We start from the raw sequence: 72,089 nt of genomic DNA on the forward strand, positions 1-72,089 counted from the left end.
TCAGTACCTGTTAGCAGATTATGCAATGTGCCGGTGGCACATAAAAAGCACCATCCAAACGTGGCTGATGCCACTGCAGCCTTGACTGGCTTCCGTGCTGGTGGCACGTAAAAGGCACCAACTGATCATGGCCGTTGCCAGCCTCCATGGGCCCCTGTGCCGGTGGCACGTAAAAAGCACCAACCGATCGTGGCTGTTGCCACCTTCCTCTGGCCTGTGTGCTGGTGGCACATAAAAAGCACCCACTACACTTAAAGAATGGCTGGCGTTAGGAAGGGCATTCAGCTGTAGAAGCACTGCCAGATCAGACTGAAGCCTGGTGCAGCCTCCTGGCTTCCCAGACCCCGGTCGAACCGTCCAACCCATGCTAGCATGGAAAACGGACGTTAAACGATGATGTTGATGATGATGATAATGATGATGATGATGATGATGATGATGACTACAGCTAAATAAATGAGCCCCGTATATATATATATGATATCAGTACCGCCTGACTGGCCTTCGTGCCAATGGCACATAAAAGCACCCACTACACTCTTGGAGTGGTTGGCGTTAGGAAGGGCATCCAGCTGTAAAAACTCTGCCAAATCAGATTGGAGCCTGGTGTAGCCATCTGGTTCACCAGTCCTCAGTCAAATCGTCCAACCCATGTTAGCATGGAAAGCGGACGTTAAACGATGATGATGATGATGATATAATGAAATGAACTTATTGTATACAGTGCTCAGGTGCATTACAACTCATCAAAAAACTTAACCAAAACTGTATGAACAGTACATAGAATGAAGGCGTTTTTTTAAGTGATTGTTTAACCAACAGCATATAGCAACAACATTTTTTCTTGAATCACACAGAATGTAGTCCTAGATATACTATATTGACGGGTGGGGGATAGAAAAAGCAGGATTATCTTATCTTGAATGGTTTTGAGCAACAGCTGTAGTAGCAACAGTAACAACAACAACAACGACAACAAATACATATTTTATCAACTCCAAAAAGGTGAAGGGCAAAGTTAAACATCAAATCTACATATGGCCCATTACATAAAGGGGCATAACTATGCTCTTCAAGCATAAGGACTGCTGGGCAACCATTTTGTTTATCACTCTTGAGTATTGTTGATATGAAAATGGAAAGCTGTTTAAACAGTTTCTTCCTTACATGTTTTAAGCTTTACATATTTGTCTTTGCATAAGATTTTATAGAGAGTTTTTAAGTTTTGGTTATAGCCTATGGCTACCAATTTAATACCTATCCACAATCAAGACTAAGTATTTAGTTCTGATTAAGATTATAAATAAGATAAAAAGAAACAAGCAGCTTATTTAAATCTGCTTCTTTCTTTCTCTTCCTCCCTTTGCAAGCACTCACACAACACATGCACACACATTTACATATCTACTTATATGCTTATATATCCAAGTATGTTTATTAGAAAACTAGAGTGTGATGTGAAGGAGATTTAATACTCATACGTGAATATCATTATGCCTTTTATGTTTTTTCAAATATAGCATGAGTTGGATGAAATTTCTCAAGGCTGTATTCTCGGGTCAGTTGCTCTTTTTGACACCAACACATACTTGTTTTTAAGTAAATATGTATTCCAAATCTTTGCTTAACAAAATGCTGAAAGAGACATTTTGTTAATGGGGACATAAGCAACATTCTTAATGCCATAGCACTATCATTGTGAAGATACTGGCGTATGTACACACACAAAAGACGATCTTCCATACAGTTTTTATCTACCCAAAATTTCCATTTCAAGGTATTGGTCAGCCTAAGGCTTCCATAAAAGACATTTGACCAACATTCAATATTAAGGGATTCACCCTGAAACGATATGGCTGCAAAGCAAACCTCTTGATAACACAATCAGATCTGTGATGTGTATGCATGTCATTATTCAATTTATTTCAAAAGTTCTTGCCAATAGAGAACAAAATGGTTTTTAACCTAGATCCAAGGGTCCTTCATTGGAATTTCAACATCAACGGAATGTATGTATCTACATGTATCTATGTGTGATATATATATATGATTAGCATCCGTTAGTCTCGAAAGATTATGGATCTACGCCTTGGATTGGATTAGTGTTGCAGCAATGCTTGTGACTGACAAGGCCAATGCGTGAGTGACAGTCATGGCTGCAAATGTGGTTGGTCGTTTGTTGGTGGTTCGGTCTTCCTGCATCTCTGTCTGTCCTCTGTTGTCTGACGTATGTGATCTTCTCCTTCCCTCAGGGTGGTACTCAACATCTGTCTCCAGCAGGAACGGTCTTTTGCCATGTTCTCCCAGGTTTTGGTATTCATACTCATGTCATGTTTGCACACATCCTTGAAATGGAGATGTGGTCATCCACGAGCACGTCTGCTGGCAGCTAGCTCATACAGTATATCTTTCAGTAACCTCCAATCAGGCATCCAGTGCATGTGTCCCACCCAGTGGATATATATATATGTGTGTGTATGTGTGTGTGTGTGTGTGTGTGTGTGGAGGCGCAATGGCCCAGTGGTTAGGGCAGCGGACTCATGGTTTCAATTCCCAGACCGGGCGTTGTGTGTGTTTATTGAGCGAAAACACTGGCAGTGGGTGGTGGCGACCCCTGTTGTACTCTTTCGCCCCAACTTTCTCTCACTCTATCTTCCTGTTTCTTGAGTAACACTAGCATCCCGTCCAGCTGGAAGAACACATACGCCATAGAAACCGGGTCCATGAGCCTGGCTAGGCTTTAAAAGGGTGCATAAATAAATAATATATATATATATATATGTATGCATATACATTTAAATGTTACATTCAGTCAATGAACCGGGAAGAGAATACTCAATATTTCATTTGGAGTACCTTGTTTATTTTGACTGAATTCTTTTTTCTCATGACTCAAGTTTCCCACCCCTGAGAACTGCTTTCTTTCAGTATTTCAGGTTGGTTTTTATATACATTGTAATAAGTTCATTCTTTTGCTGTGGCTGTCGTTTTCATCCTTGGTTTCTAATATTGTTTTATTAAGGAATTGTCTACCATTTCATTAGTGTTGTTCTATTTGTCATTGGTTGGCTTTGCTGCTGTTTTATGTCATCCAAGATCTAAGATCCAAACTTGTTTTTCCAAAATTTCTCATCTGTATAGTACTCTTTTATAGCCAATTCATAGTTGTTCTGTCTCTGCTTATCGATTGTATATCATTTTGCTAAATGATGTCTTGTTTTGCTAGATGAAATGAGTGCATGGTTTCTAATGAAATTCTAATATGCAAAAATAATTATTAGGCCAAACACCTTTTTCTGTCGTTGGAGAGATAAAACACATTTACTAATTTTTCCTGTGTGTTATGGTTCACACACTTGTTTATCATAAAGTGTACCTTACTTTATATTTCAAATTATCCTAAGATGGTGAACTGGCAGAATCGTTAGCATGCCGGGTGAAATGCTTGATGGTATTTTACCGGTTGCTACATTCAGAGTTCAAATTCCACCAAGGTTGACTTTACCTTTTATCATTTCTGGGTCAATGAATTAAGTACCAGTGAAACACTGGAGGCGATGTAATTAACTAGTCTCCTCCCACAAAATTTCAGGCCTTGCGCCTTTAGTAGAAAAGATATTTCAAATTATCCAACATATGTTGTTTAGTGCATCGCTAATTGTGCATCATTAACTAATTAATTATTTGTTCAACAAAAGCATTGTTATGCAAATTAGACTAACTGGTTTAGCAAAGTCCAAATATATAGTAACTATATATAGTTGTAATCAATATTTCCCTCAGTGAACAAAGGAGGTATGGGGTCTCTAATGTTTGCTTTGCTTTCTGTTTCACACCTAACTAACAGCTTGGAGGACCAGGTCTGTATTTTACAGATTTTAACTGTGCTGTGTTCACTGACAGGCAGTATAAGCTACTTGTATCTCTTTTACATACACCTATTTCTGTAATCATTATAGGTCATGAAGCTCTTTAACCCTTTAGCCTTTAAAGTGGCCATACCTGGCTAAAATATTCTGTCTGCTTTATGTTCAAACTCACCAGATTCATATCACACCTGCTCAACAATGTCGTTCTAAAAACAAACAAATGCATCATCAAAATCTCAAAGCTACATCATAATGCATGAATAATTCAAAACAATGTGAATAATTAAGTGTTGGATTTGACAGAGAAATATGAATGCTAAAAGGTTAATGTTCTCACTGATGTGGTGAAAGAGTTCACATCATTGCTTTCAGAGTCCCCATTATGTGTCAGGGAGCAAAGTCTAACCGTTTGATTTGGCTGACATTGATGATGTTGATGTGAAAAATCGTGGATATCACACAGTCACATCATCTTCATGAATCCGAAATTTTTGCTTAGCCAAAAATCAGGTGCAGTCATGGCTGTGTGGCAAGAAGCTTGCTTCTCAACCACATGGTTCTAGGTTCAATTCCACTGTCTGACACCTTGGGCAAGTGTCTTGTACTATAGCTTTTGGGCTGACCAAAGCCACATGAGTAGATTTGGTAGATGGAAACTGAATGAAGCCCATGACATGTATATATTGGCTGTGTGGTAAGTAGCTTGCTTACCAACCACATGGTTCCGGGTTCAGTCCCACTGCGTGGCACTTTGGGCAAGTGTCTTCTACTATAGCATCGGGCCGACCAAAGCCTTGTGAGTGGATTTGGCAGATGGAAACTGAAAGAAGCCCATCGTATATATATATATATATATATATATATGTATATATATGTGTGTGTGTATGTTTCTGTGTCTGTGTTTGTCCCCCACTCCCAACATCACTTGACAACCGATGCTGGTGTGTTTACGTCCCCGTAACTTAGCGGTTTGGCAAAAGAACTGATAGAATAAGTATTAGGTTTACAAAAAATAAGTCCTGGGTTCGATTTGCTCGACTAAAAGTGGTGCTCCAGCATGGCCACAGTCAAATGACTGAAAGAAGTAAAAAGAGAGAGTATATATATGTATATATATATATATATATATATATATATATATATATATATATATATATATATATATATATATATATATATATATAAGTCCTCTGGTCAATTTGTTTGGCTGAAACCCTTCAAGGCAGTGCCCCAGCATGGCAGTGGTCAATTGACTGAAACAAATAAAAGATTTCCTATTTCTTTCTGGTATTTGTTTGCTAAGATATTTAACTCTTTTGTAATACCTAATATTTATGGTGCCATAAGTGTTAAATACGATGATATGATTATATAAATATAATGATTTGAATCTCTGAAAAACATAACTGCATGTATTTATACATATGTCTGCATATGTGTGTAGTTGTTTCCAGCCCTAGGCCAGGTCTAATGAAGCAAACCTATATTGATAGACATTCCAGCCATGACCACCTCATCTTTTGGTTAAAAGATATTTTGGTGTGAAATGTTACATCTTAGTAGAGTTGTCTTATGCATCTAAAATGCACATACAATTAAATACCGTTTTCAAATTACACATTTGCTTTTTTTCATATACTTTTTAAAACAGTTAACTGTATGAAGTTTGTTTATCATATATCTACAACCCTAAACACTGTCACATTCCTCTACACAGAACACTAAAAGTAGAGTAAATTTTTGAAAATGGTTACTTTGTATTTAGTATTTGGCAAGAAAAATATTTAATGTATTTCAAAAACATATAATACAGAAATTATTAAAGTAGGTGTGGTTCTTGTTTAGTAACAAAAATGATAGAGAGAGAGAGAGAGATAGATAGAGATAGATAGAGAGAGAGAGAGAGAGAGAGAGAGAGAGAGAGAGAGAGAGAGAGAGAGAGAGAGAGAGAGAGAGAGAGAGAGGGAGAGGGTGAGAAAGAAAGAAAATGGACAAAAATCATTTGAATTCTTAGTCGATATAGTAAAGTAAGAAGAGATCTGTAAAGAAGCCAAATTCAAAATACATCTTCAGTTCCTGTTGATTCTGTATTTTTGTTTATCATAGGTTAGTTAGGTGGAGGTGCATGGGTTGTGGTTAGGGTGTTGGACTCATGATTATAAGATTGTGGCTTTGATCCCTGGCCCAGGCGATGTGTTGTGTTCTTGAGCAAATCACTTCATTTCACGTTGTTCCAGTCCACTCAGCTGGTAAAAATGAGGAATCCTGCAACAGTTTAACATACTGTCCAAAAAGGAATACATACACCAGAGGAACTGGGAAACTAGCCATATGCTCCTAATGGAGCTATAGGAAAGTGGGTTATACATCATTAGATGTACACCTGACTTTCCTATATTAAATTAAGAATTAAACGGTACGCTGACCAGACTATCAACTCAACAATATTTATTCATGGTGGAAAATATACAGCTTTAATCTTGGTTGTTGATGTGACAGCGGTGTGTGGTCGTAGCCTTCTGTGTGAGAGAGCATGGTTGTTGGGACATCGGTATGTTGATGTGAGCTGTCTAGCGTAAGTTCGAAAGATGGAGCGAACTAGACACATCCATGCTCAATCGCTGGCCAGCAAGAAAGAGACAGAATAAAGCGGGAAAGCTTGGATGTTGAATTCCACGCATGCGCACGGCATTACTACAGAGTAATGTAGACTAACCCATATGTTAATTGGAATTGTTCTAGTAGGGAGCCGTGCACATGACTTTTGACTGATGTGTTGTAATACATGACAAAACCAGATATTGTTCTATATTTAAGAGATGAAGAATTATGTACATTATTTACATCATCATCATCATCGTTTAAAGTCCACTTTCCATGCTAGCATGGGTTGGATGATTTGACTGAGGACTAGCAAACCAGATGGCTGCACCAGGCTTCAATCTGATCTGGCAGAGTTTCTACAGCTGGATGCCCTTCCTGATGCCAACCACTCCGAGAGTGTAGTGGGTGCTTTTACGTGCACGAAAGGCCAGTCAGGCGGTACTGGCAACGGCCATGCTCAAATGGTGTTTTTTACGTGCCACCTGCACAGGAGCCAGTCCAACGTTTTTTCACGTGCCACCAGCACAAGTGCCAATAAGGTGACACTGGTAACGATCATGCTAAAATGGTGCTTTTTACGTGCCACCGGTACGGAAGCCATACAGCTGCTTTGGCAATGATCACGCTTGGATGGTGCTGTTAGAGCTCCACTGGCATGGGTGCCAGTCATCTAATTTGGTTCGATTTCGATTTCACTTGCCTCAACAGGTCTTCGCAAGCAGGGTTTAGTGCCCAATGAAGGAAAGGTTCTGGCAATGATCACGCTTGGAATGGTGCTGTTAGCACTCGACAGATATTTGTCCTCATCTTGTTTGTTGTTAACACGTTTAGGCTGATATACCCTCCAACCCACAGGAATATGGCATAGTGGTTAAGAGCGTGTGCTAACCCCAAGATTCCGAGTTCAATTCCAGGCAGAGACTTGAATAATAATAATAATAATAACAACATCGAAAAATACCTTAGGAATGAGAACCCAGGTTCAAAATTTCTTCAAGACACCTGATGAAGGCTGGAGGGTATATCAGATGATGTTCAGGAATGTGCCTGTTGTCTCAATATCTCAGTCTTGCAATCACTTGTGATATTGTCGTGTTTTGTGGTTGTCTGAAATTTCTTTTGAGAGGAACACCAATTTCCCCTGGTGCGATGTAATACTCTATTTCAATGACTTATTAATTTTCTTTTTTCTCCATTATATTAGTGCTTACTGTATAAATTACGTTCGTTTTCACTGAATTAATGCAAGTACATATGTGTATGTCTCTGATACAGTCATGTTCAATATTATGTTAAAGTAAAATTTAACATTGATAAATTGAATGATACATGTCTACGTGACTGCTTACTATGTTTACTCAGCAGTTTGGAAAATGCTAAGTAGTTAAAAAAACATAAGAGTGCATTAGTAATCCTTTTTGAATACACTTACATTCTGATATACTAGAAAGGATAATTTACAAATGAGTCAGCATTAACAGAAATGAAAAGCGAAGTGTGTTGGTGTGCTGTGATAAGAAACAGGTAGCCTTTAAAATCAGGAATTCAGATGTTGTTGGCACTCCGTCGCTTACGACGTCGAGGGTTCCAGTTGATCCGATCAACGGAACAGCCTGCTCGTGAAATTAACGTGCAAGTGGCTGAACACTCCACAGACACGTGTACCTTTAACGTAGTTCTCGGAGATATTCAGCGTGAATTACAGGCACAACAAAAACAGGAAGTAAGAGTGAGAGAAAGTTGTGGGGGAAGAGTACAGCAGAGTTCGCCACCATCCCCTGCCTGAGCCTCGTGGAGCTTTAGGTGTTTTCGCTCAATAAACACTCACAACGCCCGGTCTGGGAATCGAAACCGCGAGTCCGCTGCCCTAACCACTGGGCCATTGCGCCTCCACCCAGATGTGGTAGATGAGTAATTAAACTAAAATCCTTGATCTGTCATAACGTAGATGACAGCTTCCCTTTCGTAGGTAATTTAATTAGGTTTGGAGATGCCTGTTATTAAAAGGGAGGCACAGAAATATTCAGGGAACTGTTATTTCTTATGACAGCAAGCATTTCCTCACTACTAACGTATAAAGTATTTGTAAATGCATTGTAGTGAGATATGAGTATTGAATGTGAAAAATCTGTAAAAATAAGACCTGCATCGTATAGATACTTATGGAAGTACACCAAAAAAGTTTGTCGCAAGGAATTGCCATTGGGAACATGTACATTTCCGCAAGGGAAAACTACCAGTTGTGCAAATAATTGATTTCATGTATTATCGAACGTGTGACAGTCAGCAGCTTTAAGGCATCTACATTTGACATGGTAAATACTTTCACTTTCAAGAGGCTGAGAAACATGCGAGTACACTATATACCTAAAATTACAACAATAAAATAAAGTAAAAACAAAGCAAGCTGAATAACTTGCTACGATGTTCCCACCTCCCAAAAAGTTGTGTTCAACGAGGGGAGAGAACTCTGTTATCCCCCCCCCCTTATTGAAGCTCTCCAATCTCTGTAATCATATGACTGTAAGTATTCCGCCTAGTTACCGTGTAACGTGCTTCAACAGTTCTTGTTGATTGCCACCCTGTACCCTATTTATACCACACTTTCATTCCGTCATGGTCAGTTTAGCAGATAACACTGGGAACTCAGGGGTAAGTTACAAGCTGGCATAATTTTTATTTATTTGATTGGATTTTCTCAATGCTTTTTTTTTTTTTAATAATTTTTAATTATTATCGTTCTATCAGAATTCTTTTTACACACCCTTGAAGGATCATTTTAGTTATTTAAGAACGAACACAGAAATCTGTTGCATTTATTGGTTCGTTTATAAAGTATTGAATTCCGTTTCACTTTTTCCATCAGATGGCTGACTGTCCCACCGCATATCAGGCATGTAAGCAAATCAATTAAGAGATAATAATAATAGCCCTTTCTACTAAAGGCACAAGGCCTGAAATTTTCAGGAAGGGGACTAGTCGATTATTTTGACCCCCCCAGTACTTGACTGAGTATTTATTTTATCGACCCCGAAAGGAGAAAAGGCAAAGTTATAATGATTTCTTTATTGACCGCAAAGGAATTAATTTAAGAAAAACATTATGGACGGTACAGGATAAAACAAAGAATATGTGTGTTGTGAGGGTTTTGCGTGTAAACAAGTTTAACGTGAAAAAAAAAAAAATAATAATAAAGACCCGGAATAAAATTAATTCAAGTCACTATGAAAGTATATAAGTGGAATTGTTCCCAGGTCGCAGAAGGGCGACGAAACTTTTTGATGCTTCATAATAGGCTATTCTATTAAGAAATAAACAAAAGTCAAAATAGTAGATTCTGTGAATTCTTCTACTATGTAATTGTTTCAGTTTTCACCCACGGTCTCTGATAAAGAGCCACTGGGCAAACATGTATGACTCTGAATTTTTCTTCTTTCTTTCTGTTTTATTGTGGTTTCTGTGTTATTTCTCCACAGAGTTTATGCTAATACATGCTCTGATAATGGTGAATAATTCTTGGTACCGAAGGATCGTAATCTTGTCTGTATTTTCATTTAATCCATCTTATTACCTCGTTGTTGTTAATACCATGCGTATTTCGATATTTCATAACTAAATATGCATTGTTTGTGAAGAGAACGAATTTCTGGTATGAATAGTCTAAAAAAATACTGAACAATAAGACTCTGGTAACAAACCACTGTTTTGGTAATCGAGATTCGCCCCCCCCCCCCGCCTAACTGAGTACGAAATGAATTAAAGACAAAAGCAAACAAAAAAAAAAACAACAATTTTATTGAAGAAACACATTCTACAACGCAATATTTATGCTTAGATGTATAATGATACACACGTGTGTATGCGTGTGTGTGTATATATATGTATATATATATATATTGTATTATATGCGGTATTGATTGGTGTAAGAACTCCTATATAAAAGGCGATATATTGTTCATCTGCGGTCATATGTAAAAAAATGACTAATGACATATTGAAAGGATTTTATTCCATAATCTTTTTTTGTTACTTATATGAAGGAGTGTTCTTTCGCCTCATATTTCTAGAAACATTATTGTAAATATATGAATATCACTTTGTTTATACTTCATTTAATATGGGACACGAAACTTGATGATTACTCGTTTTTCTTCTTTTGATTAAAAAAACTGGTTTATGAATATATAATATTTGCTCTGGTACCATATCGTATGTTGGTCCAAATGGGGGAATAATTGCTCCTTGTTCTTATACTGGGACATTTCCCCACCGAATATTGGATTAATAATTCCACCACCGCAAGCCTGTATAGACTTTAAAGTATTTCATTCTCTGAGGGGAAGAAATTAGGCTGTTTGTTGCTATGTCCTCATTAGTAGCAATCCTGCTACTGCAACCTTTTACAAGGACTAGGAAGGCTCATTGTAGACAATAACTTAATTGAATGACTCATTTCAGACAACGAACTGTTATCCCTCTCCGCTCGTGGTATCACAGCATTTTGATCAAATTCATTGCTCGCACGCGCATACACATAGTTTGATTCCCACATGAGATCACTTCACCATTATCCTTTTATTGCAAAGTTTTTGTATATATATATATATATATATTTAAAATCTCAAGCCGAACACGTTATATATACTTTTTATAGATTCTCTCTTTCTCATTAAGTAGAAAATCTACCTCTATAAACATCTGGGTTTCGGCTCGGAATCCTCCAGACCGAAGCTGTTTACATTTTATATCTTGGCGATCCTTGTATTAAAGATAATTATGCCCAATGTTTGTATTGTCGAAGACTGATTCTTTTGATTCAATTGTAACATATCTATAAAACCACATTTAATTTGCAGTTCGGACCTGCAAGATAAATATGCATTGCACATGAATTTCCAACTGCATGAATGATAATGGATAACGTATTTATCCCACGCACTTTATCCCAAAGTGAATTGCTACTAATCGTTTTGTTAACGATACTCATCAAGGAAGTGATTAGCGCTGTTAACTTTAGAAGGTAAACACTAAGGAGGATTTGTTAATATGCTCGCATCTTTCTCAAGGACGTTAGCATCTCTAGAGAAGGGGAATGTCTATGACTTACGGGTCGAAACCCGTCTGTGATGATATAGTGCATGTTTGTGTGTATGCACACACGCGCATACACACACACACACATAAACATGCACATATGTATAATATATCCGGTTCTTTTTTTCTGTCCGTAGAGACGAAAAAACATTTAATAATAATTACCACTATACCGTGATATGTAACATGGATATATTTAATGTATATATATATATGATTACACTATCAGAAATAACAGCCAAATCTTACCCAATTGTCTGCATGGAATAATGAAGTTACCGAGATATATATAGTTACGACTAGATCACCTTTTAATAAATACAAGCACTCGCATAAACACACTGGTAGCGGATCTAACCAGCACAGAGCGAAGTTCTCTGTATGTATCCCACTCACTATCTGTGCTCGCTCTATCTTTCTACCCCAACCTCTGTTTATTGTTATTGTATTGTCTCAGCCAAGAATTTGATATATTAAGCATGTTGGTGTGTAGTGGCCATGATATTCTAAGTCTTGCAAAACTGGTGGGTGAAACAAAAACAACGGCAAGATATAGGCTGACTTCTTAGAGTGAACTCTACTGACACTCAGTAACAAATGATGGTGTTAAACCATGTGACAAATTAAAAGTTATCACCCAAAACATATTTCTCCCATGGTTCTCATCTATGCAGCTTTTATTTACAGGGTGTTAGTTAATATGAACCTTTAGTTGTAGATGATAGGCCACGGTGCTTATACTTATAGCTGTGTATAAGCACATGACTGTTTGGTTAAGAAGCTCATTTTACAATTCCATGATTTTTGAGTTCAATTCCACTGCGCAGTACCTTGGTTGAATGTCTTCTATATAATTCCAGGCCAACCAATGCCTTGTGTGTAAATTTAGTTGATGGAAACTGTGTGGAAGCCTGTCGTGTGTGTGTGTGATTAACCTTCCCTCTCTGCTTGGAAACTAGTGTTGGTTTGTCTAAATCCCTGTAACGGTGGTTTGGCGAAAGAGATCTATAGAATAAGTACCAGACTTTAAAAAATAAATACTGAGGTTGATTTTCTTCAATTAAGCACTTCAAGGCGTTGCACCATCATGGCCACAATTCATTGACTGAAACAAGTAAAAGATTTAAGACCATACCTGTCAAAGACAGTTATTATGATATTGATATTAAAAGATGACTGCCTTGTTGAAACAAACGTAATTTGAATTAAGAACATATGGGGTTGGATTAAATACTTAGATGGCATCCATTCTGGTGTTCTACTGTTTCTATACTGCCTGTTATTATTTCTTATACTCATGAACAAAACTTGTATGAATGTGTAGAGGTGGAGGTACAAGGCCATATAATGTCATTGGTGTGTGGTCACTTATTAACAGCTATATAGGTGAACAGAGGTTGTGGTATAGTCATTTGTATTAATATTCAGTAAATGACCCAGAGAGAGATGAATGACAAAGTTGACCACCAGTAGAACATAGAGAAACCTACTTCCATAATACATTTAGTTATATAAGCACAAAAAAAAATAAAATGGAAAATTATACAGTCCCACTGCATGGCACCTTGGGTAAGTGTCTTCTGCCATAGTCTTGGGGCGACCAAAGCCTTGTGAGTGGATCTGGTAGACAGAAACTGAAAGAAGCCTGTTATATATATATATATATATATATATATATATATTTTGTTTTGGGATTTGGTTTGCAAGATTCTTTATGTGAGTTCGTGTGTTGAAGCATATTCTGTTGTGTCCGGGGAGAGTCATTTACTTTTTGTGACTTATAATTTAACACACTCACTGGTAAAAGTTCCACTTATTTTTATTTTCCTAAAATTTTCATTGCATCTTGCCCCCTCCCGTCACATCTTTACCATGTTTCTCTCCTCTTTATCTGAGGTGGCTATGTTTCTCTTTTAATGCAAGGCATTTTTTCTTTCCTTCAATACTACTGTTCCCAGTTGAAAGAGGCCTTGTTCTGCAAGTTATGTGGTGACCTCACTGCTGCTGGTGCCACATAAAAAGCACCCAGTGGACTCTATGAAGTGGTTGGCATACGGAGGATATCCAGCCATAGAAACCATGCCAAAATAGATAGCAGAGCTTGGTGCAGTCTTCTGACTTGTCAGTTCCTGTTAAACCATCTTACCAGAATCAACATGGAAAACTGATGTTAAATGATGATGATCATGATGATTTAGATAGATAAACTACGATAAAAAATAAAATTTAAAAAATAGTTAAACAATCTAATTACAGAATTAGAAATAATTAAACAATGTAATTTACAGAATTAAAAATAATTAAACAAGCTAATTACAAAATTAAAAATAATTTAAATAATAACAAGAACAATAATAATGATAATTAGAAAATAAGATAACTAAAATAATTAGATGAAATAAATATTAGTGTACTAACTAAAAAATCCTAATCTACCAGACTATTATATTAGGTGCACTAATCAGAACTACATTTATTTAGGAAGATTTTGAAGGTTTTACTAAATAAGTTTCATTTATTTAATGTTAGATTTGGATGTAATGATATGCAGTGTCTCCTTGAGGTATAAGTTGCATTTTTCCATCCATTATATAGTAGGGCACTATTTATTATAGACCATTTAATATTGTACTTAACTTTCCTCTCTTTGAAGCTCCAGACAAATTTACTTAAAGAAGTGAAGTTATTTATTTTTTCTATGTTTAAACAAATGTGATTATATAATCTTGACTTAAAATCAGTTGTTCAACCACCTATATAATAGTAAGTACATTCCCCTGGTTTTTCTTAAGCATTGGTTATCTAATAGGCATTTTAGATGATTTTTTACAATTGCATAACCAGTTAAGCCTATTATTGAGAGATGTTTTTGTCTGAAAAGTTCACATTCCATCTATTGTTAACATTAGGTGTTGTAAGAAGCTTGCTTTCCAACCACATGGTTCCGGGTTCAGTCCCACTGCGTGGCACCTTGGGCAAGTGTCTTCTACTATAGCCTCGGGCCTACCAAATCCTTGCGAGTGGATTTGGTAGACGGAAACTGAAAGAAGTCTGTTGTGTATATGTATATATATATATATATGTATATATATATATGTATATATATATATATATGTATGTATATATATTTGTGTGTGTGTCTGTATTTGTCCCCGCACCATCATGTGACAACCGATGTTGGTATCTTTACGTCCCCCGTAACTTAACGGTTCAGCAAAACTGACTGATAGAATAAGTACTAGGCTTACAAAGAATAAGTCCTTGGGTCAATTTGTTCGACTAAAGGCAGTGCTCCAGCATGGCCGCAGTCAAATGACTGAAACAAGTAAAAGAATATACGTGATGGGTTTCATTCAGCTTCTGTCAGCACACAATGCTTTAGTCAACCTGAGGTTACAGTAGAAGATACTTGTCCGAGGTGCTAAGCAGTGGGACAATCCAAAAGCATGTAGTTGGAGAGTGAATGTCTCAACCACACAGCCAAACCTGCAGTTGCAGATTATCTAGTATGTCTCTATCCAGAAGTAAAATCATGGCTATTGTTTAGCTGCCGGTTAGACCTTACTGAGCCACAAGCTATGGTCAAATATGTTTCAGCTATGACATGAACATCCCTTTTTTTCCCCAGGTCCTACACTCAGGGCTATCATATTGTCCAAGGCAGTAAGTTGTGATATCTTCTCTCTTTTTGCAATATTTACATTGGACAGGATGGCGAGCTGGCAGAAACGTTAGCACATCAGGCGAAACACTTAGCGGTATTTCGTCTGTCTTTACGTTCTGAGTTCAAATTCCGCCGAGGTCGACTTTGCTTTTCATTCTTTCAGGGTCGATAAAACAAGTACCAGTTGCGTACTGGTGTCAATCTAATCGACTAGCACCCTCCCCCAAAATTCTGGACGTTGTGCCTGGAGTAGAAAAGAATATTTACATTGGACGGATAGGTATCCTTACCTTGTTTGTTGTTACCACAACGTTTCGGCTGATGTATACTCCAGCCTTCATCAGGTGTCCTGGTGGAAATCCAAACCCAACCCTTTATTTGACTACTGGGGTATTCTGTTCTCATTCCTAAGGTATTTTTTGCTGATGTTATTATTATTATTTATTCAAGTCACTGACTGGGATTGAACCCGGAATCTTGGGGTACATAATTCCTCATCTCTAAAATATAGAACAGCACTTCTCTCTTTTATTTTTTTGTTTCAGTCATTGAACTGTGGCCATGCTGCGGCACTGCTTTGAAGGGTTTTTGTTCAATAAATTGACCCCAGTACTTAGTTTTTTTTAATACTGGTACTTATCCTACTAGACTCTTTTGTTGAACCACTAATTTATGGGGATATAAACAAACCAACTCTGGTGTTGGTGGTGGGCAAACTCAAAGCACACACACTTATGTTGGGCTTCTTTCAGTCTCTGTCTACCAAATTTGCTTACATGATGACCCAAAGGTTATAATAGACATTTATCCAAGGTGCCATGCAGTGGGAGTGAACCTGGAACCATGTGGCTGGGAAGCAAACTTCTAACCACACAGCCATACCTGCACCGAAATGAAGATTTTGTTGCTATTTTCTGCAGCATGAATGACTCTATGGTGGCTTCCTTGTTATTTTTAATTTTTTAATTTTTTTTACTTGTTAGTGTGATTGATGCATCTTCTAAGAATGATGGATTTTGCCCAGTAATTATCAGATATGTACTACTTGTTTCTGAATTCAAATACCACAGACTTTTTGCATTTCATCAGTCAATAAATTATGCATTAGTATTATATTTGAAGTGTCTACAGCACAGTGCAGTCATCCATCCTTTGCTAGTGTGTATGGCTTGGTAGCATGTATCCTGCTTTTTTGCTAAGTAGTCACTAGCAGGCATTGACATACTCTCAGCCCTTCATTGTTGACTCAATGGAACACCCAGAATTTGACAGATATAGGGAGAGAGAGAGAGCTGCACCAGCACCTTGTTGATACTCTTTACAACTGAGTAGACTAGAGCAATGGGGAATGAAATGTCTTGCTCAAGGACACATGCCACCTGGCCTACGGATTGAACCCACGATCTCATGTTCATGAGCAAAAACACCTGAACCCTTTTGATACCAACCTGCTTGAGGCCAGCCACCTGTAGTTCTATGATATGATAATAAATGCTTCCTTTTAAAAGCCTAGCCAGGCTCATGGGCCCGGTTTCCCGGTTTCAATGGCGTGTGTGTTTCCCAGCTAGACAGGACACTGGTCCATCAGAGCACTAATTTATGCCAGCTAAGTGGACTGGAGCAACGTGAAATGAAGTGTTTTGCTCAAGAACACAACGCATCGCCCGATCCAGGAATCGAAACCACAGTCTTATGATCATGGTGCTGACATCCTAACCACTAAGCCACACACCTCCACAGTTCTATGATATACACATCCTATTTTAAAGTGATCTAAATTAAAAACTTCCATCAAAAATTTCAAGTTAATAATCATCATCTTCGTTTAACGTCTGCTTTCCATGCTAGCATGGGTTGGACGATTTGACTGAGGACTGGTAAACCAGATGGTTACACCAGGCTCCAATCTGATTTGGCAGAGTTTCCAGCTAAATAATGGCAAAGTGATTTTAATAAATTCTTTGTTATTTTCAACATTAATTGAAACAAAGGCACTGTACTTGAATAGAAATATAGCAACAAAAGACTTTACCATTAAGCCACATGCCTTCATGAAATATCTATTAACTCCTTTCATAAACAATTGCTTTGGTAGACTGTGACAATTTTTAAATTAGCTTTCTAACCTCTTGCAAAAGGTGTGGGGTTTTGATTTTTATTACTTTCAACAGGCTAGATTCCAGGCTTTCAGTCACCTTAAACAGGCTGGATTCCAGAGGCTTTTAGTCTAATATAAAGTCACCAACCTACAGATGTCTTTTTTTTTCGTTTTTTATTTGCTGGAAATTACTAACACGTGAATAATAAGAATTGTTTTCATACTATTATTATGGTGTGGTGCAGTGGTAAAGAAAAGGGCTCTTAATGCCCCAAGGCAATGACACTTTGGTCCCACTACCATCACTTTAATTAACACATATGATAGGTCAGAGAGTTTTTGTGCCCCTTTACACTTGCAGCTAGAAGCAGCAGATCCATTTTTACTCTCCACAGGGGAGGTGATTCTTATTGCATAAGGTAGTTTCAGATTTTGTTTGACATGACTCCATCTGATTTTATTAAATTACAATTCTATTATTATTATTATTATTGTTGCTGTTGTTGTTATGAAGATGACAAACTGGCAGAATCGTTAACATGCTGGACAAAACGTTTAGCAGCATTTCCTCTGTTTTTATGATCCGAGTTCAAATTCTGCTGAAGTTGACTTTCCCTTTCGTCGTTTCAGGGTCAATAAAATAAGTACCAGTTGAGCACTGGGGTCAATGTAATTGACTATCCCCTTCCCTACAAATTCCAGGCCTGGCAGAATCGTTAGCATGTCAGGCAAAATGCTTAGTAACATTTCATCCATCTTAATGTTGTTCTGATTTAAAATTCCGCTGGGGTCAACTTTGCTTTCATCCTTTCAGCGTTGATAAATTAAGTACCAGTTAAACAGTCCTGGGGTTGATATAATTGACTGGTCCCCTCCCACAAAATTTCAGGCCTTGTGCCTTTTGTAGAAAAGATTATTATTATTACTAGCTGGCCCCATGCCGTCAAAAATGATGGCTAATTGTAGTATTTTATATATAAATATGGATGATAATTCAATTAATACATTTGTCAATGCTCTCTAATGGTTGTCTTTTGAGATGTGACATCGACCGTTGTTTGCGCGCGCACACACACACACACACACACACACACACACACACACACACACACACACACACACACACACACACACACACACACACACACACACACACACACACACACACACACACACACACACACACACACACACACACACACAGTCGAAATGCTGTTTGATTTTTCTTTTCCGTGTTGAATGTTCACCATCCTGCTTCCATTGCACACACACGCATTCACATACCTTCCTTTTATATACACACACGTACTCACACAGAGTTGAAACACTCCCACTACCAGTTTGCAATCACCCCTTCCTTTCTCATTCATGTGTTGTGACGGAGAAAAACACAAGAGTATTATTATAGTAGATTATTATTATTATTATTATTAAGGCAGTGAGCTGACAGAATCATTAGCATACTGGACAAAATGCTAAGTGGCATTTTGTCGATCTTTGTGTTCTGAGTTCAAATTCCGCCAAAGTCAACTTTGCCTTTCATCCTTTCAGGGGTCAATAAAATAAGCACCAGCTAAGTGCTGGGGTTGATGCAATCGACTTATTCCACTCCTCCTGAAATTGCTGGCTTTGTGCAAACAACTTGAAATGATAGTTATTATTATTATTTGTATTATTGAATATTTTCAGTTCTGATCTTATGATATATGTGAGAGAGGATATGGCATGTTGAAAATAGATAACAGGACAGGAAGTTGTGCTCTATTTGGGAAATCCTAGAACTAAAAATTTGTGACATTATGTAGATACGTTAGCAAATCATCTGTTGGTGTTTAATATTTTTTTAATTTTGTTGTTATTTAGCTGGGATTCTGCCTTGATTCATCAAACCTATGAACAAACGCATTCCATTTGTGGTAGTGTATGTAGGATCACATTTATCTAATGTGTTATTTTTTTTAAACAGCAGGAGTGTTTTGAGAGAGATTTGGCTGCTATTTCTAGCAGTTCCAGCAGCCACATAGACACTTTCTTGTTGGTTAATTTTTCTTTATATTTTTTTAATTGTATTTTAGAGCAGCTGTTGGCTGTGACTATTTAAAGGCTTTACTTGTGACTCTTATTGTTCAATTTAGGCAGTGTCAAGTCCCAACCCTCTCATAAAAGCATCAAACCTTACCATGGTTATTGTTGTAATATACTGCCTTTGTTTGAATTAATTTTAGCAAAATAACTGTCGTTATTAAGCTGGGGTTTGGAGTATAAATTAACATGGAATTTTGATAGAAAGCTTTCATTTAGATCATTTCAACCCTTTAGCATTCAGATTACTTTGTCAAAGTGGAGGCACAATGGCCCAGTGGTTAGGGCAGCGGACATGCGGTCATAGGATTGTGGTTTCGATTCCCAGACCGGGCCTTGTGAGTGTTTGTTGAGCGAAAACACCTAAAGCTCCACGAGGCTCCGGCAGGGGATGGTGGCGAACCGTTCTGTACTCTTCCACCACAACTTTCTCTCACTCTTACTTCCTGTTTCTGTTGTGCCTGTAATTCAAAGGGTCAGCCTTGTCACACTGTGTCATGCTGAATATCCCTGAGAACTATGTTAAGGGGTACACGTGTCTGTGGAGTGCTCAGCCACTTGCATGTTAATTTCACGAGCAGGCTGTTCCGTTGATTGGATCAACTGGAACCCTCGACGTCGTAAGCGACGGAGTGCCAACAACAACAACTTTGTCAAAAGTAATTATGTATTCACATTTTAAAGAATTAATCTGGTATTCTCTTGTAGCTTCAAGATTTGAAAGATGTTATTGTTTATTTTTAGAATGACATTGCAGGGTAAGTGTGAGAGGCTGGTTCTGGCCAGTTTGAGCATATAATGGGTAGAATATTTGGGTTGGATACAGCTGGTTTAAAAACTAAAGGGTTAAAACAGGAAATTTGTATCTTAGCACTAGGAGTGATCTGTGGCAGTTTGATATCAAAGGGGTTAAGCAGGTAAAGAAGAGGCAAATGAATGAAATAGTTGAATGGAAAGGTCAGAAATTACATTGTAAAAGAATAGGCAAGTGAGGAGCTATTTTAGTCATTAATCTTATATACCTTTTCATTCCTACATAACTACATAACTACCTTTTCATTCCTACATAACTACCTTTTCATTCCTACATAACTACCTTTTCATTCCTACATAACTACCTTTTCATTCCTACATAACTACCTTTTCATTCCTACATAACTACCTTTTCATTCCTACATAACTACAATAATCTTAGGATATATTGTTTTTATATTCCACTATTATTTGTCTTTTGATAACTTTCTCCTTCCTCTGTTTATACTTTAGCTAATAAGAATAATATAATACACCTAATAATAATAACTGAGTGAAATCGTGATGGCACGTGTAAAGACATTCGAGCGAGATCGTTGCCAGTACCACTGGACTGGCTCCTGTGCAGGTGGCATGTAAAATACACCATTTTGAACGTGGCCGTTGCCAGTACCGCCTGACTGGCCTTCATGCCAGTGGCATGTAAAATCACCCACTACACTCTCGGAGTGGTTGGTGTTAGGAAGGGCATCCAGCTGTAGAAATTCTGCCAAATCAGATTGGAGCCTGGTGTAGCCATCTAGTTCACCAGTCCTCATTCAAATCGTCCAACCCATGCTAGCATGGAAAGCGGATGTAAAATGATGATGATGTACATGTGTTTATGTATGTTTATGTGTATGTAAGCATAAGTGTGTATATGTGTATGTATTTTTATTTATAACTTAACCCTATGAACTTTCTAAACTCTTTGACGAAGCCCAGACACACACCCAAGTACCGAAATCTTATCTACCAAATACTTCAGTTCACTGAAGGGATATAAGTAGATTGGAGTACTTTGGCCTCTTGGTTGAAACAGCTGTAAGATATTATCCTATCTTTTGTGATCTACGTTATATATTTTGATAATTACTGGTATTTTTATATATTGTATATGTAAAGCATATTATGCTATATATGTATGTATATTGTTATAATGTTTTTTTTTTAAATAAATAGATATGATATAATGTCTAAAAGTTGATGTATACCACCTCCTGATCCCCTCCATTTTCTTATTGCTGCATAAATTAAGGGTAAAAAACTTTTTAACCCTCAACCATTTATTACATTCAGTAGTGTAATTGCCATGCAAATAAAAAAAAAACAAAACACTTGTGTATTAATAATTGGGTTTTCTACCAGCAGTATATTGGATAGATATTATTCCTTAGTTAGCTGGATTAACAACCTCTAACTCTTTTGGAATTATATATTTATTTATTTATTTATGGGTTTCAGCCAGGTGGCTGTGGTCATGCTGGAGCACCACCATGATTTTCTGTCTTTATGCTTGGCTCTCTTCACGTTCCTTGCATGGCTCTTCTCCTGCACCTGATATAGTCCAATCAAGAGTTTTGATGGCACATTTGGTGTATAAGAGAATTTGACATCGCTGCCCTAAACTGTCTCATTTTGAGCCATTGGTTCGTCTGGTATCGTGGAGAGGAAAGCGTCGAGTTTTGTCTTGAAGACCTCCACATCCGTGTCTTGCAGGTCTCTTAAATGTTTTGGCAGGGCATTGAAGAGCTGAGGTCTTTTGAAACCGAGGCTGCTGCAGTATCTTGTTCTTATGTGAGATGCAGTGGACGGCACCTTTGGCACCATGCAGTGGCGACCCGTGCGGGCATTCCTGTAGTACTTGATGCCAAAGTTTGGCACTAGTCCTTCCAGTATTTTCCATATGTATATTATTACATATCTCTCCCGCCTGCGTTCCAGGGAGTAGAGACCTAGTGCCTGCAGTCGCTCCCTGTAGTTCATCTGCTGGACTGTGGCGATCTTTTTTGTATAGTGCCTCTGAATTGCCTTGAGTTCTGCTGTCCGTTTGACACTGTGTGGTGACCACAACTGAGAGCAATAGTCTAGGTGGCTCGGGACAAATGTCTTCCATAGAGTCAACATGACTTTTTGATCCCTTGTACGGAATGTCCTCAGTATCCACCCCGCCAGCTGTCTGCACTTTGCTGTCAACTTGACAATGTGCATGTGAAATGATGCATCACTACACATGTTGATGTCCAGGTCTCTCACAGCTTGTGGTTCTGGGATTTCAGTACCTCCAGGTCCTGTGTATGCCAGTTGGGAGGCACTTGTGGCCTTGTAGCGCAGTACTTGAAATTTTTCCGCATTGAACTGCATATTGTTTTGGTCTGCCCACTCATATATTGCATTTAGGTCATATATATGGTATTTTTTTTATAAGCTTTAAGCTTATGAAAAAATACCATTATTATTATTATTTACAAAACTGTAAAACTTGACACCGCTTAACAAAATCATTCGCACCGAAAATATATCTATTTATATATCTATCTATCTATTTATCTATCTATCCATCCATCCATCTCTCTCTCTCTCTCTCTCTCTGTATGTATATATATATATATATATATACACACATCCAAGAAAGTTAGGGCTTGTGAATTCAACCCACTAAGGGATAATATCTATCCAATATACTGCCGGAAGAATACCCAATTATTATTACACTAGTGTTTTTCCTTCGTATTACCAAGTGCAATAAATGGGTGCTGGTAAAAGGATATTTTACCTTTAATTTATATAGCAATAAGACAATGGAGGGGAACAGGTAGTATTCATCCACTTGCAGACATTGTATCGTGTCAATTTACCTGTTTATTTGTTAACTAAATTTGTTAACAAATAAACACGTAAATTGACACAATACAATGTCTGCAAGTTGATGAATACCACCTATTCCCCTCCATTTTCTTATTGCTATATATATATATATATATATATTTATTTATTTATTTGCGTCTGACCTACATATGTTTGTCTGCACACACACACACACACACACACACACACACACACACACACACACACACACACACACACACACACACACACACTCTCTCCTATATTTTCTGTCACTTAACTGGTACCTCTATTTCTAGCATGAGTTCATATAATACTATCACCACACACCTGTCACATTCCTATGGCTGGCACTCCTTAGGCTTTGGTCTTGTTTTTGTTGTGATTTCAGGCAATTCATCAATGGTAATGATAGAGATAGTTCATGTAAACATTTTGATGACAATATCTAGAGCATTGATTTTTTTAAATGATCATATAAATTTTAATTGATTATAAATAGTGTTTAGAACCAGAGGTTGACTTAATTGACAATACTCTTCCTCCAACAAGTCAAGGCCTTGTTTCTATCTTTGAAATTGTTATCATTGTGTGTGTGTGTGTGTGTGTGTGTGTGTGTGTGTGTGTGTGTGTGTGTGTGTGTGTGTGTGTGTGTGTGTGTGTGTGTGTGTGTGTGTGTGTGTGTGTGTGTGTGTGTGTGTGTTTTTGTGTGCAGCCTTAGCTTGATTATTATGTGATGGTTGTAAATGAGCATCATTGTCATACAAGCAGTGTTGTTCATTTCCAGTCTTCCATAAATAAACAAAAAACAAAAACATGTCTGATCACAGAGAAATATTATTTTGGTCGGAAACAGGTGAGGGTTAGCAACAGGAAGTGCAACCAGGCGTAGAAAATCTGCCTTAAGAAGTTCTTTCTGACTCATGCAAGCATAGAAAAGTAGTTGTTAAATGATAGTTTTGCTTTCTTTTATGTAATGCCTTAGCGGAAAAGGAAGTCAGTTTTCAGGATTTGCTGACTGGTGAGGAGAAAGTTATCTTCAGATTGGAGACCTGGTCCAAAATGTTTACACCAGAACAGACTCTGTTTAAGACACCAAAGGATTTAGGTGGTATTGTTAAACTGGGAAATAGTATAAATTTAGTATTCAGCTATATGAAGTTGATAGTTCCTATAAGATTCTATTTACTAAATTTTACTGACATACCTAGAAGATATTTTCTGAAAGAGTCTTGCAATTGAATTCAACTTAACCACACAGCTATGTCTGTGATTACTTCTAAACTGTTGTACTCTGGTTTAATCTAGTTTATTTTATAAACACATCTGTATTGAGTTAACAACTGTCATTGTTTATAAATGCTGTTCTGTGGTTACGGCTGTCAAAATTTATAAACATTATTCTGCGGTTACATCTGTCATCATTTATAGACCTTGTGACTTATCAGAGAGCTTTTACACTGCATGTGAAGCCTACTAGTGTAGTTGTCATAGTTTTGTCCACCATTGTTGTTATTCTATTGTCTTGCCATGTTAATGTAGCTTGGACAGGACATCACAGACAGAGTTAGTCCACATTTAGAGATATTGCTGCTGGAAATAAGTACCAAATTCTCTCGTCACACCCTCTGTGTGAAAAATGCTATCTCCATTGAACAATGTAATTGTAGCTGGACAAAAACATGAGATATCCAAGACAGTAATACCTTTGGTATTATGCCTGTTAATTCATGGTAAACTTTGGCTGCATAATTACATGTGTGCTGACGTGCTGTGAAGGCACGTGGCCCAATTGTTAGGATGTTGCATTCATGGTCACAAGATTGTGGTTTCGATGGGGTTGCACATTTGTTCTTGAGTGAAACCCTTCATTTCATGTTGCTCCAGTCCACTTGGCTGTAAATGAGTAACTCTACAATGGACTGGCGACCTGATGTGGTAGGGGGTAGGCAGGGAATGTGATCTTGGTTCCTTATACACCATGGAACGGCCCTGAAACAGTAGTGTCCAGCAGGGGTTGATGATGATGATGAAAACATGATGAAGATGATGTCAGCGATGATGAAAACGACAATGATCTATATTTATAGCTGTCATGACTAGAGAAATAGTGCAAAGACAATGCTGTGACATTGATGGATTGAGGCAGAAGTTAAAAGATTGCTACTGATAGTATTCATCATCATGGATCTTAATTGTTTTGGTGACACTTTGATCTTAGCCAGAAGGCAATTGAAAGAATTACTGGATTTGAATTATGGTCTTTGGAGACTGATGAATAAACTAGATGATTTTTTTTTCTTTCTCCTTTTCATCTGTTCTGCTCTTCTTTCCTATCCACTAAATAGGTTAGTGTCAGTAGAAGGTGTATATGTAAAGTTTTTAGATTCTTATGCTGACTGATTTTACAGGAGTGCTTGAAGAATTTCCTATGTGCGCGTGCACACACACACACACACACACCATTGTCATCATTTCAATGTCCACTTTTCCATATAATTTGACGTGGCCTGTCATGTGATATGACTACTGCTGAAGTTGCAGCAGTTGTTTTTATAGCATTAAATACTTTACCATTAGTTCATCCTCTCACTTTAAATTGTTCACTTTTTGTAACACTCAAAGTGATTACAGATTCCATATATAGGCTGCTTCTTTAAAGAACTCATAATTTAAACCATTTTACTAAGTCAGCCAGAGAGATCTTTGTTGTTATTGATGTGTGTGTGTCTGTGGGGAGAGAGAGTGAGTGAGTGAGATGAGGTGTGATCATATGAATTTAGATATAATGTACCAGTGAGTGTATAGACATTGTGAAGTGTAGACAGTAGAAGGAAAGCTGGATAATTGGTTTTCAAAGTGGGCTCACATTATGAGAACAAAATGCTAGAGAGTGATAGGACAAATAGCTTTATATGTTAACAAGGAAATAGTGTGTAGCATAGATGCATGATCAAAAAGTATGCTTTGCTACCACCATTGTGAGTGGATTTGGTTGATGGAAACTGAAAGAAACCTCTCTCTGTGTGTATGTGTGTATATATATATATATATATATATATATATATATATATATATAGATATATATATTTATATAGATAGGGGGATAAATTGAATATTAATTCAATTTAAAACCAAGTGGCCTAGCATATAAAAATATCTGAAAATTCAGAAAAAATTGTATTACACATGTATAAGGGATGACCACTAGGTGGACATCCAATATGCTAGAAAGAGGTCCTCAACAACCCAACCATAAAGAAAAATAATGTTCTCCAGAAAAATTTCGCAACACACCAGAACAGGACAAAATGAGAATATATATATATATATATATATATATATATATATATATATATATATATTTAATATATTCGCCATGATTGATCGCTAGCCACTACACATTTTTTTTCTCTCCTTGTTTCTTTCTGTGTTCCATTCTGTGGAAGAGCATAGGCTTGAAATGTTAAAGATTTTTTCATTTCCTGAGTGTTATACTAATACATCTGTTTATTGTCTACACCACCTGTCTTCGTCTTTTTTTTTTTTTTTGTGAATTCTCCCCCTATATATATATATATATATATATTTATATATGTGCCACACATACGTGTGGCACATCAATGGCACTCATGCTGGTAGCATGTAAAAAGCACCCACTACACTCTTGGAGTGGTTGGCGTTAGGTAGTAGCAAGGCTATAGTGTGTGCTACCTGGGGCAGCCCTTCTGTTTGCCGTCCCTGGACCCTGCAAAAATCACATATTGCCTACAGCAATAGCCTACAACAGGATGGAAAGTGCTGCCTGGGGTGGAATGCCCCTTCCCCATCTCTGGCTACGCTAGTGGCGTTAGGAAAGACATTGAGCCACAGAAATCATGCCAAATCAGATTGGAACCTGGTGCAGCTCCCTGGCTTACCAGTTTTCAGTCAAACCATCCAACCCATGTCAACATGGAAAATGGATATTGAATGATGATGATTATGATGTGTCTATGTCTGTGTGTACCCTTATCTTGATAGTTGTAAATGAGCATGTTGCTTGTTTCCAGTCTTCACCCCTCCAAAAACATAGTCTTACAACATGTTCCGTGTTTTCGTATGGTAATTTTTAGCACAGAAGGAAATGAACTTATGTGATGTTTAGTAATTTCTCATCCGTGTCATAAACGACATGAACTAGTTTCAGCCAGAAATTGAAATTGGTTTGTAGACTTGATTCCTTATTGTGAGTTGGTCTACAGTAGGTTACTTATTCTTTTGCATAACAACACAGTCAGTTACTTTGTATCTTGGAAGGGTCATTGTGCCAATAATGAACACACACACTAACTTTATTTCACTTCTTTATTATTATTAGTCAATTTAAGGTGGTGAGTTGGTAGAATCTCTAGAATGCTTAGTAGCATTTCATGTCTTAATGTTCTGTGTTCAAATTCCCCTGAGGTTGACTATGCGTTTCATCCTTTGAAGCTCAATGAAATAAGTACTAATCCCCACCCCCATTTCCCTAAATTTCAGGCCTTGTGCCTATAATAGAAAGGATTGTAATTAGTTGGTTAACCATTTACCTAACTAACTAATCAATTGCTTGATTAATTAATTGGTCAATCACTCAATCAATCAGCTAAGTTTGTCAGTGTTCATTCATTGCCAATCTTGACCCCATCAATGACATGCCCTCCTTACTCCTGGTCTTCTTCAGGTCTAGGACTTTGATAAACCTAGCTGACTGGCTGACTGAATGATTAAGTAAACAATTGGTTAGTTAACTGGCTAGATGGTTAAGCAATTGACTAATAATAGTAAAAGTGAAATAGAACCAGTGCATGTGTTAGTTATTGGTGTAATGACCCTCTCAAGATACAACAAAATCTGTTTCAACACATAAGTTCACATCAAGAAACTTGCAAACCAAATACAAAAATTAAATATCCAGTCAAGATACACCACAGCTGTTAATTTGCATACAAATATCATTAATAAAGAAAAGAATGATTGACAAGTATCTCAATTCTTACTTGAATATGATAGTTGCCAATTCAAGCTTGCAAATAAAGTAATTTTTATCCCTTAGGGTGTTGTTTAGCCTTTAATTTAATACAGAAAGTTGATAAACAAAGCTGCTGGCTACATTTTCACTTAAAATGTTTTTTCTTTGTTAATATTTTAGTCAGAGAAAGAATGTGAGAGCCTCCAAAATTAGTGGGAAGAAGCCATTTTCAAACTACAGACTTGGCCCCAAATTTTGTAACAAAGTGGTCTCTGTTAAAGACATCTGGGGCTAGATGGTTGTGGAGTTAAAATAAGTGATGGATTAAATCTTCCACACAAGGATAGCAACTGTCCTTATGGACTTCCACATGGTTTCTGTCTACTAAATTTAATGTGAACCTGTGGTAGAAAACACTTGCCCTAAGTGCTGCTCTGTAGGATTGAACCTGAGACCATATAGTTGTGAATTGAACCCTCTAACCACATTGTCACATCTGCACATATTTAATCCCACGAGGATGGTTTTAAGAGTAAGGAACACTTCTGTGAAATGTAATTCTTAACTGGAGAGAAATCAAATTGTTCTAGTGTCTTTAAGAGACTGCTTTAACTATTAGCACTGCAAAGCATCTCAGAATCTTCTCTGTTGTCTCATATCTTCCAGTAAGATTCTGGTTTGATGATGGTTGCCTACCCCCTTTTTAATGACATGTCAAGAAATCTATAGTTCTTTCCTGTCTCTGTGTTGATGATTTCTTTTTTGTACCTTTAGTCATCATCATCATCATCATCTAACATCCTTGTTCCATGTTGGCATGGGTTGGATGGTTTGACCAGTTCTGATGGATTTAAGGACTACATCATGCTCCAGTGTCTGCTCTGGCATATTTTCCAAGGTTGGGTGCCCTTCCTAATGCAAAGCACTTTACAGCATGTTCTGGATGCCTTTTTTTTTTTTTTCTTTGTGCCACTTATGACTAGTAAGGTTGCCAGGCAACTCACAGGACTATGCACTTCCTACCTTTATGCTAGGAGATGAAAGGTTAAAGTATCAGAGAAGAGGACAGAGCTGGTTCTTATTGTAGAGGATCCACATGGCTACTCACATTTAAAAGAGAGGATCAGAATGATCAACATTGGCAAAGCATTGCCGTTGCCCCATTTCATTAGAATTTGCCAGGAATTTTACTGGTGAGTCAGTACTAGTATCCAAGGTATCCCAATAACTTGTATTGGAGATTCTTGCTACTAAATGTAGTAAATTAAGAGACTTACCAATTGGCAGAGTTTGAAATGAAATAATGAATGGAGTAGGAAATGTATTGTTGAAAGACCAGATATAGGTTGGCTGGGTGACAGGATGGTTGGTGACTTATTGACTTTGGTAATGACTCTGATGTTGGTATTGATTTCTTTGGATTAATCTTTTGGGAGTTATTTTAAAGGTAGGTAGACATGTTTGTAATACATGAATAGTATGGAATCTAGAAGCGGGGAAAAATCAATGTCGAGCATGTTCTATGATATTTGGTTCTTTAATCGAGTGGATATGATTTAGAATATAGTTCAGATTTGGTATTCCTTCGGTTTTTATTTGGTTTATTTATTTATTTTATAATTCCTTCTAATTTTGGCACATACCAACAATTTTGAGGGGAGGGGGAAAATTGATTACATCAACCCCTGTACTTGACTGGTTCTTATTTTATTGACCTCAAAAGGGTGAAAGACAAAGTTGACCTCAGTAGTATCTGAACTCAGGGCACAAAGCTTGAAGAAATGTCACTCAAGATTGTGCCATCTCACTACCTTTATTTAATAGTTACCATCAATTTTATGCAGTTACACACACACACACACACACACACTATGTATATATTTTTAGACCTGGTTGTGTGGTAAGAAGCTTGCTTCCCAACCACATGGTTCTGGGTTCAGACCCACTGCATGGTACCTTGGGCAAGTATCTTCCACTGTAGCCTTGGGCTGACAAAAGGGTTGACCAAAGCCTTATGAGTAGATTTGGTTGATAGAAACTGAAAGAAGTCCATCATGTGTGTGTGTGTGTGTGTGTGTGTAAAACAAATGATAGACAAAAAATAGAATATATGAGAAACTTTATTGTTCACAACAATCATTTTGGTCCCATCCTGCATTGATCCCTCATGGGTGGGATATTGTACAACTGGTTGTGGTGCATCCCTTGGCACAGGTGCATCTCCTCAGGTAATGTTTTAAGGGGTACCTCATTAAATAAATTCTGTTTTTGCTTGGTTTTAACACAGCAAATTCTTCAAGGCTGTGCCCTAGCAGGACTATAGTTTAATGATTGAAACAAATAAAACCTTCATTAGAGCTCCTTTGCTACATTCATTCCATTCCATTATGAATTCAAATCCCACTGAGTTAGCTTTTCATTCATCTCTCCAAGGTCAATACAATAAAACACCAGTTAAGTACTGAGGTTGAGATGTAATTGACTAACCCCTTCCTCATAAATTACTGGCTTGTCAATGCCTTAACCATAGAAACCACTGGGTCTTGCCTCGAAATTTAGTCCCTGTCATTATTGAACGAAATTCCTCACAGATTATTGGTATGTGACCAAGAAAGATGTAGAATTTCCCAGCCAAACTTTTGAATGGTATTTTTGGTCAAATTAGCTACATGGCAAGGTGAGGGTCACATTGAAGAAGCACAGCGTGTTGGTGGCCAGATTGCAGTTGGACTGGCCATTGAGTCAAGGTCATCAGCAGAAATATCATGAGCATTTCCAATCTACTGAGCCATTTCCTTAGTGGGTTGGTACAAATCTTTGTGGATAAACTTGTTCAATCAATCATCATTGAACTGAACAGGCTGGTTGGAACACGAAGAGTTTGTGAGGTTGAATTTCCCTTCTTTGAAGCATGGAGACTGTTTCTATGTAGTTCTTTCAGTATTAGCACCTTCTCTGTACACACCACAAATGTCTTATGCAGCTTTGGAACCTTTGAATGAAAGCGGTATTGAAAATATTCATTTTTTTTTCTTCCCCACCCCTTTACTTGGTACTTCGTCATTATCTGTCTGAAAGGAGGTAAAATTTATTCAAGTTTCAAAAGTGATAAACAAAATTTGTTGAGGAAGAGAAAAGCTAAAAAAAAAACAAACAAAAAAGAAAACTACAAAACACTATAATAAAAATAGTTTTTATGTGAATTTAAATAACATTAGAAAGAAATGAACAAATTTATGACAACCTAATCCTTGACTTTTGATTTGATAAAGTTCATGAAATTTGGTTAAGTTTGTATGCCATGGGACTCTCTACAGCCCACATCATCCAGATATCACTGAATAATTTTTACTGATGCAGACCACCCCCAGTTTCCTCCCACTGCTTCTCATTTTGATTATTTTATTTAATGGTCCGATATAAATTACATTGTGTTTTAGCAGCTCGGTGAATAGCTAGTGTCTCTGTTCTGATTTATTTTAGTCAACTAATGTGGAATAATGCTATCAGATAGCTATAGTCCTCTTTTGAAAACGTAGTTATAAAAACTGAAAAAAAAACAAACTGCCATGAAGCATACAAGGTGTGTGTGTGTGTGTATTTATGCATATGTTTGTATGTGTGTGTGTTTGCTTTTCTGTGAAGGTAAGATCAAGAAAAAAAGTACTCCATCTGTACAATGTACATTAAACTATATATATATATATATATACACATACATAATAAATTGTTAATTATTAATTCTATTATTAATTGACGATTCCCTGCCCTTTTTCTTGTATATTTTATACATATATATATATATATATATATATATAGGATGGGCCAAAACACACACACCAAGAGATTAAAACTCATTTAATATAGATTATACTGAAGGATAATAACGTTATATAAATATGTCAGATGTTTAGGTGCATGACTTTTGGCCCTGTGTGTGTGTGTGTGTGTGTGTGTGTGTGTGTGTGTGTGTGTGTGTGTGTGTTTATACACACATATACACTTCCTACATTTCTGCTTTAGGATTGAAAATAAGTACCACTGACATTTGCTAGTTCTGTATTTATAAATGTAATAAATGCATGTAGAACTTCCAACAATAGAGTAATCCTTTCTACTATAGGCACAAGGCCTGAAATTTGGTGGGAGGGGGCCAGTTGAATTGATCAACACCAGTATGCAACTGGTACTTAATTTAATCGACCCCAAAAGGATGAAAGGCAAAGTTGACCTTGGGGTAATTTGAACTCAGAACGTAAAGACAGATGAAATACCACTAAGCATTTCGTGCTAACGATTCTTCCAGCTTGCCATCTTCACACACACACACACACTTCTTTCAATTTTTACCAAATCCACTCACAAAACTTTGGTCGTCCCGAGGCTATAGAAGACACTTGTCTAAGGTGCCACACAGTGGGGCTGAACCCAGAACCATGTGGTTGGGAAGCAAGCTTCTTACCACACAGCAATGTCAGTGCCTATACTATTGGTTTATTGTGAAAAAAAAAAAAACATATTCATTATAGCATCAGATATAAATTATTCTTTTGGACAAAAGGCTGGCTTCCTCTGTTGCTATCTATAGATCTGAATAGTACCAGAATGACCATTGATTCCAATTTTGTTTTGGCAGGTTGTTTTCTGTTATATTTTGGTAAGCAGTATTTGTGGAAGGACGGGAGAGGTGGGGAGGGGGAACCTGTCTGGAAGTTGTTGAAAGTTAATTTACATGACATAAGTCGAAAGTTTATTTTAATTAATTAAGAGTAACATTACTTGTGATGTGTAGTCCAGCTTCCTGTTCAGATATATATATTTCTTTCATCAGTTTAACATTATAGAAACTAGAACGAACCTTGTAGTCTGTAGAAGCTTAGCAGCTTAGCCAGCAGTCTCTTCCTAAGTCGACCAATTTCTCCGACTGAGTTAAATTTGGTAGACAGAAACAATGTGCTTCATCATCATCACCACCACCATTATTACTGCCATCACCACCATCACCATCACCATCACTATCACCACCACCATCAGCGCCACCATCATCAACACCATCACCACCACCTTCATCATTACTATCACCACCATCATCATCATCACCATCATGATGATGATGGTCGTCTTCACCATCATCGTCACCTTGTCCTCTTTTCTATGTTTGCATGGGTCTGATGGAATTCATTGAGGCAAATTTTTACAGCTGGATGCCCATCCTGTCACCAGCCCTCACCGGTTTCCAGACAGGTTAATATTTTTCCATAGCCAGACATGCTTACGCAGATTGGGAATAAATAACACCAATTGATTGACAGTGACATTTGCTCACAACTATCATGTGATGTCAAAACAAAGGGACACCTCTCACAGACATTTCTGATGGGCTTCCTTTAATTTCTATCTATCAAATTCACTAACAAGATTTTGGTCAGTCTGGAGCTATAATAGAAGACTCTTACTGAAGATGCTCCCATTGGAATTGAACTCAAAACCATGCAGTTAGGAAGCAAACTTCTTAACTACATAGCCACGCTGATGTAGATATCTATGATCCTAAAGTGGAACTAATTAAAAAGATGTAAGTCAATACTTAATCATTTGATAAACATAGGCGTAGGAGTGGCTGTGTGGTAAATAGCTTGCTTATGAACCACATGGTTCCGGGTTCAGTCCCACTGCATTGCACCTTGGGCAAGTGTCTTCTACTATAACCTCAGGCCGACCAAAGCCTTGTGAGTGGATTTGGTAGACGGAAACTGAAAGAAGCCCGTCGTATATATGTGGGTATAGTAGAAAACACTTGCACAAGGTGTCATGCAGTGAGACTGAACCCAGAACCATGTGGTTGGGAAGCAAGTTTCTTACCACCCAGCCACACCTACACTTATATTACATGCCTGCACCTATATGATATCTAAAAAAAATTTTTTTAAATAAACAAAATTTTATCTTTAATAGTAATTTATGTCCAAGCTTTTAAGGTGCCAAGCTGGCAGAATCGTTAGCACGCTGGGCAAAATGCTGAGTGGCATTTCATCTGTCTTTGTGTTCTGAGTTCAAATTCCACTAAGGTTACTCTACCTTTCACCCTTTTGGGATCAATTAAACAAATGCCAGTTAAGCACTGGGATCAATGTAATCGACTTTCTTCTGCCCCTGAAGTTGCTGGCCTTGTGCCAAATTTTGAAAACAATTTATGTACAAACTTTACAATATTTTTTATGAATCTTTAATCAAAAAAAAAATTTTTCTTTTACTTACCTGCTTTTTTTTTTTTTTTCATCTTTAGGGATTTTTCTTCCGTTCTGATATATCTTCTGAATCTGACAACATGACCGACCGTCTCCACGTGTTTACAGATGAAGTGGAACCACCCTATCGTACTATTAAAACGTTATGGGCAGCTCTCTTGCAAGCTGTTATATTGGTAAGTTTCATGTGTGTATGTGTGAACTACCATGTCAGTCTCATAACACAAGTTTGATGTGTTGTTATTGTTTGATGTGTTGTTTGTTGTTGTTATTGTGTTCAGCACCAAGCATAAGAAATTCATAAGGCAGATCCTGGTTATATATGTTTATATGTTATAAACCAGAGGTTTTCAAACTGTGGTCTGCGGACCACAGGGGGTCCGCAAGGACAAGACAGGGGTTCCGTAGACAGCAAATACTTTTTATGGGCAATTTGATTTTATATATGTTTTTTAATCGAAATCTTTTAATTGACAATAAACCTATTTGTTAAATACTGTTAAATAAATAAATGTAAAAATATATGTTATTTTAAGCAAATATTTATGTATAAATTTCATAAGCGTTTATAAGGGGGTCCCTAAGGTAAAGCCTGAAATATAAAGGGGTCTGCATGTCAAAAAGTTTGAAAACCCCTGTTATCTATATATATATATAAAAATGAGAATGTGTGTCTGTCTGTGTGTGTGTGTGTGTGTGTGAATCCCTAAAACTCAAGAACTACGCAACCAATTTCATTCAAATTTTACAGATGCCTTACTTAGGGTTCCAGTTGTGTTTTAGTCAAAAAAAATTTTTAACTTCTTGCAGAGTTCAAGCCCACGGCAACATAATATCTCCTCCACTATTTAAGTATTACGTGTCAAAAGTGAAACAAAAACACTCATGTCAAATACTTTCACTTTAAAAATGAAACTATTCCACTAACTGAAACAATCACATTTCGATACTGTAATGACAGATACTTTCAGAGAGAGAGAGAGAGAAAGAGAGAGAGATGTATATGTATACATATAGATGTATATGTACACATTATTCCTCTAACTGAAACGATCACATTTCGATACTGTAATGACAGATACTTTCAGAGAGAGAGAAAGAGAGAGAGAGAGAGATATATATGTATACATATAGATGTATATGTACACGTATATGTATAGATATATATATATAGATATAGATCTATATGCATACATGTATATGTATACATATGTGTAGATGTATATATATATATGGATGTACATGTAATATGTACACATATATACATATATATACATGCATACAGATATCTATACATATATACACCCATCACACACATACACATGCACACAAATACACACATTAGTCATTTGTTTTCTTATCCAAAACTACGTCAAAAGTACTGAATGGATCTTTATGAAATTTGGAAATTATATTCTATGCATAACGGCCATAACTCCCATGAAAATTCATATATTTTTGATGTTGATGAAATTTTAGCCCTAACATAACAGATGAGCATTATTTGTAATTCAACGGTAAGACTACCCTTTCAGATATACTTACATTGTGATTTCTGCAATGTGGTGAATAAATTGTCAAGTAAATGAGACGCATCTTTGCCTCCACTGATTCACTTGCAAAGTGTTGAGTAAAATTATTTCGTTGCAGACCTCCTTTGAGTCTTTTTATTATCACTGCGACACACATAGTCCCCAGTTGGTAACATTGATTTCAAGGCCTTCCCAGATGAGAGACTGGTTGTTCTAAGACATTTATCGATTGTAAATTTTGTCTGCAATTTGGAAATTATATTCTATGCATAACGGCCATAACTCCCATGAAAATTCATATATTTTTGATGTTGATGAAATTTTAACCCGAACATAACAGATGAGCACTGTCTGTAGCTGGTCTTCTCTTGGAAGAGCCCTGCTTCTCACATGGACAACTGTATGTTGGCTGCTCAAGAGTGGGCAGCAAATAAAACCTATTTGCATATGCTCCACAAGGGAAAACAAGGAACATTGTTTACAACGAAGTGTTATAATCAAAACAGCAAGAAAGTATGTACATGATCACCTTCTTTTACGAAACTTCATTGACTTTCATATATTTATATTGATATACATATATATACGTGTGTTTGGGTGCGTGTGTGTGTGTATATATATATCTATATATAAAGATGAGAATGTGTGTCTGTCTGTCTGTGTGTCTGTGTGAATCCCTAAAACTCGAGAACTACACAACTCTCTTTTACAAACCCAGTGAAAATACATATATTTCATATGTCAAAGAAATTCAAGCAATACATATAACTCCAAAGTTAAAAACATTCCCAACGATTCCACAATCCCCAACCTCCAGAGCTATTGAAGAAACTGTTATCATCAACTGACCAAGATTCCTAGCATTTGCAAAATAAAATTAGACAATACGACGCTGTACTACAGATGACATCATTTGGAACCACAAGAGATTTAACTGAGGCAGCATTCATCCAAACTTTCAAGATCCAACCTCAGATTTATCATCGCATTGTCTCTCTACTACCGCTGTCAAATGAATCACCAAAATTGGCCTTTCATTATTTATAATCTGTACCTGTTTGTTTGGTTACGAAATAAAATACAGAAAACATGTTTCTGAATTACGTGTATTTACTTTATATACATATGAGTTGAAGACTTTCTTCTAGCATTCCACTTAATGTCTATGTTCCATGCTGGCATGGATTGGAGAGTTATTAATGTAGAAATATGGTATCGTAGCTACTAACAGTTGAGGGTTGCGTAGTCTAGACGACGTTTTTAGATTTCATTATTCTCTTTAACCCGGGCAACGCCGGGTATTTCTGCTAGTAAACTATATAATTAGCCACTTGCTTCACCTTTCATGATAATTTTACCCCAATAAGTTTTCAGCTTTGTTGACTTTTTAGGTTGTGCTTTAGCAGGTATTTTGGTATTTGTGGCACTCCCTAAGTACAGCCTGAGACTAGAGTGGCCCTTCCTAAGTTAGCCTGTGACTAGAGTGGAAGACACTTAACCAAGGTGCCGTGCAATGGGACTGAACTTGAAACCACATGGTTGTAAAGCAAGCTTCTTAGCCACACAGCCGCGCCTACACCAATTGCAATAAATAAAATAAATAAATAATTAAATTTATTGTAAGGCAATGCTAGAAATATATTCTCATAAGAATTATGTGTGTTTATGACTCAGCCCATCCCCTGCTTATATTTGTATTGTGTTGTGTAAAGTTATTTTTGTTGTTACTAAGATATTTTTTTTTTTATCAATGTCAAGGATTAGTATTATCACAAGACTAAAATGTTTTACAGTATGTAATTATTGTAGTCGTCTAGATCTAGGTCAAACCTAACTGAGCAGACCTGTGACAAAAGGCAATCTAGTCACGACCATCTCATTTTATTCAGACATAGCTTATCCAGGAATACATTATCCATTGTCTCCCTCCTGTGTTTTCTGTTCAAATTCCTCTCTAGTTGTCTTCCTTTTATTTTTCTGAGGAATCATTAAGAAAAATAATTTCTCATGATTCATTTAACTCTTCTCTTCTAAATTCAAGGCCTTTTGTCTATATAAAAATTCCTCGTAAGTGTGGTGCATAGCATAAATGGTAGTTGTTGCATTATTTGAAACTGTAACATTTAGTACAGCAATATTTGACCAAAATATTCTACTTGTTTTATGTTCAAACTGGCTAGATCTGGCCTCTTGCACCTAACCAACAATGCCATTCTAAAAGTAAACATTTGCATCATTGTAATCTTGAAGCTAGGTAATGCATAATTAATTTAAAACAGTGTAACTCTTTTAACTCTTTTACTTGTTTCAGTCATTTGACTGCGGCCATGCTGGAGTACCGCCTTTAGTCGAGCAAATCGACCCCAGGACTTATTCTTTGTAAGCCTAGTACTTATTCTATCGGTCCCTTTTGCCGAACTGCTAAGTTACGGGGACATAAACACACCAGCATCGGTTGTCAAGCAATGCTAGTGGGACAAATACATACACACAAACATATGCACACACACACACACACACACACACACACACACACACACACACATACATACATACATATATATATATATATATATATATATATATATATATATATATATATATACGACAGGCTTCTTTCAGTTTCCGTCTACCAAATCCACTCACAAGGCTTTGGTCGGCCCGAGGCTATAGTAGAAGACACTTGCCCAAGGTGCCATGCAGTGGGAATGAACCTGGAACCATGTGGTTGGTAAGCAAACTACTTACCACACAGCCACTCCTGCGCCTATAAGTGAATATATAAGTTTCATGGTTGACAGAGTAATCTGAATGTTAAAGGGTTAACTCTTTTCTCATCATGTCTCTGTTGAAATAAACTGCTTTGTTTTCAATTAATTTTGGGAAAAAAAAAAAAAAATTAAGTATTGAGTTAAATAATAAAACAATTATTTTACTAAATCCTAAGCCGTTGTTTGGGACATAAATTAATGCAAAATTTTGTTGGATGGTTTTAACGTAGATTAATTTAAGATAGGAAATATGTACGAAGAGGTGCTGAAAAGTTCCTGGTTTTGGGTAAAAGAAAATACAGGTGGGTCAGTTAATTATGATTTTATTCAACATATTCCCTTCTCAGATTCACATACTTATTGCAGCAGTCCTTCAGTTTTTCTAAGCCCTGTAAAAGAACTTGGAAGCTTGAGCCTCCAATCAGGCCTTTCATTATACTGTTAAAACCAGGAACTTTTCAGTACCCTCTCATTTCATTAAACCAGAGGTGGCTTCATTTGGTTTGGTAGTAAAAGGGTTAATTACATCCTTTATGATGAAATCCAGCTGTGACTGAGTGACTTTGATTTTTTTTTATTCCAAAAGCCCCTAAAATAAGTAGCAGTAATGTAATGTAGATGATTTGTTTGATTGGATAGTATTATTAGTCTTGTCAAAGTGGTGAGTTAACAGAATTATTGTCATGCAGGGCAAAATGTTTAGTGGCAGTTTGTCCGTTTTTATGTTCTGAGGGTGACATTGCCTATCATCCTTTCGGGGTCAATAAATGTACCAGTGAAACTCTGGTGTCAATGTAATCAACTGGTCCCCTCCACCCCAAAATTCAGATCTTGTGCTTTTAGTAGAAAGGATTATTATTCTTGCAATTTTATGGCCTTGTGCCATAATTAATGTAAAACCATTTTTGTAGCAGAAGTGGTAGTGCTAGACATAGGTGCCTGTTTGAGTCTATTCTGTTGCAAGAACAGTGACAAGGTCACTGGCCTGAGGGAAACTCTATTTCTTGATATGTTTTTTTCACCTGCTACCCTCAACATTGCTAGTACTTACCTTCTTGTCTCTGAGGCTCTGCAAAGTTCATAAGGACTTTTCTTCTTCCTCATACAAAACAAAAACAAAAGCAAAAATAACTCATGAGATGCATGCAGAACAGTACAAGTCTGAACAATGTATTTATTCATTCTTAATATGATCTGGCAAATTTGAATGTGGATATTTGACCACTTGTTTTTTGTCATCAGAGAACTTCTCATCCTTTTAGATGATGTATGTTCATTTTACATGCCATATACTACTAGTGTAAGGAGATTTGGAGTTGCCATGATGTTTCAACCTCATTGTGTGTCTCATCAGTCAAAGCTACCTCACCACACTGATGAATCTTAAAAAAGTATAAGCTCTTGTTTATTGGAATCAGCAAACAAATTATATGCTGATGCATACTGTCTGCCAAGCAAATAATAATTCCTGAGGTGCACGTAGAACAGCAAGAATCCAAACAATTATATATCTATTCATTCTTAATATGCTCTGTCAGATTTGAATGTGAATATCTGATATTTGATGGCTGTTGTTTTTTAATAAATGTTTGTCTCTCTTCCTGGTCAGATCTCTCAGGGTGGTTTACTTTTTAATTTTTTTTTTCTTTTTGCCAAGAGAATTGTGGGTGAGAAATAATAAAAAATTAAATAGGTGTAGGAGTGGCTGTGTGGTAAGTAGCTTGCTTACCAACCACTTGGTTCTGGGTTCAGTCCCACTGCATGGCACTTTGGGTAAGTGTCTTCTACTATAGCCTCGGGCCAACCAAAGCCTTGTGAGTGGATTTGGTAGACAGAAACTGAAAGAAGCCCGTCGTATATATGTACACATACACACATATATATATATGTGTGTATGTGTGTCTGTGTTTGTCCCCTCCCAACATCGCTTGACAACCGATGCTGGTGTGTTTACATCCCCCGTAACTTAGCGGTTCGGCAAAAGAGACTGATAGAATAAGTACTAGGCTTACAAAGAATAAGTCCTGGGGTCAATTAACTTGACTAAAGGCGATGCTCCAGCATGACCACAGTCAAATGACTGAAACAAGTAAAAGAGTAAAGAGTAATGAGCAGTTAATTATTGAGGTAGATTAAATCTACCCTTCTCAAAAAAAAACAAAAAAACAAAAAATGATGTTATTTAATTCACTTTTATGTTTGTTCTGAAGGTCACACTGTGTTTAATAACATTCCTGTATCCTTGGTTATGTACCACGTGTCAGCCCGACCCAGTATCGATTGCAACATATTCAGAAATCCTCACATGGACATTCATCGTAGCTCTCCATGTTTACATCTACATCCAACATCATTACATTTACATCTCTGGTTACCTCGATTTCTCCCAGCGGATGCTGTACAAGCGTCATATACCAGCAGTATGTGTAACAATAGGTATGTAACTTACTACCTAACGACTTTTTTTCTCTTTTTCCACTTAAATTATTTTCTGTTGTTTGTGTTCATCACAATGTTTTATTGTTGTTATTTAGCCTAACAGCTAAGGCGATCATTCTGCTTTTAACCCTTTAAGCATTTAAATCAACCATACCTGGCCAAAATAATCTACCTGTTTCATTTTCAAACTGGCCAGATCCAACCTCTTACACTTACCCTACAATATTATTCTAAAAATAAACAATCACATCACTGAAATCTCAAAGTTACAAGGTAATGCATGATTAATTCATATCAATGTGAATAAATAAGCATTATATTTGACAGAGAAATCTGAATGCTAAGGGCTAATGCCCATAAGTGCCCTTTTTGTGGAGTGCCCTGTTATAAGAGTTCAGCTCAGATTCTTAACATGGAGTTATCATGATATCAGCTTCTGACATACTCCACACTACCTTAAATATCTGTTAAAAAATAACACTAAACTTACTGGACAATTCTGTCTCATCTTTTATAATATCTGTGAATCCCATTTTAACCTAGAGCCTACACATGTCTCACTAACATGTAAACCACACATCCTGTTTTTCCTTGAGACAGAAATCTCTTGGTCCTTATCTATCACAAGCCTCTGTTATCCAGTCTTTCCTGTATTCAAATTTCACTCTGAAAGGTGATCTATCTGCACCTATGTAGATTCAACTATCAGCAATAAAATAACGACCTGGGTCAATCTGTTTGACATGAAGGCAGGGCTCCAGCACGGACACTCTTCAATAACTGAAACAAATAAAAGAAAATACTTACAAAATTATAATTTTTTTTATTTGTTTCAGTCATTTGACTGTGGCCATGCTGGAGCCCTTAGTCGAACAAATCGATTCCAAGACTTATTCTTTGTAAGTCTAGTACTTACTTTATCGGACTCTTTTGCTGAACCACTAAGTTACAGGGACGTGAACACACCAGCATCAGTTGTCAAGTGATGGTGGTGGGGACAAACACAGACACACTAACACATGCACACACACACACACACACACATGAAGGGCTTCTTTCAGTTTCCATCTACCAAAACTACTCACAAGGCTTTGGTTCGCCTGAGGCTATACCAAGGTGCCACGTAGTGGGACTGAACCTGGAACCATGTGGTTGGTAAGCAAGCTACTTACCACACAACCACGCCTGCACCTGATTTTTTTTTTCATCAAAATTTTTTCAAGTAAAAGTCCTAGAAAAGAAATAGACTCTAAAAATATTATAATTGAAAATTAGGAATAATTTAGTTCAGCAGTTAAAAAAATTTGAAGTGCATTAAAATTAAGCTAAGAGATTGAACACCTAAAATAACTTAATAAATTACCATTTAAAAAAAAAATATGAACTCCTTTAGATACCTTACCTTTTCTTTTTTTTGAATATAAAATTTAACTGAATCTAACCTGGAAGATTACATGTGTGCTAATGAATATGTGTGTTCTCTGCTTGTTATTTTTCATTCCTAAATTCCAAATTCAGACATTTAATTTAATCCCACCAAATATAATGATGAGATGATTAATCTCCCTTGTACGAATTGGCCACCTCGGGTCTCCACATGTTTAAAAAAAAATATTGTAAAATATTTAGAAGTTTATTCTTACAGAATTTATTAAAGAAACACTGTATAGGAATATGGTTTAACCAATAATCCAAACCCAAAATTTATGACCATCTTATTCTTAAAATGAAGCAAGTTTTAGAATTAGATTTTCAGACACTTTGTTTTCTGTAGTGTATCACCTGACCAGTAACGTACATCTAAAATAAGTGCCAGTCAAGCACTGAGGTCAGTGTAATTGACTTATCCCCTGCCCTGAAATTGCTGACCTTGTGCCAAAATTAGAAAGCAGTATTACAAATGGCTTTAAAGATAATTGAACTTAGATGGTTTAACTCAGTCTTTTCTGACTCATCAGATCTGGTTGAACCACACAACCCATGTTATCATGGAGAAGGAATGTTAATTGATGATGATATATTCATATATATGCAAATGGTTGATGCCTGTGTCCCCTGGCAGGCTCCCATGCCAGTGGCACGTAAAAAGTGCTATCTGAACGTGATCGATGCCAGGCCTACTTGACTGGCTCCTGTGCCGGTAGCTCGTAAAAAGCACCCACTACACTCTTGGAGTGGTTGGTATTAGGAAGGGCATCCAGTTGTAGAAACCTTGCCAGATCAGATTGGAGCCTAGTGCAGCCGCTGGCTCTCTAGACCTCAGTCAAACCGTCCAACCCATGCCAGCAAGGAAAACGGACGTTAGACGATGATGATGATGTGCATGTGCTCCTAAATGATTTTTGTCTATAAATTCGTCTCACAAGAGAGAAGATACTAAGCTTGACGAATATGTCCCTTTGTGTTAGTGTCTACTTCTTATCTCTCTTTCTCATTGCAGGTATGATCTTGAAAATGCTGACCACCCAGATTTTTGCTGAGTTCAAATGTTCATGGCGTGACAAATGTGGTTTCCTAAAGCCATATGCCTACCTTCAAATCATTACGACAATTGAGGTGTTAGTTGCTTTTCTGTTTTTGGTGCAATATGGCTGTAAGTTTTTATTTTATTTATAAATTTGTTGTTAAAAATATATAAAAATTTAGTAATTTTAATGAAACCTAATTAATATTTGGAATAAATTGTTATACTTTATTTAACTAGGTACTGCATTAATTGTCGCTAATTTTGAAGCCATTCCAATGTAATTAGTAGCCAAACATTCTAACTGCCTGTGAAATGCATGTCATGTTCTTTCCTAATTCTTTTTTAATTTCATTCCTGTGCTATATTTCAAAATTACCATAATAGCCCTTTCTACTATAGGCACAAGGCCTGCAATTTTTGTGCGGGGGGGGGGGGAGGCTAGTTGATTACATTGGTCCCAATGTTCAACTTGTATTTATTTCATTAACCCCGAAAGGAAGAAAAACAAAGTTGACCTCAGTGGGAATTTAGGTTTCACATTTTGGCATAAGGCCAGCAATTGTAGGTGGAGGGATTAGTTAATTATATTAGCCCCATTAATTGACTGGTACTTTATTTTATCATCCGCAAAAGGATGAAAGACAAAGTTGACCTTGGTGAGATTTGAGCACAGAATGTAATAATCCAGAAGAATGCTGCTAAGCATTTTCGACCAATGTGCTAATGATTCTGCCAGCTCACTGCCTAATTATAATAATTTATTAACTTTAGCTACAAATCTAGAACAGGAAGTTATAGTCAGCTAATTCAATCTCAGTTAAATACTGAAGTTTCATTATTCCATCAAAATCTTGCTGGATAAAAGACTAAGTGGATCCTAGTGGAACTTGATATCATTAAATAAAGAGACCTAAATAAATACTTTTGTTAGAGAAAGCTAGACAATCCAGTCAGTTCCAGTACCTTAACTACTTATTTTATTGACATGGGGGTGATACAAAGCTCATTAGACCTTGGCCAGGTTTGAATTTTCAATACAAAGACTTGCAATCAAATATGCCAGGTATTTTGTCTTATAGAAATAATACATTTCTAAATCTCTGAGAGATTTATGCAGTAGCAATACGATAATGTGATTGTATGTTGTCAACTTAATGTGACAGTCCCACGAAAGGGAAGAATACTACTGTTATTTAGCCATAGGAAACACCGTTTCCTGTTGGACTTGACACATTTCCTGTTTCCTTATGTTTTATGTTATCTCCATTTTGAAAACATAAGGACACAGGAAATGTGTCACCAGTGGTTCCTAGAGCTAAATAACAGTTGTATTCTTCCCTTTCATGGGACTGTCACATTAAGTTGACAACATATTATCACTTTATTTTGTCTTATGTTCTACTAATTCTTCCAGTGCATCGCTCCTCAAAATGGATGATGATAATTACCACTATATTTATTATTTTACAGATCAGGTTTCACGGTTCAATATTGCTAAGAAACTCCCAGATGTTATTGAAGATGAAACTCAGCAAAGTGGTCTTCCTTATTCTCAGAATTTCCAGGATATTGGAGAACGGTAAATTATAGATTTTTAAGAAGTTCTTTGAGGGGATTGGGGAGTTAGGTGTTTACATAATGACCTTTTTCTTTCATAATAGGCTTTCATTTATTACATTTTACTTTGTTTAATTTTATATTTGGAAAGGTGGTGCTCACCAACACACTCAACCTCTGGCCTGTAGACATGTCAACGAAACCCAAGTACAAGGGTTTATCTTTGACTAGGTATTTGTCCTGCAGCTGTCTTACTAGAAATATAGCATCAGTGGTGCTTCTCCCTGGCACAAACCCAAACTGCATCTTATCTAAACTAACTCTCTCCCTAATTAGTTGGGCTATGACCCTCTCTGTGACTTTCATCACCTGATCCAACAACTTGATACCTCTGTAATTATTCATATCTAACGCGTCATCTTTACCTTTGTAGCAGTTGACTATGGTGCTGCTACACCAGTCATTGGGTATGACTCCTTCACGTATCACCTGATTGACTATACAATTGACTAGACTATAGCCTACATCGCCAGCTATTTTATGCATCTCTACAGTGATTCCTGTTGGGCCGGGGACTTTCCCCACCTTCATACCCTTAATTGCTTTATCTACCAAAGTACTGTCAATTCGGATAGATGTTCCCTCTGTTGGGTCAACATTTGGCAGACTCTCTTTCTCCCATTCATTCTCTTCATTTAGCACCCTTTCATAGTGGTGTCTTCAAGTCTCTCTCTTTGCAGCCTCATTAAATGCAAGTGAGCCATCATCCATGTGGACACATTTCTCTCCTATGACATCACGATTCTCTCTCACACACTGTCTTGCAACATGAAACTCTTCAAGTCTTTGGTCTTCATGACACAGAACATTGGCAATTTTTTTTTCTCATCTGCTTCTCCCTTGGCTAAGTAAACCTGTCTCCTAGCTTCCCTTCTGGCAATCTGATACAGTTCCCTGCTACCACTGTTCTTCCAGTCCTTCTATGCTTATTTCTTTTCCCTAGTGGCTCTGTCAACTACATTGTTCCACCACCATGTTACCTTAGGTTGAGAGGGGACTTTGTACCATCCGCAGATATGGTCAGTAGCTTTCAAAAGGTTGTCCCGAAGGAACCTCCAGTTTTCTTCCACTTTATGTGATGCTACATCCTCCTCTATTTCGTCTAAAGCTTAGCTTCGAGTTATACATCTCTTAATCTCTGTCCATTCACAGGATCCTTAAACTTCCAGACCCTTCTTTTCCATGCTGGCTGAAGTCACTAACTACTAACATTTGTTGTGGGGTGCATTCTTCACCTGGGAAGGTTTTGGTATTTATAAGTGGCCATCTTTCCTGTTTCCTGGCAAGGATGTAGTCAATCTGACTAGTGTGTCTGCCAGAACGGTAGGTGAATAGGTGACTGGTAGGTTTCCTGAAGTTAGTATTACAGACCATAAGATCATTTGCATCACAGAACTCCAGCAGCCTGGTTCCCTCCTCATTGCAGGAACCAAATCCATAGCCACCATGTACACCATGGAAACCTTGATCAACATCCCCATTGAAGTTGCCAGCCACAAAGAGAAGGTCCTTGTCACTTATCGACGAGGTAGTCTGCTAGAGGGTGTCATAAAATCGGTCTTTCTGTTCATCAGGTAGCCTTGGCTGAGGGGCATAGGCCGAGATAATGGTTGCTGATCCATGTTGCAGCACTAATCTAAGCTTAAGTATTCTATCACTGACTCTGACTACCTTATCAACCCATTTCTCCACAAGGAGTATATCCATGCCCCCAACCCAATCAGTGTTCCCTACCCAGAAAATCTTATATCTATGTTCTTTGCCTGTTAGGAACCTAGCAGAACTTCCTTTCCACCTTACTTCTTGGATGTAGCACAAATCTACACGTCTCCTTTCAAGTATCTCAACAATCTCACCAGACTTACCTTTCAATGTGCCAACTCTGAGAATGTGGCAGGTGTGGACACGCAAGACCCTGGGATGGAGCCTAATTGTACCTGAAAAGAAAGCTTGCATTTGACAGAACTTATAAACCTACAATAGCCTTCAACCTGCATTCACTATGCCATCATTTTATGCGCTACATAATCACTACATTTCAATAAGAGATGAACATTAAGTAGAAATGGGGAAGCATTTAAACCATTGGAAGCATTCAGGGGAAAGACATCTGATAGAGGTCAGGGGATAAAGACTTCTGGTATATGTGGTGGGCGTGGGAAGAGTGGGCACACTGTAAAACAACAAACACTCTGGCTGTCGGTGTGACAGAACAACAACAACAACAACAACAACAACAACAACAACAATAATAATAATGAAACAGAATTGGACATTTGCATTCTTAACTAGAGCTATAGCCAGCAGTATTTGGTCAGCCAAACTCTGACAAAATTAGATAAATGGATGGAAAGCAATAATAAATGAACATGGATTGAACGTGGGGATCATCAGTTTTCTGTAACATATCTCATAGAAGACTAAAATGTGAGTACATAGATAATGAAATGATAAAGTAATTATAATTTGCACTGTAAAATGAGGTTTTTAGATGTGTGCTAGGTTGGAAAACGAAGTTGCTTATATGAACATCTTTGACTTCTACTTTGTGTAGTAAGATATTAAATTATGAGGTAGGGGAATCTGAATGGAGCTAATTTATACAGGATGGGGTGGGGAGAGCAGAGGTAATGCCGTTGTATTGGGAGAAGCAAATGGTTAACGGAACTGAGAGAGAGAGAGAGACCAGAGTTGGGTTGGCTGAAGACAAAACATGAGGAGATGGAATTTTGGGGATTTAGAGTAACATAATTGAACGATTGGATTTAATTTGTCATTGTAACAAACTGCTAGGTGAATAACACCTTGACTGTATATATCGATATATGATAATTTCTTTTTTTTTTTTACATGTCAAATGGTAATATTTAAAAAAATTGCCAAATCTTAGGTTTTTGCACCTCCTGACATATTGTCTTGTATCTGAAGCGATTGTGCACCTCTGGTTGGAAATGCCTGATTTACAGCAGAACTAAATTTTTATTGTCATCTATATTGTTCGTTTACTCTGTCTAATTTTTTTTTTTTTTTTCTGTTTCAGTGGATACTCATTCAATGAGAAATTACTAGAAAAACAAGCTGATATGGTCCTCAGCCTGAAACGTCGCAATGAACAACTTGCCCGTCATGTGTTGACTCTGACAACAGAACTAAGATCTTTGAAACATGGCCACATTCAAGACAGCTTCCATGAATCTTCCAACATGTCCAGCAGCAACACAACTCAATCATTCCTTGGCCATTAACCAGAACTCTTGTGTGTGAGTGTGTGTGTGTATGTGTACTTGGGTGTATATGAGTGCATACATGTGTGTAATGATGGGTGCAAGCTGCCTACTTGTGTGTTGAAGAATGCAGAATCTCTTGGAGTACAAGTTTTCTTTTGTTTACTGCTAATATTTACCTATTTTTAAATTTCTCATCTCTTTATTCTTTCATTTGCATTTTGCATACCAATAATGGATAAATATTCTCTCTCTCTCTCTCTCTCTTTTCTTTTACAGCTCTTTCTCATTTTCTGCTTTATCTTCTGTTTCTTTTTCATCTTTTCTCTCTTCTTCTCTGTCTATGTCTCAACTAGTTTTGTTTAGTTTAATGATTTTTTAAATGGATAGAAACACGATACATTAGATTTTAATAAAATAATGGACACCACCTGTACTGCCAAGAAATATATACAGTGGAAAAAATATATAGTCAATAATCTATCTTTTTTGAAACGTTTTTCTTTCTGTTTGTTTTCCAATATTCAAAACTAAAATGTGGTTCATTTAATTAACTGTTAGTTTCTGTTTCTCTCCTAATTAAGGAAGAAACTATCTAGAACAATTAACTGAAACTGCAAATGAACCTTTATTGTGATATCCCATAGAGAAAAAAAAAAAGCAAAAAAGTAAAAATGCTGTTATATATATATATATATATATATATATATATATATAACTTTACGGAGAAGGTCCTAAGACCTATTACTTTTGGTCACTGTTTGAAGATCTGAAGTCGATTCTCTTTTTTTTTGTTTTTTTTTTACCCTCCAATTTTGTTTTTTGTGTATATTATTTATATTTATACATATATTTTTTTTTTTTGCCTTTGTACTTTTGTTATTATATGTTGGAATTTGACCAATGAAATGAATTCTTAGGTTAATTTTTTTTTTTTTTTTAAATTTTACCTTTAATATTTTTTCTCCTTTTTTATTTACTAATGATAATACTCTTTGCTCTGTGAGCTGTGCTGTTTGTTTATACTTATCTACTTCCCTCCCCTTATATATATATACATATATATATATATACATATATATATACATACATATATATATACATATATATATATACATATATATATATATATATATATATAATATATGTGTGTGCTTGTTTACCTAGTCTTATTATAAACTGTAGTAGTGACCACATTATCTGTATAGCTATTCTATTCCACATTCGCTATTTTCATAATAGGTTGTCATTGTTATTATTGTTATTATTATTATGTTCTTTTCTCTACTAACAAGAATACATCGTATTTCATGTTGACGTGGAACATGTGTTCTTTAAGTTACTGAAAAGTAAAAACATAACATTTTTGCATCTCAAAAATGGCTTGCAGACTCTGCTTGGTCACAGTTCTTGGTACAGTAAACATTTTTATTTCAAATGTTAAATGTGTTTCTTTGTTTATATTTCTTGTGGTTCTTCTGAAATATTTTCTCCAGAGGATAAGCGTAAGTAATAAAATATAACGTATATTTACATATATTTATTTATTTATATATTTTGTTTTTACATTTGAACAGCTATGAAAGGAGTTGGATACAATTCAACTTTGTTAGTTATTACAGATCTATATTTAAGAGATGAGGAATTATGTACATTATTTACATTTGACGGATATTTGTCCTCATCTTGTTTGTTGTTAACGCAGCATTTCGGCTGATATACCCTTCAGCCTTCATCAGGTGTCTTGGGGAATTGCTCAGTGCCTAAAACATTGTGCAAAGAATATAAGTAGCAATCGTGATACACACCACGAAGAAATGATCAAGCTCAATAATGATCTGTTAAGCAACAACTACCTCAAAAGTATACTATCCACTCCAATTATGAAGAAGAGAGAGGATGAGACTAATAAACTGTCCAGTCTGTCTACTCTATGTGAAAGGCCTCTCCGAAAGGATAGAAAAGATTTGAGACCAATATGACAGCAGGACAGTATTTAAGAGTAATACAACACTTCGCAAATATCTCCTTCAAGTAAAACCACCAATAGAAGAGAGTATGACCAAAGACTGTGTGTACTCCATCCCATGCAGCTGTGGTAGGTTATACAAAGGCGAAGCATGCCGCCCCCTCAAAATAAGGGTAGATGGACATTGCAAAGCTGTGACACGAGGAGATATTAATAAATCGGGTGTAACTGTTCATGTGTGGAAAAATGGAGACCACCTCCCCCTGTGGGATGAAGTTAAAATAATAGACAGAGAACACCACTGGAAAATATGAAAACTAAAAAAAGCAGCACATATGCTAGGACACAACCACCTTCTAAGCAGACCAAGTGCAGATATGAATAACATATGGGAACCGGTATTAAGGAAGGATAGAAAAATATTAGATTTATAAGCCCTAAAATTCACTCCATAATTGCCCACGGGCATATGGCGTAGTGGTTAAGAGCGCGGGTTACTAACCCCGAGATTCTGAGTTTGATTCCAAGCAGTGACTTGAACAATAACAATAATAATAATAATACTAAAATCGAAAAATACCTTAGGAATGAGAACCCAGGTTCAAAATTTCTTCAAGACATCTGATGAAAGCTGGAAGGTATATCAGCCGAAACGTTGTGTTAAGAACAAACAAGATGAGGACAAATATCTGTCCAATGTAAATAATGTTTGTTAGTTATATTTTCTGAATTTTTAGATTAATCCAGGGTGATGTGCTAGTAGATAATAGTTAATGTATTAACTCTAACTTAGCTTTTGTTTAATATTATCAAGGCAGCAAGCTGGCAGAAACGTTAGCACACCAGGTAAAATGCTTAGCAGTATTTCATCTGTCTTTACGTTCTGAGTTCAAATTCCACTGAGGTCGACTTTGCCTTTCATCCTACCGGAGTCGATAAATTAAGTACCAGTTGTGTACTGGGGTCAATCTAATCGACTGGCCCGCTCCCCAAAAATTTTGGGCCTTGTGGCTTGAGTAGAAAAGAATATTATCTGTATTTTTAGCAAGTGGAGATGCTTTGCTTAGTGGTTTGGGCAGTAGACTCCGAAGTGTAAGATTGTGGTTTTGATTGCTGGACTGGGCGATGCATTGCGTTCTTGAGCAAAATGCTTCGTTTCACTTTACTCCAGTTCATTCAACTGGTAAAAATGAGTTACCCTGCGACGGACTAGTGTCCCATTCAGGGAGTAATATATATGCCAGAGAAACCAGGAAACCAGCCCTATGTTCCTTACAGAGTAATATGGACTAACCACCATACGCCTAAATGTAATTTGTACTTTTATTCTCAGTCTGTAACATTGCATATTTATTTATTGATTCTTTCACCACTACTTCAGCAAATACAGTGAAGTCTGTGCTAGATCACTGAAAAGACCCCTAATAATTTAGAAACGCTCGAAGTTATTTCCTCTACTTGTTGAATAAACGAAAATATCCAATGACTATTATTTGTTTTTCCCCATCATACAATTTCATTTGTTTGTTACTGTCAGTAATGATTATGTTAATGCTAACTTAACTATATTATATATAACTATATTATATTTTTGGTTGTGTCCTTTTTCTGGCAAATTCTGTTAAGAATGGTTTTATCTTTCATTTCTTTGGGATCAATATGATATAAATAACCCAGTGATGTGTTGAGGTCAATGTTAATTGAATGTATCACTGCTACTATAAAAAAAATACCCAGAAAAAACTGGCCTTGTGCCTTTGTAAAAAGAAACTGGTTTAGATTAGCCTTATAATATTGTTTGTAGGGATTGGCTGATAATGTCATGTAGTTCTCTTGTAATCTTATTGATGTTCCCTTTTCTGAATTTAACTATATTGAAACTTGTGTGTCTCTGCTAACAATTTTGTGTTTATGTGTATGTGTCTATCTATTTAGAGCATCGTGACTGTAAGGTGGTGACAGCATTGAGCTAGTGACTTCTAGGACTTGAGTTTTAATGTTGCCATAAAAATATCATTGTTTATCTCTAGGTCAACACTAACTGAGCAGAGCTCAAATATAGTATTCCAGTGTTATTTAATCATAGCTTTGTTGATCCAACAAAGCTATGATCAAAGGCTTTTCAGCCATGGCTATTCCATCTTCTTTTGTTTTTGGTTTTGCAGGCATACCATTTTCAAAACAATACTAGCTAATGTGTCCTTTTTCATAAGACAATAGGATGTGATTTGAGAGAGAATGAACTGCTACTTTTAGCAGATCAAGCTATTGCGTAGAAACTTCTTTGTTGACTTTAGGCAAAATTATTACATCACTTTAGTTGTTTGATTCCCCTTAGAGATTTGTAAGTGGGAATAAAACAACTGCAAATGGGTTCATCCACAATTTCATTTTGATTCCATGTTGTTTTTTTATGTTAATTTGATTCTTGTTTCTCTCTTTGTTGGGCCAGGAGTGTGAGGTTGTACTCAAGGCCTTCATATGTCCTCTAAGATTGGTGAGATTGATGCAAGTAACATTGTCACTATGAATGTGATATTGTCATCATCATTGTTTGTCTTTCATTTCCCATGAGTTGGATGGTTTGATATGAACAGACAAATTGGAAGACTATATCAAGCTCTGCCCTCTGTTTTGGCATGGTTTTTGTCCTTGAGTACTTTTTTGTGGCACCAGCAGCAGCAGTAAGGCCTGAGGGACAGAAAAGTGTCTTCATTAGAAGATGGAGAGAGAAGAGAAAAATGATGATGTAACAGAGAGGGAACAGGGGCCATACACCCAGGTTACAGTGTGATGTAATTAGTAGAGTGGACTAGGGACTGGAGTAGGTGGGTGAGTTCACAAGATTTCGAAAGGCGAGTAGGAGTTAGAGGTGGTGGGGAAGGGACCCTCACCTCTAGTTGTCCCTCATGTATTTTATATAAAGACAATAATTGTTTCTAGCATCGGCACAAAGCCAGAAATTTGAGAATAAGTCAGTTAAATCAACCCTAGTACCTGACAAGCACTTTGTATTAAACCTCAGGAGAAGGGAAAACAAAGTCAACCCTAGAAAAACTCAAACATAGGACATAGAGATTTAACCGAATATTGCAAGGTATTGTTGCTTCATGTTCTAAATACAACGTATATCACTGATTTCCACCAACTGTCTGTCTGTCTCTTTCTCTCAGCTTTTGTCCATAAACTTACTACTGACCACAATGGTCAAACAAATCTTTCTCTTGCTCCACTCTTGTATCGCCCACATCTTCTCCTCTATTAAATAGTCTGAGGAATTAAAAATACACAAACAGTCAAAATGTATGAGTAGCAGCAACAAGAGTTACAGACAAAAAAAGAAACAACAACAAAAGGCAAACCCTTTTATGACAAGTCATAGCTTAAGAGATTAATTCTGATCTTGTAATGAGGCCTAAGTGCGTCATCGTTTTGCAAACAAACCAATACCACTCACTTAGGTTTCAAAATATAAGTAGAGTGACCTCTTCAAGCGTTATCTCTGAATGAAATAACTCTAAATATGATAATTTCTGAATCTACTCAAATGAATCTTTCATTCACAAATAACTAGCTGTTATTTTCACAAAAGGTCTCCTGCTTTTCTTTCTTTTTGAGGGGAAATTTCAGTGAACTATCTATTACACCTTGTTCTGATAACTGATTTGCATAATGGAAATGCATCCTATTTTTTCTTCTTACTTGATATCTGCCATAGCTACACAAAGGCGTCATCTACTCTCTCTACACTGAGAGCCAAAAGTTGCTATAAAGCTTCTGAAACTGTATTTTTTTTTACAAACAGAACTCTATAGACACTATCATCATCATCATCATCATCGTTTAACATCCGCTTTCCATGCTAGCATGGGTTGGACGATTTGACTGAGGACTGGCAAGCCAGAAGGCTGCACCAGGCTCCAATCTGATCTGGCAGAGTTTCTACAGCTGGATGCCCTTCCTAACACCAACCACGTTGAATATATTGTCTATTTGCTTCGGAATTTAAGGTGTTTTTTTTTTTTTTAATGTTTTTACTATTGTAAAGCAAATTAATAAAATGTGGTTAATGGTATGAATTCTAAACATTATCCTGAAATGTGAATTAAGTATTTTTATCTATATATAATGATTTAAATTTATTCGAAGTTTTAGTTTATCAAATATCTAATTTCATTTACTGAAACTAGTTGCAATGATCAAAAATATTCCCTCAAAATACCAAGGGCATGCAAATATTTTTACATTCTTAAAAAATGGGTGCTTCACAAAAAGTTTTTTTTTTCTTTTTTTCTTTGATAGAATAGCTCAGTGTTTGCAAATTACTGCAGACTGAAGTAATCAACTGTGGATATTTAATATAGCAATGTTGCTTATTCTGCTGATCACAGTGTATTCCTTTATTAACTGTCTGTAGGAACTGACACTCAACATAATTTTATCACATTTGAACAATAGCTTTGCTGGTTACAACAATCACTGATGTACAGCATTTCTCTTGGTGTGAGTAACAAGGGAACATGTGCAACACAGTGTAGAATAAGTATTGCAATAGACATCATTTGGAAAGTAAAGGGTTTTTTTTCTCTTAGTAAGAGATACACATGTACTTAATGGCCAGCATGCAACAACCGTACTTCCATTGAGAATGGTTGAGAAGTGAGAAACATTCAAAGTTGTTTCCCTTGCTTGCATGGTCAGACAGTGTTCTCTACCTCCAAATATTTTTCCTACTCACCATGTTTAACACTATAGTGGTTATTTCCAATGTTGTATGAATTGGAAATAATCAAACCTAACTTGTATTTATAAACAGTTAAGTTTCTGTGCAATGTTCTCATAAATTCTGTGCCAAAAAACTGGTCAAACTGAGGCTGTAGTAGAAGACACTTGTCCAAAATTCTACAGCAGGATTACTCCTTGGACCCTGTAGTTGCAAACCAAACTTCTTAATTGCACAGCCACGCCCACATCCTATACACCAAATTCCAAAAGTTTGACAAATTTTTAATTACACTTCTGTTAAATGCTACTTCCTTTTGTCACACCTTATATGTGTGTGTGTGTGTGTTCAGATGAATAAATGTATTAAATGTACAAATACCTACATGCAATCATGTCTGTATATTTTTTTCATCATTGTCCAAACATATTCAGAAGCAATTGATTCTTTTTTTTTTATTCATCCCCTTCTATTTATAATTCCCTCCGAACATTGATCTGTACTAGGTCAACAAATGTTACCGTTCATGTAGGTTTTGCCTATTAGCTGTGCTCAATTGTGTATTAACCCTGTTATTTTATTTTGGGTCTCAATTTGTTATGTTTCCCCGTCTGTTTTGTTTTGTTTTATTAGTCACCAGCATAATTTTTCTTGTTTATGACGAAATAAAATTTCCTACTTTTCTTATATTATATTCTTTTTTTTTTTTTTTTTTTTTTTTTTTTTTTTTTTTTTTTTTTTACATGAGATCTGCTTTCAGATCATTTTTTTTGTTTCTTTCTTAGTTGAGAATATTTACAAATTTAAAAAATTTTTCTCTCTTCAGGCAAGTGGAAAAAAAAAAAAGAAGCTAAAAAACAAAAACAAAACCCACCTGTAATACTGCTTGTTTATATTTCAAAATCCTGTGATGGATTATGATCAACCGATTAAATACAACTTAAAATTCATAATTTGGTCTTTTTTAACATTGTCTTTATTACTTATTTTTATATTGGTAATACGGAATGACTGTGTTTGAATGTTCTTTGCAAGCATGTTTCCATTCTCCGTTGTATGGCACTTTGGGCAAATGTCTCCTATCACATGGTCCTAATTAAACTGAATGTAATATGGATGCATGAATATAAATGCTTGTATTGGCACAGGATGAACCAAATTAATGTAGCAAATACCTTGTGGTATTTAGTTTTGTCAGTTATGTCCAATTTCACGCATGGTCAACTTGCCTTTATTTTGTTTTTTATGAGATCAATAAAATAAGTGTTGGGCAATTTGGGTTGATATTTGTGACTTCACCCTTAAAGGCAGTGTTCCAGGATGATTCGGTTCACTGCCCTGAAACCATTGAAAGAAAAAGACAAAAACAAAACATGATTTTTCTCTATTTTTTTAATGTTTGTGTGAAAGTGATTTAAACAGTTATAACAAAAATAGCCGACTGAAGAATTGTGGCCATCATGTTTTATTTATTGATTAATTGGTGCAGATATGGCTTTGTAGTTAAGAAGTTTGCTTCTCAACCACATAGTTTTAGGTTCAGTCCCACTGTATGGCATCTTCGGCAAGTATCTTCCACTAAAGCTTTGAGCCGACTAAAGCTTTAAGAGTGATCTTGGTAGACAGAAATTGAAAGAATCTCATTGAATATATATATATGTGTGTGTGTGTGTGTCTGCATGTATGTGTATGTTTGTTATTTATTTATTGCCCACAAGGGGCTAAACATTGAGGAAACAGACAAAGGGATTAAGTCAATTAGATCGACCCCAGTGCGTAACTGGTACTTAATTTATTGACCCCGAAAGGATGAAAGGCAAAGTTAACCTCGGTGGAATTTGAACTCAGAACGTAACGGCAGACGAAATACCGCTAAGCATTTCGCCCGGCGAGCTGGTAGATCATCCCCATTTATTTCTGAGAGTCAAAATTAAAAGAAGAAACCATATTTTTTATATTGCTTTTCTATAGGTTATGGACAGCGCTTGTTTTTCTCTGAGCCTCCAGTATTAGCAGGAAGAGAATGATGGAGTTATCTGGAAACTAGGCCTGAACTTTTATAATTATGTTGCTGTTTCAGATCATCAACAAAACTAAAAATTTTAAATGTCTACAATTTCATCATCCATTATTTTCATTTAACTTACAAATATAGTTTTCAAATTTTGACGCAAGGTCAGCAATTTCGGGGGAGGGGGTAAGCCGATTAAATATACCCCAGTGCTCAACTAGTACCTTTTTTATCGACTCAGAAAAGATGAAAAGCAAAGTCGACCTCGGCGGCATTTGAACCCTGAACGTAAAGACGGACAAAATGGCGCTAAGCATTTTTACCTGGCATGCTAATGATTCTGCCAGCTCGCTGACCTATTTAACCTACAAATATAACCAAGAAGGGTTTCATCAAAGTTTTCTTCTATTGGAGCTTTTCAATTATTTATTTTCATTTAAAGATTTTTACTGGTGGGAGTTTTATCTTTGGTGGGTTTAAACCAATCTGGGAAGGTCTGAAGTCTGGAGTTAGAGAAAATTATACTCATCATAAAAAGCAATGGGAAGCAGTATGGTAGATGTGCAATGTTGATGGAAGATTCAGTTAACTAATGGTTAACAGTATAACTCACAAGATGCTGGAAGCTGAAAACCTACCAATGACAGCGATCAGGAACATCTAGTTCTGAAAGTAAACCACTGTTAACTTGTATAGAATGAGCAATCACGGTTGTAATTCAGGCATGAAAAGATTTGGAAATCCAAGCAATGACAATTCATAATAACAGTATTTCTATATATCACTCAGCACTAATCTATAAGGTTGTTAGCCATAGTGGGATAAAACTTCGTAATAAAAGCAAACGAACAAAGAAATAATGAAAGACAATGTCTGAAACTCTCGATCGTTTCGTTTTTTCCTGCCAGAATATCTCTGCTTTTACTGCATTGACGTTTGCCGATATTAACAATCACTATCCACCTAAATTTAGTGATTATATTCTGTAGTACGTAGTTCGGTGCTATAGAATGGAGAGCTCGGTAAGTGTAGTTGCTATGAGAAATGAATACTCTTTCCAGATCTTGACCTTCATCCGAAAGCGAGGGGGATAGAAAAAGAATTGTTACGTTGGTGGATTTACGTTTTCGATGCCTAATTACGGAAATATTGGCAGTGTTGAGTGTTGTGCATATAGACATAGTCAGTGTGAATCCATGCAGACAATACAAAACGTAGACATTCAGCTTAGAGTTTGGTTTCTTGTAATGAGTTCTGGAAATTATTGAACTCTCTTGTCGCTTCAATGAACGAGGGTTGAGCCGGACGTAACAGAACAGTGTTTTTAGTCCGGTGTTTTGCTGTATCGTCTAACATTAAAATTCAGACCTATTTGGGATATTCAGATCCGGTTACAGACGTTTAAGTAGTGGTCTCTGTCATTTTGAGATAGATTGGACCCGGATCTATGCTATTTTTTTTTTACCTCCTCCAGGTTGTTGGCCCCTCGCTATCTCAAAGTCAGAGATGGCTTGGTAGCAAGAGCTTTTCCACCGAACTATGTCCAGTGCTTCCGATCTAGAAGTATACTTTATATAATAATGGCCAAATAACAGACGATGCTTGATTTATTTACAATTGTTTTACCGAAGCCGATGGAATGGTTTGAAAAGTAGAACATCAAACGAAATGCCTAACAAGAATTGATTTTGCATTATATTTTCGTTGGTGTGGGGAAAAGGGTGAAGAGAATAAATATAAAGTCCTTTAGAGCAACGAAGTGAAAGGAACTCAGTCAAACATAGCCGCAGCCACATTATATAAGTGACAATCGGACGTAGTGTAGAGAACCTGATTGGACGTAGGGAGGGAGCCTGTTTATTCGGTAAATCACTGACTAAATAGAGCTGTAAACTTACAGTGTCGTTCGAGCTTACTTTGTAATTAAAATGTATGTTTTAAACCAATGCTAGTACAGACACGCTGCACCCTTTTTTATGTTTGCACCTATAAGCAAATGTTAACTAGTTATCTCTACGTTACAAGTTCGTTCCATCGAACCTTATTGAGCTTACCTATATATTTCTTGTCAACAACAGGAAGGAAAAATACGAATGTAATATGTAGTATTCGCTTAGTTTTTACCAAATACTAATGGCCTAAATTAAAAAACAAAACAAAACAAAACAACTGGATAGTTACAACAATCATCATTTCCGTGGACATTATCTGTGGAAGCGAAATGAAAAGGATTTCAAGTGGATGAACCTCAGGCTACCTTTACTATTAGAATCCACAAAACACAGAAATTGATTAGGTAAACTACTGTGACAGAATGTGATGATGTTAAGTTGATACCTAGCCAAGTAATTAAAGTGAAGTTGTAGCACTCAAGTACTTAATTTGAATCGCAGTTTCAACATACAGGAAATCCTCCATTTCCCGGTACTACTAAAGCAGCGCGGACCCGAACGCGCAGTCGCGCGTCCGCGCTAGCTAGTCTTGAGTGGTCGATCCTAACCCTAACCCTAACCCTAACCCTGTCCCTAACCCTAACCCTATCCCTAACCCTAACCCTAACCCTATCCCTAACCCGCGTGTGCAAATGAATACGTGTTTAGGGTTAGGGTTAGGGTTAGGATCGACCACTCACGACTAGCTAGCGCGGACGCGCGACTGCGCGTTCGGGTCCGCGCTGCTTTAGTAGTACCCCATTTCCCTACAGTCTCTATTCTTTGTAGAAAATTGTCGACAATCTTTATAATGTAATTACCGATGCGTATTTGTTTTCTGTTACGCTCTACTAACGGTAGAGAACACTTGAATGCGATTACAAAGTTATCTCCCTTGAAATATTTTTAACAGAGGGGACAATACAATGTAGAATTTTTCTTTCCAAAACCGACCAATAGGGATCAAAAATGTTTTGGGACCAGTACACAAAGAAATAACAAGGTAACGTTTTAACAACAGAAATTCCCCAAAGGGGGAGAAAATATAACACTGACTAGGGTTATCCGTAGAAAGAGAAACCTACAAAAAAAAAAAAAATCACGGTAACCACCTCGGAAAAAAACATGATAGCAAAGCGCTCTTTCTCTTTTTGTTTAATAGGTTCATGCTCAAAGTGGGTCCGTCTTTGCTACATTCACCCATCTTTTATTAAACTTTTCATTAGACAAAACTTCCCTCTCTACTCTCACCTTTCCTTTCAAGTAATACTTGAAAAGATTGATGAGAGGTTGGCCTGAAAGAAAAGTATTGTATTTGTCTCTAAGCCTTTCAAACGAGTCCACTATACACATTCTTTCGCCATAGCCACCAGTACGATGAAAACTGCCTTGCCTTCCCGGTTAAAGGAAGGTGGCGGGGAAATATTTACGATAGACTCGGTTGACAACCGGACTCGTCCAACACGTGACAGCAGCCGTTCGATATGGGCTCACAGGTCTGTAACTATCCTTAAAAAGTACTCGACGAGAATAGTATATATAAAATAAAAAGATCTAACAAAATAACTCGTCACTTTTGACTGCACAAATAACTAATAGTTTATATACAGTTGTGTCCCATTTTCGGTGGATAGCATATAGAATCAAATCGTGGAACTATTTGTGATATTCTGCTATTAAATAATATTCTTTTCTACTCTAGACACAAAGCCCGAAATTTTTGGGGAGGGGACCAATCGACTAGATCGACTCCAATACGCAACTGGTATTTAATTTATCGACAATAAAAGGATGAAAGGCAAAGTCGACCTCGGTGGAATTTGAACTCAGAACGTAAAGTCAGACGAAATACCGCTAAGCATTTCGTCCGGCGTGCTAGCTCGCCGCCTTCCTATTAAATAATATTCTTTTTTACTCTAGGCACAAGGCCCGAAATTATTGGGGAGGGGGTCAGTCGACTGGATCGATCCAGTATGCAACTGGTACTTAATTCATCGACCTCGAAAGGATGAAAGGCAAAGTCGACCTCGAAAGGATGAAAGGCAAAGTCGACCTCGGCGGAATTTGAACTCAGAACGCAATGACAGACGAAATATCGCTAAGCATTTCGCCCGGCGTGCTAACGTTTCTGCCAGCTCGCCGCTTTCCTATTAAATAATACTGACGCAATCTCTAGATAAAAAAATATTAAGGTTCTTTTTGGGCGGTGTGTCACATACTATTCTCTATAATAAATTTTATTGTCGGGTACGGTAGTACGTAATATTAATTTCTACTATTGGTTTAGGGCCTCAAATTCGGGTAGAACGGTATTCGATTACATTAACTGGCATCCCATTCTTTTGAATCGGACTCATTTTGATAAAGGAGGGAAAATGAGAGTTTGTAACATTGAAGCTTTTCTAAAAAAACATAGTTACTCAAATTCGTGTTCGGACTAGAATAATCGCAAGCTTATTTGTTTCTTTTTACACTCATCGTTGCCAGTGCCCCTGGACTGGCTCTTGTGCGAGTGGCACATAAAATACACCATTTTGAACGTGGCCGTTGCCAGTACCGCCTGACTGGCCTTCGTGCGGGTGACACGTAAAAGCACCTACTAGACTCTCGGAGTGGCTGGCGTTAGGAAGGGCATCCAGCTGTAGAAACTCTGCCAAATCAGATTGGAGCCTGGTGTAGCCATCTGGTTTCACCAGTCCTCAGTCAAACCGTCCAACCCATGCTAGCATGGAAAGCGGACGTTAAACGATGATGATGATGACTTAGGCGCAAAAGTGGCTGTGTGGCAAGAAGCTTACTTCCAAATCATATGGTTCCAGGTTCAATTGCATAATGTGACACCTTGGGCAAGTGTCCTCTACTACGGACTGACCAAGGCCTTGTGAGTGAATTTGGTAGATGGAAACCGAAAGAAGCCCGTCGTAAATATATATTTGTGTGTATGTGTGTGTGTGTGTTTTTCCCCCCACCACTGTTTGATAACCGGTGCTGGTGTGTTTACGTCTCCGTACCTTAGTAGTTTGGCAAAAAGAAGGGATAGGAAAAGTAACAGGCTCTAAAATAAATAAATACTGGGGTCAATATATTCGACTAAAAGTCTTCAAAGCGGTGCCCCAACATGGTCACGGTCTAATGAATGGAACAAGTGAAAAATACAATTACTATATTACTGTACGCCATTACTGATTCTATACCGATTAACTTGCATAGTTGTAGACGTATGGTAGTTGTGCAGTTGTTAATTATTTTGACAAGAAATATTGTAGTGTAGAATAATTTAACTTCGTGAGTTAAAGGCGTTGGAAAACAAATGATTACTTTGGATTCCTATTTTTCCACTTCGCTACGACATCAAGCTTTCTGGAATAAAATTTATTCCAAATGAGACAACTCTAAAATAAAAGTGTGTTCTCAGAAATGGTAGAATGGTGCATGTGCTACATAGTATTTACTCTCATCTGTCTATATTTGGATTTCGAATCCCTCAAAGATCGATTTTTACTTTTCACCAAACTAATTGTTTATTTCCAAAGCCACCAATTATAAAATTTTATGCATGCCATAAAATTTAATTCCTATTTATATCGATGTTTTCGAGATAACTTTCAAACTTAAACATCTATTATAGATTATTTGCGCTAACAAAATGTGTCAACGTCTGCATTTACAGAGCGAAAACTATTATTGACTCTATATAGTTTTGGTACGAATATTATCAACCAAAAACAGGAAATATTGCAGATCATACCAAAAGAGTAGTATTTTCAGTCCTCAGTTTTGATTCAACAAGTAACTGCGACAAGAAAACTTTGAGTTACGAAATCTATTATAAAAGAAAGAAATATTACAAAGTCAAGCCCTCCCCAAAATAAATCAATTGGGAAATCAATGGAATGTTTCGCCACGAGTTTTTTCCGTCTTGCTTGTTGGTATTATAAAAACAATGGCAACAGCTGCAATGTTAGGTAAGCTAAGAAAATTGGTGACGTATTCGTTCATTCAAAATGGACGATCACAACCGAATCCTTTTCTTGTCGTTACTTTTAACCGTCATCTGTTCATTGGTAAGTCATATCTTTTAATAAATTTCATTGAAAATGGATTTCCTACAACTATTTTCCCCGATATAGATGTAGAATTTAAAAATTCAACTGGTCAGACCGAATTCATTTTAAAGTTTTCTGTTTTGAGTTTCTTTCTCTGCATTAGTACACGCTATCTAATATATATATATATATATATATATATATATATATATATATATATATATATATATATATACGTATACGTATCAATCCATCCATCCATCTACACACACACACACATGCACGCGCACGCACACACACACAAATTCATACGTATGTGTATGCGTCTGTTTAGTCCCGATTTAAAACAAAATATTCTAGTCCTTAATATTATAGTAAAATATCATCTATTCTTTTTCGAAGCAGTTTCTTTACAAGAAATTCCTTATAGCTTTTTTTTTTTTTTTTTTTTTTTTTTTCAACGGTGTTGAGTTGGTGGAATCGTTAGAGCGTCGGGAAAAAAAATGCATGGCAGAATTTGTTTAGGCTCTTTACATTCAATAGTTCAAATCCCATCGTGGTCAAATTTGCTTTTCATCTCTTCGATGTCAATAGAATAAAGTATCAGTCAAGTATTGTAATCGACCTGCCCCACTCTCCCAAATTTTAAGCCCTGTGCCTGTATTAGAAGCAATAATTTTCTTTTTTTCTAGTTCAGGGTTGATGTCAGCTGAATGTTGATTCACTTTGCTTTCTTTAGTTTAGGAATACTGAGCTGAATTCACATCTTCAATTATTACTACTTTAGGAAAATTGTCATAGTGGTATTATTTCAGGGACGTGTTCACTTCCTTTGTTGCTTCTCAAAGAGTTCATTTGTATTCCTTAGTGCGTAAATTAGGTCAATATCTACTGTAAAATAAGGCGACGAGCTGGCAAAATCGTTAGCACAACGGGCAAAAGTTTCACGGCATTTCGTCCGTGTTCACGTACTGGATTCAAATTCTGCTCAGGTTCACGTTACTTTTCCTCCTTTCAGAGTCGGTCAAATAAATACCAGTTGAGTACTGAGGGCTGATGTAATCAATTTAACTCTCTCCCGCAAAATTGCTGGGCCTGTGGCAAAATTTGAAACCGATATTTACAATAAAATGCTTGATTATTGAACGCATTTGTAGATTATATTGATTTCTCTCTCTCTATGTGAAATGTATTTGTAAACTGAACCTTTTAGAGCGAGACACTTCAATGATAGTCTATTAGTTTTCTACAATTCTAAAATTTCAAAATCAAATCAAATTAATTGATACACCAAAAAAACTCGAGAGTATGCATTTTTTCAGACACCACCACCACCACTACTACTACTACTACTACTACTACTACTACTACTACTACTACTACTACTACTAATACTACTAATAGCTGCGTCAACATTTGTTTGAGTTCTAATCACATACGATGTGATTCTAGTGCTTACTTGGTCCTCGAAGACGTTTATAGTCGAATAAACTCAGACAACAGTTTATGTTATATTAGTGCCGCTTAAAAGCCGTTTGAATATCATTTAATTTCTATAATATTTCTGCTTTAATATTGGGAAGTATGCTTTATTTCGGTCTCTCTATATAGGAAGTTGCATATACATACGAAATGTGTTCTATGCATATAATTGCTATGGTTTATTAGAATAATTCTCAATAGATGATATCAGATACATAAGCATGTTATACGCTGTGTTAAACGAATTGTTGGACAACGATAATAGTTTATAAGTAACATATGAGTGTAAGTATATATCTAAAGCTTTTTGTTCTTTTAAAATATTATTTAGGTAACGGGTTTAAACCCTGAACAGATGTCTGTTGTATTAAATGATATTTCCGAAAGCGAAGATTACGTACAATTTCTGAACGTTCCCCAGACTCTCACTAAAACTATGGGTCTTGTGACAAAGTACAGGTGTAAGAAAAGAAGTATCGTTGGCCTGGAACTACAGGTGGGTAAAATTCCGTGAGCTTTTAATCTTTAGTTTTATAACCCGAATCGTGCATAACTTACTTTGACAGGAACTCCAACCCCACAAAATAACGGGAATTATTGAACAACAACCTCTTTAAAATATTTACTTTTCCTTAATCTCTAACCTAAGTCTCATACTCAGGAATTGATTTTGCCTTTCTTCTCTCTAGCAGGATCAATAATCTTGAACCGCAAGAAGTAAAGTAAGTTCTATGAAGGTAAGAGAGAGAAGATTAGAAAGGATATGGTAATTACGACAATGTGATTATATGTTAGGCAGTTAAATTTGGGTCCTCACATCAAAAACTTTTATTGATCTCTAGTCTTCAATTATTTTTCGTAAGGTCTCTAAAAAGTGTTATAGCTGCCGTTTGCGTATCTCTGATCTCAAGCATACAGCTTCATCAGTGGGTGCCAGACACAGAGCTGCTCACTGCTGATCAAAATGCATCTAATGCAAAGAAAGAAAGGAACATTAGTACCAAAACAGAAATTATTGTCTTTGGCAAATCTTAAATAAACTTTATGTTTGAAAAGAAGGAAAAAAAAAACCCTGCTTATATTTTCTAAACTAGAGATAACATAGTTTTGATATATCTTTAGTTGGCACTCAGTCGCTTACGACGACGAGGGTTCCAGTTGATCCGATTAACGGAACAGCCTGCTCGTGAAATTAACGTGCAAGTGGCTGAGCACTCCACAGACACGTGTACCCTTAACGTAGTTCTCGGGGAGATTCGGCGTGACACAGAGTGACAAGGCTGGCCCTTTAAAGTACAGGTACAATAGAAACAGGAGGAAAGAGCGAGAGAAAGCTGTGGTGAAAGAGTACAGCAGGGTTCGCCACCATCCCCTGCCGGAACCATGTGGAACTTTAGGTGTTTTCGCTCAATAAACACGCACAGCGCCCGGTCTGGGAATCGAAACCACTATCCTACGACCGCGAGTCCGCTGCCCTAACCACTGGGCCATTGCGCCTCCATTTCATATATCACACAACCGAGAAACACTCTAAATCCGGTGTTAGAATGCTAAGTAGAACAATAACCATGACCTGTGCATATTTTATAGAGATCATGTGAAATAAACAGGAATCAAACACGTGATGTTACGTTTGAAATATATTTGAAGTTTATTGTTTAAATTATTTTAAAAAACTAATCGATGATTATATTTTTATTCAAATATCACTTGTTGTTGTTCTTTGAAAATTGATATTTCCAAGTTTTTCAGATCAGAATGGAAGGTGGTACGCATAAGAATGTATTTAAATCCATTTGGGTATGTGAAGGAGATTCCGAGTTAAAGACGCGTAGGAACGACATCGTTCTGCCAGATTCGATCGTCTACCAACCAAATTATTTCAACAAATATTCTGCATTGATAAGATCAGCCAAGTTACGGGTATGGATGTTAGAAGAAGTGAAATGGCGCTTAATACCCCAAAGATCTCTAATGTATGATTTAGCTGAAGCCAAAGCGTCTTATCCTATTCGTGTTCAACCACCTTATTCTCGGCCATTGAAACCAATTCATGATTGTGTTCGCTGGCCCTATCAATTCTGGTCTCAACTTTCAGCGAAGGAAATACTTAAGTGCCCTTACGAAGATGGTAAGTGTAAATTTAGAATATTTACTCAAATGTTACACACACACACACACACATATATATATCACAACGATGGATAGGTGTCAATTCATTACAACAGTTTCTAACGAATTTTTAAATTGACCAATATCTATCTATCTATCTATCTATCTATCTATCTATCTATCTATCTAAGTATATGTATACGCTCATGTTGATGTTTATATATATGTCTATATACCTGGATCTATCTCTGTGTATGTCTATGTATATGTGTGTGTATTTCTCAATATGCATTGTCTATATGTCTACCGTTGACTGAACACTATTCAATTTTTTTTCTCCGTGTTTTTCTCCTTGTCTCCGTATTCACTCTGTTGAAGAGCGTAGCTCGAAACGTCAAAGACTTTCCGTATTCCCGAGCGTCATACTAATATATACTTTTGTTATTTACACCACCTGTCCTCGTCTGTTGTTATTATTTGTATATTCTCCCATATATATATAGATTTAATCAAAAGATTAAATATGGTACTTAAAATGTTTGAGGCACCAGAATTTGGTCGTGTAAAAACCCAAAACAAAATCAAGAGATTTGGTGAATAAAGTTTGAAGAAAAACAACAAAAATGCACTAGGTTATAGCAGTACGTACGTTTCGTACAAACTTCATTTATTTATGTAGTGAGATGTATATATATATATATATATATATATAGATATATATATATATATATATATATATATAAGCACACACAAAATTATCTAAATCTACATATTTCAGGGAGTAGCTTTTAATTTTCAATCTTAATACTCCATTTCTTACATACTTTTATATTTTGTTTTTCGTCAGTGATCCTTTCTATGTGTATAAATGATTTTTCAAATAAAATTGCACTTCATTTTTGAAGCTCTGACGAAGCTATAAGGTGATACACAATTAGCTTTAAGCTAATGAATGACATTATCCCTTGTTCCTTTGTAAGTCGTATACTCTCTTGTTACGCTCTACACTCATTGAAAAGTGAAAGAAATTGGAATTCGATGATTACTTAATATACTTTATATATATACACTTTATATACTTTATGCACAATTTTATAGACTTAATACGCAGCACTCATAAAATAAATATTCACTCTTATTTTTCCATTTCCCCCATAAACAAATAAAAACCTCCAAAATCCGTACATATGATACAACCTTTAGTTAAATTGTATGTCTGACACGTAAATAAGCGTGAATATTTCACGGAATTGCACTTATATGCATACGTCATGTGACAGGTGATATAAAAAAACTTCAGTTAAAAATAAATACACATTTTCCTATCCAATCACCACCACTATCATAATCTCTCACCCTCCCTCTCCTCTCTCTTTCTCTACCTCTACCTCTCTTTCCTCCTCTCTCCTTCCCCTCTCTGTGTGCCTTTCTTTAACATCATCCCTATGCTAAAGTTATATTTTTAATTGTCCTCCTCTACCTTCGACTCGCATTTTTAACCACGTAATAAATATTACGTTCCCCCTACCTCACGTCATGGACTCTTCCCTCTCCCCTTTTTTCTTTCACCCTCTTTGTGTCTCACTCTTCGCTTTATCCTCTTTTTCTTTCTCCGCTATTTCCCTTCACCTGAAAACATTACAATTACATTCCCTCTACATCACGTCATGGACGCTTCTCTCTCCCTCTGTTACTCTCTCTTCTTTTTTTCTTTCCTTCTTTCTTTCTCCCTCTATTACTTCCTCCTCTTTTTCTCTCTCCTTCTTTTCTTTCTCCCTCTTTTTCTCTAATCACGTGAAAGCGTTAGCTACGGGCTAAGTAACGCAACAACAAGCAGAATTATTATAAGATAACAATAACAGCACACGTTAAAAATGAATTTAAACACAATCACAATTGCTATTTCACTCGCTAATGAATATTTTCTCACTGTTTGGCCATTGCAGAAACTGTGAAGATCTTGGATTACCCTATTGCATTGAATGGTTTAAACTTTGGACTGTTTCATACCTTTAAGCCGTACAATAACTTAAATCTGGAGAAAACACGATTAACTGAAATAAATGAGCCGAGGTAATGGTAATTTAAATGTTTACATTTTTTTATGACAAAATCTTAGAATGTGAAGTCCACGGCTGTAATTGACTGGGCAACCCTATGATGACATTTTCAAGACGTGACCATCTCGCCGAATTTTTCCATTCAAGTATATCTAGAGCTACATAATTCGTTAATATGTTCTTCCTACTTCAAAGCAATGGAATGTAATATGGTGAAAATATGCACACACTCATCCACATATATATGCATTCGCACATACACATGTGTACATATACACACATAAACATGCATGCATGCATACATATGCATACATATGCATACACACACACACACACACACACACACACACACACACACACACACACACACATATATATATATATATATGCACACATACATATACATCCATACTCATGCACGCATACAAGTATACATGTCCATATATGTATTATTAAACAATTAACAAATACGATTGGAGAGTTAAAAAATTAAAAACGGACACATACACATACACATGATATTTTGTTGTTGTATTATTGCAAATATAACGAAGACTGTATCCTCTTCTTTTTGCAGGCTAACAGTCAGCATGTGGATGTATATATTAGAATATTGTACTGGAAGTCTAACAAACCTATGCAGTATCATGTATCATTTTGATTGGATGAACAACTATTTGTCCCCTTTATTGTTTTTTACTGACGAGGGTAAGTCTATGACGATATCTAACTTTATATTTACCATTCTCATTTCTTTGAAAACAAGGAATGGAAGTGGGAATGGCCGAAACGGTAGTGTATTAAGCTAAATTACTTTAGAATTTACTCTTGTTGCTCTGTATTCTGGGTCGACTTTGTCTTCCATAAATCCTTGACCTCGGAAAACGATGAAATGTATAACAGACAATTCAACAAACTGTATAGGTTCTTCTAAAAATGTATAGTTTTTTCTAATGTGAGAAAACCTTCATAAGATGAATATCATGCCATTATTAGTTTAATCGTTACTTTTCATGGTCATTCGATTGATTTGTGTCAGTTTGTTTTCTCTCTAATTTCTGTAACAAGCACGCATAAGAAATTAAATAACATATTTAAAGAAAATTAAATATCTTTGTTTGAAAATTGTAGATTGGACAGTTTTACAGACATTGAAAACACTCATATATTTCATACGCTATATTCAGGTTAATTTTAAAGAGAAAGGAAGAAATAATTTTATTTTATTATCTGTGAGATGCACACCAAAGTTATTTTAATATTTTCATTTTACTTTACGTTCTGAGTTCAAATTCCACCGAGGTCGACTTTACCTTTCATCCTTTCGGGGTCGATAAATTAAGTACCAGTTGCATACTGCCCCCGCCCATCCCAAACTTTAGGGATGGGCGGGGGTAGAGTAGAAAAGAATATTTTCATTTTACATATGGAAATCTGAAGTTACAGAAAACAATGGTCTTCAGTATAGAATCTAGACAAAGATAATCAACATGTCATTTTATACCGCTCACTCACGTAAAATTTAATGCTAGCAGACTTGTCTCCCTTGCATACATTAAGACGATACCTTTCAAATTCTTGTTTTCAATTCTTATTTAAAAACAAAAACAAAAAAAAACAAAAAAAATTCTAGAGAGATGGCATTGCCTTACAGGACTTAGTAGGAAGGAAGATGGTATTTTCAAATTGGAAAGCTGGTTCGAATCCCTGTAAAATAATGTAATGTTAAACAAGATCACATATTAAGTCTACTACACTTAGTGAATTTTTAACTAAAATTATATATTTAACGACGGAGTTTTAACTAGTTATTTTCCAGCAATTGTCCATATACTGGCTTCATAGTTTAATTTCGACTGCTAGTTTGACAGTATATCTTTTTCGATTTACATAATATAATCGCTTCTTTAGACAGAGGATTATTTTACTGCCAACAAGGGATATAATTACTGTTATATACTTGTTCAGAATCCTCTACTTTTCTTTAACATGAGTGTAAAATACAAGTTAGTATGATACTAAAACATAAATACAGCTATACTGAGGCACAACAGCATAAATATAACACTTTAAAATGGTTTAAGAAATAAACATTTGCATACAGATTTTAATTACAATTTAATTATAAGGAAACAAAGAAAAGGAAAGAAGGAGTGGAGCTTAAGGAGTGATGATTGGATGGGATGATGGGGAAGAACACCTTAGAACAAAGGGCGCGTTCAGCCCTGCCCAGCGGACCTGACCGCGATGGAGAATGGGCATCGACACTAGCTGCAGTAGACACCCCATCTCATGGGGTTTATTTCTCAAACGGGCCGCAGTTGTCCCGATTTTGCGGAGGAAATCGACAGTGCAGGGTCGGAGACATCCTAAAGTCTCGACGGCAGCCGTTCAGACTCCTATATTTATTTACTTTTCTCTTATCTGCGTGATGGGCGGCGATACCCAGGTTTGTAACCGATCCAGTAAGAGTGAAGCCGTCCTGATGTCCAGAGTGGACCGATGCAGTGAGAGTGGGGCCATCCTAACGCGCGTCGCGTCCTAAATATCCAGTCAAATTATAGAGTCGATGAAATAGTTCCTCTCTACATTTTTCTTCTGCTTTATATTTTACTTTTGCATGCTAACACAAGTGATATTGTTTTCTTAGCAAGTGTTTACGTGTTTTAAACAACTGTTACTGCTGACTGGTTTTATTACAATTAAATATTCTAACTGAACTACACGGCACTGTCATGGGATGAGCTGTCAGAAGTGAAAGTAGAAAAATCTAAACAAGGAACGTTACTGCTGGTTTGAGTTGAAATCTGTTTCTTAGGCTACTGACTGGCCGGAGCTCTCTCTCTCTCCCTCTCTCTCTCTCCCTCTCTCTCTCTCTCTCTCTCTCTCTCTCTCTCTCTCTCTCCCTCCCTCTCTCTCTCTCTCTCTCTCTCTCTCCCTCTCTCTCTCCCTCTCTCTTTCTCTCCCTCTCTCTCCCTCTCTCTCTCTCCCTCTCTCTCTCTCACCCTCTCTCTTCCTCTCTCTCTCTCTCTCCCTCTCTCTCTCTCTCCCTCTCTCTCTCCCTCTCTCTCTCCCTCTCTCTCCCTCTCCCCCCTCTCTTTCTATCTACCACTCGTCCACCTTCGTTTGTTTCCGTATTTTAAATAATTTGCAATTTCAGAAAATATATTTTTATATTAAGTTTGCGTTTTCTAATTTGATAAATTCTACGGAAACAAACGAAGTTGGACGAGTGATAGATAGATAGAGAGATAGATAAAAAAAATCTAATCATAAGGAAACAAGGTAAACCTGAGTTATGGACCTTGAAAAGAGTTATCGTTCATACATACACAATTGACATGCATACACATAAGTAGGAAATATCTCTTAATTCTGAAATTTGATAATGTTATTTTCTGAAAACTATCTCAA

At 36.6% G+C, this 72,089-nt stretch overlaps 2 protein-coding genes across 2 annotated transcripts in view; both read left to right on the forward strand.

The window, feature by feature from the left end:
* The first annotated feature begins 8,940 nt into the window (after positions 1 to 8,940).
* LOC106868350 (transmembrane protein 192) lies at positions 8,941 to 55,722 on the forward strand. Its single transcript, XM_014913564.3, has 6 exons — positions 8,941 to 9,125; positions 34,330 to 34,467; positions 40,805 to 41,030; positions 43,474 to 43,626; positions 44,971 to 45,079; positions 48,158 to 55,722. The coding sequence occupies exons 1-6, from the start codon at positions 9,090 to 9,092 to the stop codon at positions 48,360 to 48,362; spliced, it is 867 nt and encodes a 288-aa protein (XP_014769050.1). The 5' UTR covers positions 8,941 to 9,089; the 3' UTR covers positions 48,363 to 55,722.
* A 4,019-nt stretch (positions 55,723 to 59,741) lies between these two features.
* LOC106868348 (protein sel-1 homolog 3) overlaps positions 59,742 to 72,089 on the forward strand; it is a 63,853-nt gene continuing 51,505 nt past the window's right edge. The window contains exons 1-5 of the mRNA XM_089352784.1: positions 59,742 to 63,039; positions 64,835 to 64,999; positions 66,256 to 66,634; positions 68,562 to 68,688; positions 69,253 to 69,383. Of these exons, the coding sequence (XP_089208910.1) occupies positions 62,980 to 63,039; positions 64,835 to 64,999; positions 66,256 to 66,634; positions 68,562 to 68,688; positions 69,253 to 69,383 (862 nt within the window). The 5' untranslated portion in view covers positions 59,742 to 62,979. The remainder of the gene's footprint in view (positions 63,040 to 64,834; positions 65,000 to 66,255; positions 66,635 to 68,561; positions 68,689 to 69,252; positions 69,384 to 72,089) is intronic.

This window comes from Octopus bimaculoides, chromosome 5, assembly GCF_046866305.1.
Source record: "Octopus bimaculoides isolate indiv1 chromosome 5, ASM4686630v1, whole genome shotgun sequence".
Lineage (NCBI taxonomy): Eukaryota > Metazoa > Mollusca > Cephalopoda > Octopoda > Octopodidae > Octopus > Octopus bimaculoides.

Bases quoted from the DNA above. Each gene is read 5' to 3' on its own strand.
- LOC106868350 (XM_014913564.3), top strand. From the start codon at position 9,090: ATGGTCAGTTTAGCAGATAACACTGGGAACTCAGGG. The intron at 34,468-40,804 runs GTAAGTTTCATG...TTTGTTCTGAAG, and splicing joins TCTTGCAAGCTGTTATATTG to GTCACACTGTGTTTAATAAC. The intron at 41,031-43,473 runs GTATGTAACTTA...TTCTCATTGCAG, and splicing joins AGCAGTATGTGTAACAATAG to GTATGATCTTGAAAATGCTG.